This window comes from Scomber japonicus, chromosome 14, assembly GCF_027409825.1.
Source record: "Scomber japonicus isolate fScoJap1 chromosome 14, fScoJap1.pri, whole genome shotgun sequence".
Taxonomy (NCBI): domain Eukaryota; kingdom Metazoa; phylum Chordata; class Actinopteri; order Scombriformes; family Scombridae; genus Scomber; species Scomber japonicus.
In genome coordinates, this window is record NC_070591.1 from 9035696 (window position 1) to 9107784 (window position 72089).

Consider the following 72089-nt stretch of genomic DNA (forward strand, 5'->3'; position numbering starts at 1 on the left):
CCCTAGAAGCCTAATATATTGGTATTTTTAAAGTGCTAATTAAAACAGAAAAAGAAAACAATTATATGAAATCATAAAAAATGTGAATAATAGAATAAAGCACCTGTGAGAAATGGCATAAAATATAGCCCTGGGGTCTGTGGAGGAGGATTAGGGTCAGTTGATTGTGCACTTCTGCAGAAGTATGACAAAAATAGCTCATATTTATAGTTCAACTGAAATCTCTGACAGCAGATATGTCCACTCTGTAAATAACTCAGAATCAGAAACCAAAAAGAAGATCATTATTTTGCAAAATCTTTCGGTCCATGATTGTGCCCAGTAGTTATCATTTCAGTTAAATATCATTCTGTTATCTGCCTGTGTAGTTATCAACCTTATTTCAATACAGTAAATCAGATCTTGAATAAAGCAATAAAGCAACATGGTGCAGAATCGACAGTCGCACTGAGTCTGCATCCTGCTTGACAACACGAGAGCCACAGACTCTAATCATCAACCCACACTAGCTTTCATGCTAAAGTTTGCTTCTTATCTATCTTACAAACATGATCACACATCTTACTCTGCACTTTAGCTTGTTGAATGAGTTTCCAAACAAGCACTCACCAGGGAAAAGTGCTGAGGACATTAAATCCCTGTTAGCGACACAGCTAAAGGAGAATTCCTGACATTTTTTCTTTATTTAAATCATAAAAAAACTATTACCGATATGCTTAAAAACGTATTGACATTATTTTTTTGAACATAAAGAGTGATGATTAAATGGGAGTGATATTGGACCTCAAAGCCTCCTGGTCAAATCTAATTAGTTTATCACCCAGGGATTCATCATGCAGCATTATCTAAAGTATTTTCCCATGGCTTTGACCTGTTGCAAAGACAACTGAGCTCTTTCCCCATGTTTTTTTTGCTTTTGTTTTACATGAAGGTTATATGAGGTTTTGTGTATGTGTGTATGTGTGTTTGTGTGACTGAGTCCACATGAGATGTCTTACTTGATTATGAGGTCTCCCTCCAGCTTGACCCAGGAATACAATGTCTCTGCTACTCAGAGACGTCTCGGGAATTTCCCATCATAAACTTGGATTCCCCTGACATGAGTTTTACAGCCGTTTGTTGTGGTTTGGATGACCTTTGTTTTCCTGTGTGATCCATTGTCCTCTTGTGTTTACAATTAGCGTTAAAGCATCCTTTCAGGAAAAACTACTTAAGAAAATGTAGGCATATATCTCTGACAGCAAACAAACTTTACTTTAATGACTGTGGTGCTTTCCCCTTTAATCAAAAGTTTGTTCTTCCAGTTTGAAAGCATGATTTATTGATTTCTCATTCAGACCTTGTAATGCAGTCCCTCAAACCCTACCCTCACATGCTAATAGTTGCAACGTGCGTATAGATTTGTTCTGCTTCTGCTCACATACGCCAGCAGCTTCAGATGTATTGTTGACTGCACAGATTTCCTGTTTCAACTTCAGCCCTTTTCCTCATACTCAGGGTGTTTCTTTGTGCTTGTGAAATGTCTGCTCTCAGATTTTTTTGCACAACAAACCAGTCAAAATCTCGTACAGGCAGTTCCTCTTTTAATATAAAGATATATGTATGTATATATTGCTAACAACTGGCCTATGAAGCAAGGGAAAAGGCCCATTGGTTCATTTTCTATAATGACACTAGGCTAGCACAATCACATCTCTTACTGGGATCCCTCCCCCCTCTGGTCTCTCTCTTTTTCATATGCCATTGCTCAGAGTCAAACATCTGTAAATGAATGAAGGCATTTTGTCAATTTTTAAGATGGATAAGCAAAAACAAAAGAAGGGGGATGCAGAGAAATCAAAAAGGCCAAAAAAATTAAGAATCTAGTATGGATGCAGATGCAGCATGGGCTTTGACATCTAAAATGACAGCAGCACCCACCTTTATGCAAAAACAGGTAAAAGGAGGAGAGGTGGCTGGTTATGTCCAGGAGGAGCAGAGGAACTGAGCAAAGAGGAGAGTGTAGTTGAAGTGGTACGCTGGTAGTAACATGAAGGGAAACAGGGAGTCTCACGGAGGTAAGCTGGTGTGTGTGTCATGATGACGACGATGATGATGATGATGATAAATTCAATTACAGACAATGATAATGAAATGGGATAATCGGAACACTAACTTCAGCTGAACTTTCTAATGGTAACCAGCTAACATTAAAAACATCTGAGGCGGATGCGCACATCCAGAAAGACGAGGAAGTGCTAGACCAAAACAACAAATGAAATACAAGAGAAACACTACACTGCAGCTCCCAATGCAGGTATTTATTTGGATATCACCAGCGTGAAGAAGAGTACTGTCCTCTAAACGTCACGCTGGTGATATATCTAAATAAATACCTGCATTGGGAGCTGCATTGTGCTAAGCTAACGTTAGCATTTGGCAGTGAGGGATAGTAAGCAGTGAGTGACCTAGGTCATATCATATCATACATTTAAATATTTTTGGCTAAAATTTCCCTTGATAAAGATCTGAAAAATGGCTATATAAGTTACATCTGTAGCTTATCTGTGCTAAAATGTATGTATACCTGCTTATGTAATAGCCTAGCAAAAGTTTTCATTTCCAACACAGTCAACAAAGTTGTCCTATGTTTACTATAGCCTATATGAATTTAAGATTGTGTACTTGTATACTATAATTTGAAATGATACATTGACTTCAAGCCAAGCTTTGACAATTACTTTTACTCCTACTTGAGTATGGATATTGCCAGTACACTGGTCCACTTGTCCACTGCACTTGATTCTCAGACTTGTAGTGGTTTGGGGGAATAGTCCAATATGCATATTTGGTGAAATGGTGGGTGGCGGTTGACCGATTGTGAAGAGTTGGTCTGGACCAAAATTGCCAGGGTTGATTTCTAGACTCAGTCCAGGTCATGAGTGGCTTCAACTCCTCAGCACTCAGTGGAAGAAGCTGCATGCTGGGAAATGTCTCATCTTTCATTTGTACCAACATGTTTGTTGGCAGGGAAAAATTTCACTTGCATTGAGGTTTAACACTTTGCATTTTGCATTATTATCGCATGTAGTCACAATAACCATTTTATTTTGTAAACAAAAAGTTTCTGCTGTGTAAACAACCACAGTCCAGAGAGCTGAGTCAGACAGGCCTCGACTGTACATTAGCTCAGCTCAGCATATCATCATGATTTTAAGTAATTATCTCACTTAAACGGTGAGATAATGGTTATTATTGGGTTGAAACAGGTCTGTCAGACTTTTACCTACTTTAATGAATAGTGAAGTTATATGTATGTTTTTGGCAATAAATAAACATTTGCAGCTGTGAGAAGAAATGAAGTTACTTTTTATAATTTAGAGTGCAGATGTTTTCTCTGTTTTAATGATTTTATTACACTATTAGATGCTGATACAGAACAAGTACATGTGTCCTCAGATACAGCCAATAGACAGTCGTCCAGTGTTTCTAAAAATAAGGTAAACTCACTGTAACAGTTAACAATTTAACGAATTTCATATAAATTGAGGTCATATTACACCATTCATGAGGTAATAAGCAACAGTAGGGTCAATCTAAGTGTAAGATAAGATAAGATAATCCTTTATTAGTCCCATGATGGGGAAATATAAAGTGTGTGTCTGTGTGTGTGTGTGTGTGTGTGTGTGTGTGTGTGTGTGTGTGTTCAGTATTAAAGCGATCCACCTCTTTATGGTTTCCTGCTTCTCTGTTGATGTCTAACAGGAAGAGGGCGTGTGTACATGTGCGTGTGTGTGTGTGTGTGTGTCTGTGTGTTACGGGGGTGGGTTGCACTCCTGTGTTTGCCTCCTGCCGTTGGCTGGGCTATGGAAACTCCATTGTGTCAGTCTTGGCTCAGTTACCCTGTAGGCTGTAATCACTCACACCATCTATAATAGAGCGGTATTGCACTCATTAAATATAGTTGAATTCCGTTTGAACCCGTGAACCAAAGCAGCATCCATCAGACTGTGAAAGCTCCGTCAAAAGACAAAATCTGGAGAGAAATGTTTATTCACACATAACAGAGGCTAAAATGGAAAAAGAAACTGTGCTTTACAAAAGTGGTAGCTGGAATCAAAGCAATATTAAAGCATACATACACTGAAGTTGAACGTTATGGTAAGACATTTGTTCTTGAGATTTAAGAAATATGTTTATTAATAGTATATTTTTTGAATGGGACTCTTTTAACTCCATTTTATCCAGCTTTCACTATGAAGAATGTCTGATTTGGGGTGATGTTGATGCAGTCTGTATAGCTTAAACGACATCATTGTGGTCCCTGGTTAAAAGTCCACTCCTTATTAAGCTGATCATACATATTCTATCAGGTGTCAGCCAAGATAAGAAGTCTTCCTACTGTGATGTGATCAAAATTAAAGTGATTAAACTCGTCAGGGATAAAGGCAATTTAATCTGTCAAAACATTTCTTGTTTGATTCAGTAATTTCATCAGAGCTTCTTGTGCTCAGCAACCCATTTTATTTCTCGCTCTCTTCTCCTGCACCCCATTAACAGCAGCGTGTCTTAGCCCCACTTTGATTAAACCTGATACGCAAGCAGCTGGGTGGCAGCGGTGGCTACAAGTGCCAGCGTGTGATCTGCAGATACCCTTGGGTGATCACATAAGCAGCAAACAACGCCTCACTGACCACCTGAGACTCTGGTAGGCGGATGGAAGAGACACCTGAGTCCTGGCTGTCTGTGGGCTCCTTCACACCCACTGCTCCGTGTCATCTTATCCTGTCTCGTTAACGTCATCAGCTGCTGTGAGCACATGTGCTGCTCTCTGTTCTGATGACACAGTGATTGGTGGAGGGCTCTTATGCCCATGGAGAATTAACCATAATGAACAGCATGGTATTGACCATATGCATATCATTTTTAAGTGTTTCAACCAATTTCCTTCCTCCTTTAAAATGTATTTATTGATTGTAGGTCTGCCATTTCGCTTTGAGCTGCATTTAAGGAATAAAAGGTGCATTATAAAAGAAATTTGAATAAGAAATAAAGTTAATTCATGTATTCACTATGTAATCTTCAAGAGAATTTATGCATTTACTCTTTGTGGTAATATCAGCAACTATGTTCTATACAGGAGAATACAATTTGATGGGAGGTAATCGATTAGCCTTAAAATATTAATACAGTATATATGGAATCGTTCTGCCAGTGAAGAGCCACATTGGAGGAAGCACAGGAAATATATGATGCCCTAATTGGATAAATATATATTATTCCATCATGTCCATTAAAGTATAAGCCTGGCATTATTTTGCATCTTTGTATCCACTTCCCTAATGAGTCTGAAGCCCATTTATTTTCTTGATGATTTTTAAAAAGGAATCACAAATGAATAATTCATTTTTACAAAGGCCAAAAAATTCCACATTGACAGCTGGACACTGTAGTTTTTAGAAAACAGGAAGTAGCATGTTTGAGGGTTTTTTTGTTTTTTTTACACATTCAGTTTGCAAGTGAATATTTCCTGCAGCTGGACGGCGTAGGTTGGACTCACTCAAAAAAAAACTATACTGTGGGGCGAGCAGGTGGTTGGGTGGTTAGAGGGCATGCCATGTACGCAGCCGAGCCCGGTTCGAATCCCAATCGGAGGTCATTTGTTGCATGTCACGCCCCCCTCTCTCTCCCATGTTTCCTATCGGCGTCTATGCAAACAAAATCTTTAAAAAAAACTACATTGTGTGAGTTAATTGTAATGAAGGAACATATTGCTTGGTGTAATGAGCTGTTTTGTAATTGACATGATAGTTTTTTAATACCACCAGCCTTTTCCTTTAAAAGCCAACAGTTCTCTCAAATTGTGTAAATATACTAACTGCAGCTGGAGGATTAATGAAGACTAGATCCACGAAGGAGCTGGGGAGCCAAGAGGGAAACCGCTCCCATCAGTTTTCCTCAAAACAAGAAATACTATAAACCATTTAGGGACAGTTGAAAGAAGTTAAGTGTTTGCGGAAAATGAACTGTAGATCATTGATCACCTAGGTTTCTGAAAATGTCAATGATCAGTCAATAACAATGACCACATGTATTTTTTATTGCCAGTTTTCACAGCTTAACCATTCTTACCAGTAACAGGCAATTTATAGTCAACTCTACTCTCCTTAACTCTGTGTTTGTTGTTTTTGAGTAAATGTTTAAAGACCCTCTCAAAAATGTGTTTTTCTTCTTATTCATTCAGTTTAATAATTGAGCTTTTATGTGGAGAGTTTGACATTTGAAAGCTGTTTTCATATTCACCTGCTAGTAGGTGGAAAGAACCCACAAATTATTAGTCAAAGTAGTATTTTAAGAGTATATTTTTACATCTTCAAACATATCTGTAGAGTCATATCTGTACATCAGTGAACAAACCTATGATGAAATATTGACTCACTTTTGTAATAAGCAGCATGGTGTAAGACGAGAGAGTGGAAAGGAAAAATCGCCACCTCACAACACACAACCGCGATGAGTGCGTGCAAGTGCAACATATTTATATCTGCACCTCAGGATGATTATGTATGAGGCAGGGTGTCTATTGTTTCCATTGGGTGACCAGCTGTGTGTCTGTTCACCACAGAGAGGCAGAGGCTCCAGTTCTCCTCACAGCACAGCCCCATTGTCTTGGCCTGGGTCATTAGGAGTAGACAGCCTTGGGGGACTGGCCCCATGCTGTTTGGAGACCCCCACACCCATCACACACACACACACACACACACACACACACACACACACACACACAAACACATACCTCCTACTTCCAACTGCCATCTAAGTGCTTCTTGTTTCCTTCAACAACATTTAATACATGTTCTGCTGCTGAAGTGTCAGGTTAAAGTAAGAATAAACAGGGACGACAAGTTCATATGTTAGCATGGATGGAGTATAATGTGGATGAGAATATACAGGATGAATTATCAGTTCAAGGCGGAAAAAAATAAGACTTATTATCCTAGACAAGAAATATGTAAAGAGGAAATACTTTCTTTGTTTTTGTTTGAATTTGTGGTTTGTGTTTAATAAATACTGTAGGGGAGGAAGAAACACTTGGTAATTGACCACCAGTAACTGTTTTTTCCTTTCATAAACAATAATAAAAAGTTTTTTGGACAGAAATAACAATAATAATGATAATAATAATAATAATAAACTTTATGTATTGAGCAACATTCATACAAGGCATGTAGCTCAAAGTGCTTTACAGATAAAAACACAATAAAACAACAGCACGAGATAAATTAGTTGGAGAAACAAAAACATTCAGTAAAAATAAGTTAAAATGACACTAATTAAAAGCCAGATTGAATAGATATGTTTTCAATTTAACAATGTTCACAGAGCTCACATCTCTTATAGCTTTGGGTAGACTATTCTCATGAGGGATTATAAAATGACAGAGAGTGACTGTGATGTAGGCCGGTCCCCAAAAACCATTCAGAGCTTTAAAAACAAGTAAAAGACCCTCAAAATCTATTCTAAAAGACACTGGGAGCCAGTGAAGTGTAGTTAAAACTGGAGTAATATGCTCACTTTTCCTTGTTTTTGTTAAAAGTCGAGCAGCAAGTGACTGCTTTGGTAATCTGGTAATACAGCATTGCAGTAATCTAATCTGTTAGAAATAAAAGAGTGGATACATTTTTCTGCATCTGCTTGGCATAATAGAAAGCTGTCTTAAGTGGGAATTAAACTTCAGCTCTGAATCGATAATAATGCCCAGACATGTTACCTCTGGTTTAATCTTTACAGCAAGTAAATGAGACTATAATGACAATAAAAACTAAAGGACATACAGAAACACACCTTATTTGCCAAATGTGTTGAAGAGTCTCTCTCTGAGCTGTGATTTGTGAACTGTAATAGGTGTAACTCATTTCACAGACTGATGACAAAAAGACGGAGAAAGTTGCCTGAACGCTTGACAAAAAATCTTTTTATGGGTTTTCTTTTCAAACTGCAGTTGACTCCTGGTTCTAGCTCCTCTGAGAGTGGTGTCAATCAAGTAAGCAAATGATCATATTTCCCTAAATCTCAAAAATCTGAAAAAAGTCTATACATTTGTTGCTGTTGTTTGCGTAGGTATTCACTGGGTGCTCCAGCTTCCTTCCTCCCCCTGAAGAATTGGAGTTGAACCCTGGCTGCTGCTTCTCGTATACAGGATGAATCAGAGAATGCAGAGAATACATTTCTTGAGTGTTGAATGAAAAATTACAGTAAAGAGGAAGTCGCTCTTAAATTAAGTTGCCTAAGAGGTCTTAAAAGTTGCCAAACCAAATGATGCAATCACTAATGCAATCATCTAAGGGAACTTGTAAGGTTGCATTTCTGACATACAGTAAGAAGTAATCAGGATGGCATTCAAAAGATACAATTAAGAGTTTATGTAAGGTTGGATGAAGGTTTATCTTTCAGCATGGGAGTGTGTACGTTTGTGAAGTGATGATCATAAAAAGAATTAATTAAGTTAACAATGTATGTCTGTTCATCAAAGACAATGAGTCAAAGAAGCCAGCTGTCAATAATAAGGTATGTTATAGCTGTAGTGTCAAGAATTTGGCTTCAAACAAGCAATCAGGATGACATTTGACAGATTAAATGCAGGGTTCACATCAGGTTGAATGAGTAGAAATGAGAGTCTTTACAACTGGCAAGCATTCACATAATCCTGCTAATTATGACTGTTGTATATCAGCTGATTTAGTCCTGTGACAGTTAAAATACTGTGCATTGACCATGTTGCTTATCAATTAAATTTGTGTTTATTTAACTTAAACGATAGGCATCCATGTTAGTTTGCACTTCTGCATTATTAATAGTAAGCTGCATATTTTGACATGAACGCTATTAAGTAATTAATAAGTCCTGAGAACACTTCCTGCTTAACAATTGACAGCCATGGTTGTTGTTCCCTTTGTAAAGATTGTAATTATAATAGGCCTTAAGTTTTATTCATAGAGCGCTTCCTACTCAAAGATGCCAAATCATTACATCATGTTTATAAATGAGAGGTAGTACAGCTTTAAAACAATATACATCACATTTACATAAATTTAACTATTCTCACAACCTTTTTTGAAAGCGCTACGATCGCAGCAAGTGGGCCTCATTGAGTCACCTTAACATTGTGGTTCATGTGTGCATTTGTGCTGGAAACCAGACCAGTGAGTTCATGCAGCCCCGAGCAGTTTCTGTTAGGATGTCAAGATTTATTGATTACCATTTACTGCTCTAAATAAGCTAACCTGCTCAGTAAGGTATAACTGTCAGTGTGAGTATGTGTGTCAAGTTATGCTCATGAAATTAATTTAGTTAAGAATGAATGACTGTTCATCAGAGACAATGAGAAAAAGAAGCCAGGTGTCAATAATAAGGTTTGATCTGGCTGTGATGTTTTTGGCTTCAAACAAGCACTGCAATCAGATGTATGTCACAGTTGGCACCTCTTTAATTAAACAATTGCATCCTCATTCTTCTTAAATATAACAGTATAAACAGTATAATATTAATTATCAAAAGTTTGCTTGGATTTTTTTTTTTTTAAAGGACCATGATGGCAACAGATGTGCCTCACTGAGTCTCCTTGACACCGTTATGCATGTGTACTTAGACAATGGATGTTGGTTAATAAGTGGCAAACTGAGCCAGGTGAAAATGTCAATAATCAGTTTCGTTTGGGCTGCAAACAAGCACCACATTCAGCTTCAATTGCCATAGTTTACACAGGTTAACAAACAGACTTTATTGAAACATTGTCACGGCCCCTGTTCTTGTTAATAATAAATTGTTACCTGTAACGGGGCAGTTTCATGGTCAATTTTACTTCCATTTGTACAGTGAACAGTATAATATCCACTATCTCAAATTTGAAAGCACCTTGACACATTGTTTTGCATTTTGAATAATGGATATTAGTTATTTAGGGACACTGACACAACCAAGCCAGATATGGGACTAATTATCATGTGTAAAGTCAATGCACCTTGACAAAGATATAGCCTGGCATCTTGTGTGTGTTTGATGTAAGAGAGACAACCTTACCTACAACTGGTCAGTTACATGGTCAGCTTTACTTCCATTTCTACACTATCTCAAATTTCAAAGCACCTTGACACTGTTGTCCATATGTATATGTGTGTTTGAACAACGAATATCAGTTATTTAAGGACAATGACACACCCAAGTCAGATATGGGTCTAATTATCATGTGTAAAGTCAACGCAACTTGACAAAGATATAGCCTGGCATCTTGTGTGTGTGTTTGGAGTAAGAGCGACAACCTTACCTGCAACTGGTCAGCTATACCTCTTTACATCCATTTGTATAGCGTGTTTTTAGATTTTTTGAACGCAATGAGGAGGGCAACAATTTCAAGTGTGCCTCATTTGGGTCACCTTGACACTGTTGTGCATTTGTGCATATGCACTGTCTGGAACAATGGATGCAAGTTCTTGTTAATAATACATCACAACCTGCAACTGGTCAGCTACATGGTCAGCATTACTTCCATTTGTACAGTGAACACTATAATATTCACTATCTCAAATGTCAAAGCACTTTAACACACTGCTGTACATTTGTATATGTGTATTTGAACAATGAATGTCAGTTAATTAAAGACAATGACACACCCAAGCCAGATATGGGACTTATTATCACGTGTAAAGTCAACGCAACTTGACAGAAATATAGCCTATAGACATCTTGTGTGTGTTTGGAGTAAGAGAGACAACCTTACCTGCAATTGGATTTCTACACAGTCAGCTTTACTTCCATTTGTACCATGAACATTAAGATATTCAAATGTACAAATTTTAATAATAATAATAATAATAATGAAAAAAAATCAGCATTCAAACATATTGTATTCATCATATTCTATAAAATTGTCCTGGACCATAAAATAGTGATTGTAAATGTCTTAACCCCCCGCGCGCGCCATACGGTTAATCAAACATAAGGATTAATCATATTGACTGACAGGGAAATGTATGAATTAGACTAATAATGACTTAGAATATGAACACAGTATGTAAGGGTTAATTACGGACGTTGACTTGGCACAACCAAGCCAGGTATCGGACTAATTACCCTGCGAAAAGTCCGTTGATTGAAGCACCTTGAAGCCCAGAGAGAGAGAGAGAGAGAGAGCGCGCGCGAGAGAGAGATAGAGAGAGAGAGAGAGAGAGAGAGAGAGAGAGCCCACCTTGCTCCGCCTCTTTGAAAGGCAGCGACTCCTCCGGGTTAGAAAAATAGAGACAGCCCCTCTGCGTACAACTCAGTGTTTCAGTCGTCTGCACAGAGCAAACTCAACTCAACTCACGACGTTCAGACGCCGACATTAAAAAAAAAAAAGAAAAAGACACATGGATTTATTTAACTTTTCCGCTGTTCCTGGACTCACTTGGGGCTAAAAGCAGGCAGGGAGGCTTCAAAGCAACCGAGTACATTTACTCACCCAGGAGCAGTTTCTGTCAAGAGGACGTTACGTGTGTTTTTTTTCTTATTATCGACGACCATCAAACAGCTCCGAGGAGTGAGCTAACCTGCTGTGTAAAAAGGTAGGTTCACTTTTAGCATGGGTGTGTGTCAGTCTGTGTGTGTATCTCGCTCTGTGTGTGTTAGAAAAACAACCTCTTATGAAAACAACCCGCTTTAAATAACAGACATGTGTAATTATAGTAACTAAGCTCCGGTATATTCATTATAGAAAGCTTATATAAACTAGGAAACAAAGTAAAACATTAAAACTCATATGTTACAAGCACGTTGTGTTTTTATGGCAACAGTAGCTTGAAGTAGGTTCACTTCTGTTAGTGTTTTACATCCATTTATAGACTTGTAGCCAATGTAAGAGTACTGAATAAAACCTAGAAACATCCATGTATCTGTTTTATACTAATATAAGCTGAATATCGTTAAGTTTTGGGTGGTAAAATACGCATTTTAACAACATTACTCAACCAGGTTTTGACTTCGTTGTACACTAAACGCTTGATGAAGTACTTGAAAAATGTCAAGTAGATGAATCCGTAATGGGAATAGTTATTTTCAGCTTGTAAAAGGTCAGTTTAAACATTAGGTTTATACCACACTCAGTGATAAGTGTCTCTGTAACGTTGGAGACACAAACACAAACATCAATAGTAGGCTATAATCTAATATTTAAAGGAGATAAATTGAACCTGATTGCCTGATTTCTGATTGTCAACATTTTAAACCTTAAACTTTTGAGGACTTGATGTTTTTTCTTTCTCCTCTCTTCTTACTCCTCCTTCCTCTTCATTTCTCTCTGATGCCATATGTGCTCTCCAAGATAAAAAGTTTTTAATCACATGAGCAACATTTTCCAGGGTTTGCAGCAGATACAGATGTGTGTGTGTGTGTGTGTGTGTGTGTGTGTGTGTGTGTGTGTGTGTGTGTGTGTGTGTGTGTGTGTGTGTGTGTGTGTGTGTGTCAGCTCTGAGTCCCATGCTATGTTTACATGGAAAAGTCCAAACCACACTCTGGTAGGCGCAGTTTCTCTCTTACTGGATAAAATGGGGCTCAACTATGATAGTCTAGTCAACATCATGGAGGGAAAGAGAGCCAAATGAAGATATATAGCTAAGCCCTTTTTTTAAACGTTATATTCATATCCTTAATGATCATAATCCAAATAATAACCCTACATATGCTGAGTCCTTACAGTTTCCCCAGTGGCCCACTTGGCCAGTAGATCAATTATACTGGCCCTTTTGTATATTTTCACTGGCCCAGCAGCCAAAAAATGTAAATAACTCCTTTTTCCCCCCATAATTTTAGAGATTTATTCATTGTATACATAATATGGTACAACAGTTAAGCTCCCGTTTTGTAGATGGTTATTTTCCTTTAGTTATCTAATGTTGATATAGTACACAAATATGCAAAATATTAAGCTAAGCACATACTGGATCAGTAACTTAATGTAGGGTTTCTCCAGGAATAAACAGGCTGGAAAGAACAGTGTTGATGATAGTAACATATCAGCTAATGGATGACCTTGATATTAAAACTGTTGTGTCAAGTACTGAGACAGTGCAGAGTGATCTGTAGAAGTGTACTTGTTAAGATAAAAGATAAAAAAGCAGTGAGGGAAAGTACATAACGGCCTTTGTTTGTCTATGTGTTCACTCCTTTCATGCGGTGCACTTGACTACTGAACACATGGAGCTGATCTGTAAAGAGTGAATGGAAAGTGAAGATGAGTAAGAGAGGCAAGAAAATGAAACTTTTGAGTGTCAGTCTCCACAGTGAAGCATCCAAGCGCTAACGTTATATACGTGCTTTAGGATGTAACCACAGTGAAACGGCTCCTCCCTCAAACACTGCCGACTGAAAAGCCTAACTTGACTTTTAACTAGGGGTCAGCAATAAGGCAAAAATATAATGTAACAATTTTATGAACCACAATACTCTTTCATTTTTGCAGCAATACTCAATTGATGTTTTGCAGAAGCGTGCAGGGTGTGGTTTTAGATAGCTAGCAGGATGTGCACTATTTTGAAAAAATGGCACAAACACAGAATGCCACAGAAGACATGATAAGACTTTGAGGCATGACACGTTAGTGCTGCCAATTAGCAGGAAAGATAACCCCTATAGAGTGAGGTGTGGCTCAGCAGCTAGAGCGGGCGTCCACCAATCGGAAGGTCTTCCTGTCGATCTGTCCTTACTTAACCCCCAAGTAACCTCCCGTTACTGTGCCAATGGTGTGTGATTGTGTATGTATGGTTAGTTTTCTCCTGATGGTGGTAACCCCTGCCATGAATGTGACATGTAGTGTAAAAGCACTTTGAGTGGTCAAAAGACTGGAAAAGCTCTATATAAGTACTGTCCATTTACCTGCACCCTGCCACAATAATTGCTCTTTACCAAATGACCCTTTTTAAATTTTGGATTGATTTAAGGTTCACACTCGCATATGGATACATGATCTTGGATTCATATTTTGTAGCATCTCTAGCTTTCTGTTCTGCACACCAGATTTCAAGTCTCTTCTTTATTCTCCTGTGAGTCTTGTCTCGCCCCTGCGCTGCATCTATGCATGGTATGCATAGTAGCCCAGTACAGAACAGCATGTACGTACATATGTCTCGTGGTTAGTTGCATTAGAGGAAGTTAAAATGACCACTGTGTGTGTGTGTGTGTGTGTGTGTGTGTGTGTGTGTGTGTGTGTGTGTGTGTGTGACGGCTAGAGGAAGAGATTTTAACGGCATGTTTTCAGAAGATCCAATTAGCTTCTCAGTTGCGCTATCAAGTTGCTATTTTAGAGGAACAGATATTAAGTTTTGTTTCATTTCATGATCAAAGATGATAGCAGCCGTTGCAGCATTGCAGAATTTTTAGGTCACTTTGTGTATATACACCTCTGACATAGATTCCCAAATGGACTAACTGAGCCTCCTTTTTATTCAGAAACAACCATCACTCTGCATGAATAGCCAATCATTTGTACCCCTCATCATTTGTAGAGACATTTGCTGATCTCCTCCAGCTCAGCAGCAGTCAGCAACCCGGGTTGAGCTCCAGTTTCCAGCTCAAGGACACTTTGACCGTCACATAATGTGCATTCACCTGTTGATTCAATCAAGTCTGTGCCCCTTTTTTTAAAAGACATTTTCCCTACCCATTCTTTAATCCCCCTCTGTATTCATCTATAACCTAATGAACTGTTCCTCATTATGAGTCCAGACACTCCTGATAGCAGCTGACTAACAGTTTCTAGGAAGGCAGAGAGGAATAGCAGTGAGTAATAAATCATCTGCATAAGGCATGGAGTTTTTCCCTATAACATCAACATGTTCAAGAACACACAGGCTGATTATTCATCAGATCAATATGTGTGATTTTTTTATTTATATATTTGTAGTGAGAGTCACTGCATGAAAGTAAACACACCTAATTTCTCCCACAGCTGTCTCAGACAAACTCCACGGGTGGAGAAGGGCAGTATATTGATGTAAATTAATCGCATAGTTAATGCTGACAAAGAAACATTTGCATAGGAAAATATGGTTTCCACGAACATTGTCATGAAAATATGGTTACCTAGTAGGTAATGCTCCTATCAGTTTTTTTGTTTATGAAATGGTATCCTTAAGAAACATGGAAGAAAATAAGTGATACTCATTTTGACCAGAATCTATCAGTACACCTTATTTCAATGAGCATTCAAAGGTCTAACTTGTAATTGATTAAATTAAATGAATAAAGCTCTGCACTTTTGGCTTAAGGCTCTAGCGATTGCCTCTGATTTTAAAGATCCAGCTCACTAATAGACTTCTTCTCACTTCTTCAAGGTCACTAATTTCAGCACATCCCACATGGGAGACCTGCTGATGCCCAGGGGTGCAGCTAATTCTGGTGACATCCCATTAAATCTGTACTATAACCATACTGTAGTCATTCATGTTACAGAAATCTTGCCTTGTCCTCTTTTTAGATAGCCTGTCCCACAGTCCCTATTAGTACCAGCTTTCATTGCATGCAACTTTTCCAGCAGTGAAACCAGACCAGCCTGAGCTCCTTATAACTCCCAAATTAAATCAAGCTCGCCTAACGAGTCTGCAAACAAGACAGGCATTGTGTGGATGTTTATGATATGGAACAACACAGAAACAAACTGAGCAGCTGAGCAGACGGAAAGACTGTGATAAAACAAAGAGCATCCCCTTGTTAACTCTGCTAACTAGCCTTGGTAAACAGATAAGACAGTCAGATTTAGCAGTAACATGAGCAGAGGAAACAGTTGCAGCCAAATAAACACTCAGGAGTCGTCAGGGTTTCCATCAGCTAATTTATTTGTATGTTGACGCAAAATTTCTTGAAAATCATGCCACCACTATCTTTCTCCTTGTGTCAGCAAAAGAAATGATGACATTCATCTTATTGACTCACATTTAGCGAACATTATTGTGCAACCTGAGCTGAAAAACTCCCATTTGGCTGCTGCTACACCAGCTGACTGCCAGCCAGGAGGAGCATCAGCCTGAACCTTTTGTTGCAGGTTGTGGCTCACAGACCTCCACTTTGTCTCAGAATTGACAAGATGTTTACAAAAAAAGAGGAGTTCATCTTTTGTTGTTCTCTTAACTAGATGAAAACATCAATGTAAATGTAATCTCTGTACATTCATTGCAGCAGTGACTGGTCACCAATGTCCCAGCGTAAGAATCGACAGCTTAAATATGAGGACGGCACTAATGAGATGCTGCCTGCAGACACTGAGCACAGCTGTCGTCTGTCAAGAAATAGTTCCACTGCATGTGCTAAGTGCTCAATAAACCACAGTGGCCCCTGTTCAGTTTCCATATGTATGAAAGTACAACGTGAGCCTTTTAGACACAGAGTTTGGCTCACAGTTTTCTTGAGCGTTTGAACTTTTCAAACAATCAGACAGTTTGTTCAGACAGGAGTCTACACAGATCCTGAGAAGATGCCTAATCATCCAAATATTAACAGTCTTTTATTCAATGCTTTGTAGGTCATGTATTTGACACTTAGGATGCACTCACACTAGGGCCAGTTGTTCCATACCATGCACGAAGCACGAATGTCCCCCGCTGGCCCGCACTCACATGACCTCAAACCCAAGTGTACTCAAGCACGGTTTCCTCCGACACGTACGTTGCGCAAAAACATAGGCAGACAGTTTACTCTCATAAAACATGCACAGGTGTGTGTTTGTGTGCTGTGCACCAGTAAAACACAACATAGCCAATCAACGCACTATGATTTAAAAAGTACAAGCATGTTCTTCTGAGTCATGCATGTGTAGAATGCAGTACTACAGTAACTCCAGTAAAAGTAAGAACGTTCGATCACTTTGAGTGATCATTCACACTCGCAGGAATAGACTTAGTTTAACTGAATGACTTAGAAGTCACCAATTTTATTAGTTTATACAACGCAGATTTGTAAAATATTACTTTTATTAGGGTCACAGTCACAGACAATAAACTCAGATTGGGAACCCATATTACCAGGGCTCAGCTAATGTTGCCTTTTAAAAATCGTTGATTTTCATTGACTGAGAAAATTGGCTTATTTTACCGGGATTTAAAATGTCTTATTTTCGGGAAAAATATTAATCCCTAGTGCGCATGAGTGACTAAGTGTACCGTGCTCAAGCACACCTCTTCCAAGCGTACCGTGCCAGGGAAGTGTACCGTACTCAAGCACGGTACACTTGCACTCACACTAGCCAAATAATCCGGACTTTAGGGGGCAAACGTGCTTGGGCACGGTACGATTGCCTAATGTGAGTGCGCCCTTACACTGTCTTACATCACTCCTTATTTACTCCACAGTGCATCTTATTTGAGTGTCCAAATTCTGGATGTGGTGACTGATGATTAGTAAGTCTCAGTTTACTGCTCACTATTGAGTAAGTTATTGATTGTCTGTTATGTAGAGATTAGTGAATGAGTGAAAGAACAAGTGATTGATTTGGGACACAGGCTCAACACTGAGTAACTGCCTAGCATACCAGAAGTTAGTTCACATACTTGTTTTTTTTTTCTTTTTGCAGAAAGTACAATGCTAATTCATGGCAAAACCATTATTTTAAGCAATGCTGAGTAGTGTCTTATGTCCCCACTTCCTTTTTTGTCATCACACGATATCCACTATTTCCCCTTTTAGGTTACCTTTGTTCTGGCAACAATTGTTTTTTTTAAACACCCAACGAAGACACAGAATTTATGAATGACTGCTCATTTTAACTGCTATGATCACCAGGTCTATAGTATCAATTTTATAGATAGAGATATGAGACACAAAATAAAACAGAAATTCTTTGTCCAACCAAATGTCATTCAAACTTCTTTAGAGGGCAGGTTTCTTTATCGCCAAACAACCAACCCAAATTATATTTATTATATCCGCCCTAGTCAGAATAAGCTGCTGCCATGAATGTACTTCACTCCCACTGTTTCCTGAAACATTAAAAAGAGTTTAAAGTGCTAGTCCATTATGTTGCAGTCAGCTGTAGCTCCTGACTGCTGCAAATACATCAGTGGGTTTAAACTCTTTTTAAAGGCATTAATGGCAATAGGAAGAACATGTATCTAAGTGATTGAGTACTGGAGCACATTGGATTTGAAATGGTGACCTTGAGATCTAAGTGTTTTGCTCTCAGCTTTTAAATTGACTGTTTCTTTTTAGACATGGTCCCCAAATTTTAGGGGAAAGTAAGTTATTATAAAAGTGAACATAATCTAAAAAAGCTTAAAGGACCGTACTAATGGTTTTGCATGTTTACGCTAAATAACTAGCATCTGCTCACACCTTCTGTTTGTGCCGGTCATTTTCACAAACAGACACTTTTGGTAATTACAACTTTTCTCGTAAAAAAACAATCGTTTATCTGGAAGGTAATTGCAACGAAGGAGATATGCATTCCTTGCTCCACCTCCTCTAGCTGTGTCTACAAAATGTCTCTTTCAAGAGCGTGATGCTGTAGTTGATCCAGTACAGATGTTTGTTTCATTTTGGATTCATTAGCTATGTTGAGAAAGATTCAGGTCTCTGCCAGATAAATTTCATGAATGGAAACCAATGGGGGAAACGATTGCTTAAACAAGACTTGGTCAAAACAATGCTTTTCCACTCATATCTTGGATTGTTTGATTTGAAAGGGAACTAGTTTAATTTTAATCATAACTGTTCTAATTATCTGTTAACTCCCCCTGCTCCCCTCCTGTTTCTATCTCCAGATGCCTGCGAACATATCTAATCCATAAGTTTGCATATGGTCAGCATGCTAGGCTAACAGTCTGTCAGCTTTGTAGCTTTATATCCACACTGTAAAACCTTTCAGAGCACACAAACATACCTGCCGCCTGCAATCTGCTGTTAAACTGGAAACACCACAGCTACACGGCTTATTTTTGTAGTCTGACAATCTGCTAGTTGCCATTCAGGATGGTAACATTGTCTCTTTGCATCCACTATGCCTCAGAGTAACCTAAAACTAGACTGATATAACACAAGAAAATTTATAGAAATCAGAGGTTAAACTAGATTCACTGATTCACCTCCCTCTTTTCCCTCTCTTTTTTAAAAATATTTGGTGGCAAATACTCTGGTGGTCACTGACAACCTGAAATCCAACACACACCGATACACAGATGCTCTGCGAGGACTGTACTGCAGCCTCCTTCTTGCTTGTTTCATAGGCTTTTTGCTCTCAGTCTGGTCCTCAGCAGGTGAAACTGTTGCTCAGGTGGTTTTAGGTTGGTTTTCTTGTACCTTTTTCAGGGGAACTATGTATAAAAGTGGCTACTGAGCAGCCGAACCTAATAGTGATTGTTACTTTCAGTTCCAGTGTGTGCTCAGGAAGACTCGTCACCGGCATGTGTCATCTTACTTTGAGAGACATATTATCACTGATTGCTTGTCTCTCACTTTTTAATACTTTTGTGTCTGTTGAGTCCAAATTTACTTTCACTTCTTGATCATTGTCCATTTGCTTCCCAGCAGACTCACAGAATGAGTAGACAGGAAATGCACTAGTTTTATTTCACTCACTGTGGGAGTTGCTGTGGCATTTTGGCATAGTGCATGGTTGAACTGCTCCACTTTCTGAGGTTCAGTGAGAGCGGGGCATCCCCTCCACACATGCTCGGAAAGCACGGACCAGAGGCGGTTTTATTAATTGATTCATTCATTTTCTATACTGCTTATCCTCTAGTCACAGTCTGGGCTAATCAGCCAATCCCAGCTGACATTGGGCGTGAGGTGGGGTTCACACTCGACAGGTCGCCAGACAGTCCATCTCAGGGCCGACATATTGTGAAACCAACCAGTCACACTGACATTTACACCTACGGGCATTAATTTTGGTCTGTGGGAGGATGCCGAAGCACCCAAAGTAAACCAATGCAGTTGCCTGGAGAACATGCTGCATTACTCCATTATCCATTGAATTAACAGGAAATGTGCTATATTGTGATATGTATCATTATCTGGAATTAAAAGGACTTATATCGAGACGTTTTAACTGTTTTTACCTCCGACTGGTTTTTACATAATTTTCTGACATTGTAAAACCAAAAGTAATCAACAGATTAAAAAGTACTTATTGGTTGCAGCCCTAACTGGACTGGAGCTGGTCTGGTGGTCTTTTCCGCTCCATTCTGTCAGCCTTAAATATTGGTGGGACCCTCCTGTTAACTTTAATGGTACTGATGTTTAAAAGCTACACAGTGTAAATGTGAAAGAAAATCAGTATTGGAGCTGCTTATTTATTATGTTATGTTTCCCACCAAACTGTGCATAAAAATGACCATGTTTGTCCCCGTGTTGCCTTTTTGATGATAGCACATATCCAAAATGTTCTGGTTTGTGAAACACATCGGAAGCACGAGGCTGAGTCTAGCGCCACAGCCTTACAGATTTGTAATAGTTCCTGTTATGGGGAGCAGCAGGATACAGGTTGTCAAGTTCTCGTAGTGGAAACGTGCCATGTGACAGCAAAAATATGTTGCGGACGCCGGTCCCTTGGAGGTTGTTGGGGTTTCGTGCTTTGTTTCTGTTAACTGTTTGGCAGTTTGGTTAATGAGGCAGGTTTCAGTGCTTCTGCAACAGGATACGCTTGTTTGGACTTTGGAGAGTTGTGAGCTGTCGCTACGCACCGGGACACACAAGGAGATAACAAAGCCTTCGAAGAACTAGCTCGCCACCAGACAATTTTACACCCAACACACAGTGTCTCAGAGTAACCTAAAAAAAAGATTGATATAACACAAGAACATTTATAGAAATCAGAGGTTATACTAGATTCATTGATTCACAGAAACACATTGAGAAAGAAGTAAGTTCAACACGTCATTTATCTATTTGTAGCTACACTTCTCAACATCGTATGCACCCTCCCTCTTTCTCTGCTTGACTCCTTCTTCCTGCCCACTGTCCCTCAGGATATGTAGTAACATACTTATTTGGTTTATGTTTCATAACCAGAGACGTAAGGCCGGATAGTCCAGTTCTGTGATGTTTGCACAGAAATAATCTGACTTTCTGATCTTGTTATTTTCTTTTAAAAGCATAATCCAACTTTTTTACAATTTTTGTCCCTTTCCTTTCATGTCTGCTGAAGACTCAATTTGTCTTTTCTCTTGTATATAATCCAAGGTCCGTGCCTTAGTTGTTAGATAGTGAGTGGCTCTACTTTTACAGTATTAGCAGGGCTGTTTCTTTAAGCAGTTGCACAAAAAAAGAAAAGAGAGGTAATGTGAGGTTATCCAAAGCTCTGGCCTCTTCTTTACCTAATGACCCACATGCACTTAACGCACATGGAAAATTATAACGTGATTATCTTCATGTGATTTTGCTCTTAATTGAGATGAAGCACAATATGAGGTACTTCATTTTATTTACTTTGATAGTCACAAGCTAAACCCTATTAGACATTTCACTGATTTCAGGGTGATGTTTTGAACGGTCAGTGCAGCTCAGTGTCATGACAGAAGAAGGGAAGTGTGCTAGGTTACATGGTAAGTCTACATTTTTCAGAATATCAGAAAAACCAAAGAAGCACTGAATGTTTTACTGGAGAGCTAAACAGAAAAACAGCGGTCTGTTTTTTTCACTGCTTAAAATCAAGAAATTCTTTCATTCGATTTTTATCCCTGGGCTGAGTCCAAATACTCCATCACATAAACAGCTTAATGAGACTGTTGCCTTCCTCACTGCATTAGCATTAGTTGCATTATTACTGTAAACACAGCCGCTCTGTCTGTGTGTCCCTTTTCCCTAACTGGCACACATTTCCTAGACTGCCTCATCCTATCTTACTGGCTATCAGTTTGATGTTTTCTTGTGGACTGATCTTTGTGAGAGGATGTACTCTGTAATACTCTGAGACTGTGTTTCTCTGGTTTAGAAGGGGGGAAAAAATCCTCATCTATTTGCCTTCCAGTAATAACTGCTGTCATTAGCTGCAATTTTCTATTTTCCACTGCTAGACTGCACAAAACCTCAACCACAGCTGTTGTGCATGCTTTATGTCAGTCTGTCTTTTTAATGCATAAAATTAATAAATGTCGAAATTCAATGTCCACCAGGAGAGAAGCCAGAAGTCTTTTTTTTCTCTTCTTGGTAGTTGCATCATCATCCCAAAAAGTACACAAAATGAGTTATTTATACAATTAAATTTACCACAGTCTGCTGCCGTCTTAAATTGCGTACTTCTGTACTTACCCTTAATATTTTGAGTGCATAAGTGCGTTCACATTGAAAAGTATGGAAAAATGCAGTGCACTATGATTACCTGGATGATGCACTCAAAACAGTCAAAAAGTTGTGCGTGGAACTATGGATACTTCTCACACTCATCTTGGCTCCGTAGCAGAAGGGGAGGGGCCACTTTTCAACCTGGGAATGGTGGCCAAGGATGCTGTAACTACTGTGAACATCAGTTGGTTTATTGGGTTAATTTAGCAGTCTGTGATGACTTGGCACTAGCTAATCGTCGTTTCTGGTAAGAGTGCGTAAAGGCAGTGTTTGATTTGAGACAACGCTAACCTGTCGAAATCTGTGCTTGACACAAGTAAGTACATGGTGTACGCAGTGTACTAACAGAAGTGATTTAAGGTTGAGCAATCATCGGCACTTTGTCCCACAGATCCAATATAGATTGTCCTAGATAGATGATCTGATTGCCTTTTTTTAATGATCATGCTTTTTTGTCAATCACTGACATAAGAGATAAGATGAAATAATGAGAACACGTACATATTTATAAAATAATCTTGACTTTTTTTTTTTTTTGACCCACCACTCCACACTTCTAAATCTTGGAAATGTTTTCACACGGCAAGATAAAGTACATGATTTAATTTAGCAGCCTTACATATGCACACAGTGTCTTCCCTCATCAGGTCACACTATGAGTCATGTGTTAGGTTTAAACTCAGCGTGTTTATATAATGCATTAACTGAGCATCGTTATGGGCGGCGACACACACACACACTCACACACACTCACACACACACATCTTTCAGTTTAGATTACGTTGAGTGTGAGTGACCAGATCTCACCATGCTGACAGTTGACCTTAGCGTGCCAAGTTTGAGTGACAAGTATATGTTGATAATAAGAAATTCCTTTCTATTTTAAGTGTGTGTGTGTGGAGGGGGGGGGGGGGGTCATGTAGACTTCCCTTTATCCCTCCATCGTTTCAGCGCAGTAATCCAAGTAAGAACATTTATACTGGATGAGTGTGCACCTCACAGTTGACAGTACCAGTCAAGAGTTTCTTCATTAAAGGAGATAAGAAGGTGTGTCCAAACTATATACTGGTACTGTATGTCCATATATGCTAATATAGGAAGTAGACTACACAGAAAATAGTCCGGCCTTAAAATAATATAAATGTGTGTGTGTGTGTGTGTGTTGTTTAAAGTATCAGTGAGAAAATGAAATACCACCCAAGAAGTCCAGTTAGAGCTACACTTTTATCCTTAAAGTCTTTATCAGATATGAAAACACTGCGCTGACTGATTTTTACAACTCTGGAAAGTTATCGAGGTGGCAACCATTTTATCTTTCATAGCAACAATTGCGAGGTAAACACACGGTACAGAAACACAGTGTCCACATTACAAAATAATCCAGCAGGAATGTGAGCTTGCACGTACAGTATGTGAGCGGCCAACGCAGCAGCGCCTTGATGGATAACGTCACGTTGATCCTGTGTTTTGCCGGAGCTCTCTGTGTCAAAGCATCTTGATCACATACTGTACGGTTATTCCGATCATATCTACCCCCACACTTCAATTTACTTAGGGAAAAATACAGTAATGCAGCATGTAGTATTTTATTTTATTTATTTGACAAATTTTCTTATAATTTTGTCCAAATTCTATATTCATAGATCCAAATTTTCCCGCCAAAATAAAAACAAAATTCCCAATACAATACATGTCTCCACCTCTTAAACCTTTAAAAGATTTTTATTTAGCTGTTTATTTCCATCCTTATTCCCTCTGGCATGGTATTAACTGTGATCCTTGTTCTCAAGTTGCATAAACAAATTACTGTGAATATGATGCTACTGTTACTTGTATACTTTCTTTTCTTTTCTTTTTTCTTTTCTTTTTTAAAGCTCTTTGTGTCAGTGCACAGCCTAAAATACCCCTCTTTACAGTATTTACTGTTAAGAGAGATATAAATTAGAGGGCTGTATTTTTGTCGCACTGGGCTAATGTAGGTCTAAATGTCACTTTAATGTTGCTTTTTATGTTGTGAGGTGGAACAGAGTTTAACCTTGATTTTATTTTTGTGTAAGATGGTATGACTCTGGTGTGTTCATTTTGGCTGGCCCTAAATAGACTCTGGTTTAGGCCTTTTTGTGGTGTTAATGCAGTGTGAGAAAAATAAGATGCATGTACACTGAGTCATAGCTAACCTGGCCTCCACAGGGATCAATAAACAACCTTCAAACAATTAGCAAAATGTATCTAATAAATTATGATGGTGAGGGAGTAGAAATGTAGTCTTTCTACAAATAACATTCTCCATTTTCAGTGTCAGATTTTAAGTGCAGATTTCTTTTAAGGTAATCGATTGTCAGGGCCGGCCAAAGGTTTCATGGGACCAAAGCAGAATTTAATTTAACCCCCACCCCCACCTCAGCACTGCCAATACTGTTGACTATTTTAAAAGCTAATGATGCACGCCTACTGTAAACCTAACACATCCATTAGCAATTGTATTAATTGTAGCTGTGTCGCTTACATAGTATTAATGTTAGCCCCTCTATGGATTTTAGTCCTAAAAGGCATCAAACTCAAGAGTGGTCTGGTATTAATTTGCACTTTACGTAGACATTTAGAGCAAAAATTACTGACAACATCTTAACCTCTGCCATTTCTTTTGTAGTTTGCTGACTAATAAGGATACCACAAACAGCAGTTTATAAAAACCACAAACCATCAGTCAAGCCCATGGGTGTGTGGCTAACAGTAAAAGATTAGGTCATGCCTTTTAGCTCAGTGCGAATACTCGTGTTGACTGTAGATATTTGGTGTGCACACTCCAGCTCAGACAACACTTTACCTGATTGCAGCCCACGGGCTATTTATGGCACTCTCTGTTCACACCATGTTGCCATTAGGCCCACATTCCCTCATGCCGTAACATCCTCTTGTGCTTTTCTGACACAGGTCAAGTAGTTCTCGAAAATATCTCGAGTATTAGTAAGCTACACGGGTGGAGAACGGACTACGCGTGCACCAAATTGCATCACAGGACTGAGACGAATATATAGGCGGGGCAGGTTTTTCACAAAGGCAATTTAGAGTGTTTCACATAATGCGTAGGAGTGAAATAAGCCGTGCAGCAATTAAAAGTTAAAACACAGATAAATGCCTTCAAGGTAAAAGAGATAAAGGACTTTAAGATGTAACATAATCTTCAAAGAATGGTAAAATGTCTATTCTTGATCAGGGTGACGGACAACAATTGTCTTCAGTGCTGCAAATATAAATCGATTAGTTGTTATTCAAGCAAAAAAATCTACTACTTTTCCCAACCATTATAACACTTAAGTGTAGCGTCCAGGTGTGTGTGTTTTTTTTTTGGGGGGGGGGGGGGGGTTCACAGCGTCTAAGCCAAATTAACAGAAAACCAAACTATGCTCAGAGTGTCTACTGTCATTTATGTTCATACTAGCAGAGAGGTGGAGACAGTAAACCAGGTTGCCATTTGTTACTGAAAGTGCAATAAAACCTTCACATGTAAAAAGCCAATAAAAGTAATTAATCCAAACACTTGTTCAACATAACAGAGATATTTCCACCTACTTAGCACACTGGTGAAGCTAATCAGGCTAAAGCTGTCTCTATGTAGCTGGTTTAGCTTAGTCTTGTGAACTTGGCTGCTGGCTGAGATAGCAGCACACCTCTGCCTCTGCAGCCCCCCCTTTCCCCATTTCCATCTACTTATGAATAATATAGGAGTAAAACTGAAGCTCCAGTTCCACAATGACCTATAGATTTATAAAAAAATAAATAAATATGTGTACACACTGTTTCATAAAGCTGATTTTTAAAAATGTGTGCACTCAGCTTACATCATGAATATACAGTTTTATTATGCATCTGACCCCTGATGAGACATGCCTTCTCATTTGTTATCTCTCTCACACACACACACTCACTGAAACACACGCCCAGTAGTCAGCACTATAAACATGAATCAGCTTCACATTTTGTGACCTGGTGACTTCATTCACATTACTTACTATGGGAGATAAAGGTTTATTGCTCTGTGCTCACGATGAGTGAACCACAAATGTTACTCCACACACAGATATTAATCGGTCTGTGTTGGATGTGTACTTTCACACTTTTATGACCTTTTTGCATACAGTGACTGGAAATGAAACGCCTCACTAATACTGAGCGTTGGCATTGGAGTTTGTCTAACAGAAAAGCAGGTTGCGCTAATCAGTGCAGCTTCATTAGTTTTGTTTTCGGCGGCTGCTAAACAGAAAAGCCATTCAACGTGACCTTAAACCTGAATCTCACTTCTCGTTAAAAAATGGTTGTGTGTGTCTGACACGTTTATACTTGATAGTTATAAAGACCCAGAAATGATTTCAAATGTAAGGAAACCTCAAGCTCTAATTCTTTGTGGTAGTACAAAAGTTAAAATGCTTATTTTTACATGCAAATATTGCTCTGTTAAGTCAATTGAAAAATAAATATGACTATAACTTAATAAACTGCATGAGATCATTTCCCCTTTAAGGTTTAAAACATTGTTAATAAAGTGTGTTTAAAGATGGAGGGGATTCTTAGGTGTCTTCTTCAATCATTAGCATTAAAAAGCTATTTAAAAAAGAGTTAAAGCAGCTCCACTACATGTTATTTTAAATAAAAATTGAAGAATAGAAACCAGGAAGGAAAAATGGGAAATTTTAAACAGACTGTCAAAGTGAAGAGGTACTTTCTTTCTTTCTTCTTTTTTTTTTTTTTTTTTTTTGAATGAAACAGGAGTAAGAAAGGAGGAGAAAAGCAGAGTGCACACACAGGTCATAATGAGATCAGTGTCACTGAGGACATCCAGAAACCATACACACATTCAACAGCTGATTAACTCTTCTTGCTCATGCTTTCTTTGGGTAATCTCTAATTTCAGTCAGTACGTTACAGCGCTGAGAGGTGATATGTCTTTGTTCTGCAGACCCACCCCCCCCTCCCCCTCCCCCTCCCCCCTATCTAAACCTGCACAACCCGTGGATTAATGATTAACAAAAACCCAGCCGTGTGTATTAAATGGAGCTTTCCACAAGAGCAACTTTGACACACAAGCTAAAGATTATAGTTGTTTTGAAATGTGCACCAAAAACACCAACCCTACAGGCATTCGGTGCTCGTATGGTGCCAACCCCGCCTGTTTTATGAGCCCTCACTTTTTATTATTAATCATTATTTTTTTACAGTGTGTAGACAGCAGGGCCGTAGTGTTAGCTTAAAAAATAAAGCACCAGTAAAGAGTTTGGACCCACACTTCTTCTCATTAAAGTGAACTAGAAGGTGTGTCGTAACTTATGACTGGCTCTGTATTCATAGTTGGTGTGCGCTCAGGCTTAAAAAAACAAACTGTACATGGGAGTTTACAGGAATGGTGTGTACCGCACTAATGGTTTTTTTTTTTGTTGTTGTTTTTTTCCCTTCTGCATTTGGCTTTCACGCTGTTTGCTCTGAACATTAAAATGCATCCTGTTTTGATTTGAATCACAAGTGGGGCAACTCTGACACATAGTAGTCTTCCAACACTCTTGAGTAAGGTTTCAAAGTCTGCGAAAGTACCAAAAAGGGCCTCTGCAGACCTCCTGTTTTTATTTTCTACTTCCCAGCCCATAAAATTTAATGTGAGAGAAAGAGAAGTTATCACAAATTAGTCTGAGCTTGAACTTGAGAGAGACGTCGCAGTATTTAAGCTTAGATCTGAACGCCAGATACAAGACGTGACCGTGACTTTTAGAGTTAACCTCGTCCTCCACCGGTAATGTTAGTGTTATCGGCTATTATATACACACACACTTCCGAGTAATGGCGGCAGTGCCTTTTTAAAGACGTGCTTCACAGGAAACTGCAGAGAACCGTGGTGCCGGGGGTCGTACATTGAGACGGCTCAGCTCGGTGGATCTGGAGCACGGCGGACGTCCAAGCGGCGTGTTTACAGTATGAGTATGAGAAGCTCAAACATAAGCCTGAGGAGGAAGGATTACATGTACGAGCACAAATGTCTGCAAGCTCATGAAAATCCCTGAAAACAGCTATTAGACCACCCGTTTGTTTCTGTGGTGGGAAAGACGTCTTGAGGACTTTGTCTGGGCCGTCTGGTTAAAAAGTAGCAATTCCTCACATATTTTCTCTACATGTAGGGTCAGCGCCTGTCTTCTGTCTTGAACGTTCCTCGTGTGCTAAAACATTAACATTTAGTCTTTTTATTCTCACCGTGCCTCTGTGTGCTTAGCCGTCAGTCAGTGTGTTTACATGAACTTACATAACCAGTCTTCACTTTTGGCAGTCACATGATATATTTAAAGGGAAACTATTACACTTTGTATTTATTTTCAGACATATTTCTAATGACAGATGTTTATATTGAATGTAGACAAAGTTTGAAATAATGAGGTAAATGTGTGTATCAGTAATCCCTGTTAGCAAAAACCACCTTGCTCTCAACGCTCTGTTTGCAACGGTTTTTTTCTACTTTAAACTCAAGCTGACATCATCTCGTGATCGATTTCTTTATATGGTCGTCTTCTCCGCACACAGCTCACGACTTCATCACCGCTCCGCTCTATTAACATCAGGGCTTTTTTTTCTCTTTTTTTTGGAGGGGTAGGCACACTGAGCCATGACTCCATTACACAGCAGGGAGAAAAAAAGGGCTAAATGTAGGTTAATTAGTGCAAGTTTAGTTTGATTTATGTCCACTGTGCGTCATTTGATATCAAGCTTTGCATTTTGTACTTAATGTTATGCAAAGCTCAAATTCTGATGATAAAATATTAAACATCTGTAGATAAACTTTAATGCTGAGCTGTTATTCATATTGTGTTGCAGCTTCATCATCAACCTGAAGCTATCCAGAGCTGCACAGTTTACTTATCTTCATAAAATAATAGGGAATTCGCACACTTCCTGCTAACTTTTTCAGTTTTCCCATTTGTTAGATTTAAAAGGAAAAGGCACTCAGCTTTTCGGCTTGTACTGAATGACATTAACACAGTGTTAGAATTCTTTATGTGTGGTAATATTTGTCTAGTTATTTTCGTCAGGCTCCGCTGCTCACAGCTATTTACACACCATTTCTTTCTTCTGTTTTCAGGTGCAACCCCCGACCCCCCTCCTCCTCCTCCTCCTCCTCCTCCTCCCCCTGTCAGCTTCCTCCCTTCCTGATCCCTTCTCCCCATTGGTCCTTGTTCCCATCAGGGCGTGGCTAAGTATGGGGTAAGAGAGCCGACGGGAGACACAAAGAGAACAAGCACACGAGCGGCGCGGAGGCCCACTCACCTGCACAGGTAAGATCACACACACACACACACACTTTCAGAAACATTCTTGGCACACATGTAGCATGACGTGGCACAACTCTTTTTGGAAGAGTTGGTGGAAGAAACACACACACACACGCTCAGAGAGAGGTAGAAGTCACATCAGATTAAGACACACAATATAATCTGCAAAGTTCATCCTAAAAAGTGTTTTATTACTACTAGAAACTAAATTTAAATACACACAGGGACACATACAATGACCTGTTACTGCCATTGTTTTCTACTGTCACACCCACCCCCCACCCCCCACCCCCCCTCACAGGTGGGATGTTTCACCTCATTGAACCTTTTTATCAGGTGGACGCCACAGTGGCCAAACACAGCCTGGCACTGTCCAGTAAGATTACTGCCAGATCTAATCAATATGATATAAACCTGTTTCCTGTACCAATCAATTAAACCGCTAACAGCATCATTGTCCATCTGGCCCATTGATGTTACTAAGATCCAGAATATACCGTCGATAAATATGAAACTGCTTGTTAGGTTTTAAGAGCATAACAAGTAAAGCTTCAAATATCAACTGGTTTATTCAGTCTTAACATCTTTTTTGTTGCTCTGTGAATTTATTCTGGTACTAAAAGAGGAGACGATTCACTTTAAATTACATCAGAAATAGACTTTTTAATCTTGTTATATTCAAATTCATGCTCAACATCGACTGCTGCTGTAACTGAAGGTTCAGTGGCATACTAAAACTGTCGATCAAAAAATATCAAACACATAAACCCCAAACCAGTTACAACACTAAGGGGAAATAAGGACTTTACTGCCTATTTTGTTTGCAGAGTTCTTCTTTTTTTGTTGTCAGCAGAGATTGCATACAGTACATGTATTAAAAACATTTGCACTGCTTAAAACAAGCATAATAAACATAGCTATGTGTTGTTATATTCATAAAAGTGATTACTATAGATATAACTACTGTCTAAACAAACATACACATTTGCATGCAACACATGGTTTGTGTTGTAAATCGTTAAAAATAAATGTGCGTGTGTGTTTGGTGGTGGCAGATGACAGAATGTCAGACCCAGCTGCTGCTCAGTATCTCTGTTAATCTGAAGTTACAACACGTGTCACGAGACGCCGTCAATCTACTCCAATACCTGGTCTCTGATGGTGTTGATAAAACACCAAGAAGTGTATCATCGTGCCAGCAAAGGCAGGGAAAAGGCCGCAAGCTAGTAAACACGGATGTAAGCAATCCAGAGTTTAAACAGCTTTTTAAAATTCAGCACGTTTTGTTCATTTCAACATATTGCAAGTGCGTTTCAGTGAGTAACTCTGGCTGTAAACAAAATCTTTTGTTTATGAGAAGTCCACAGTGTGTGTTTCCTGTTTCAGACTTGAGTGAATTAGAATCGACAAGCTGCGATTTGTGGTACCGTCTCAGTCTAACTAACGTTCACGATGTTTACACATTCATCGTTTTCACTGACTTCACATAATAAGAATTTTCTGATTAACAAAACCCAAGCAAACGTCACAGTCACAGTTAGTCAGCAATGACCAATAAACACTCACTGAGAGTGTGAGTTCACCTCATATGTCAAGTCAGCATTGGTCCAGTTAGCAGGCGATGGATAACACCCACTAAGATGTTGGAGAAATGTCAGCTGGGAGGGGGGGTGGGTACAGCTGGTACAGAATACTTTGCAGTGCAATACAGAACAAATCAAAGCCAAATGTAATACTGTTGAAACATAGCACCAAATCGATTAGACGCTGTGGGAGCGCTTAGTGTAATGTGTGTGTGTGTGTGTGTGCGTGTGCGTGTGTGTGGGAGAAGGAGTCAGACGCTGACTATTGTAGCGAGTCAGGTTACAGTGAATTTAACAGTAAACATAGATATAAATATAAATGACCCCCCCCCCCGCCCCCCAAGAGCCTTGTTCACCAGTTTACCAGATTAGTTTACCAGCAGCTGAGTTATACTGGTTATACTGATGGGAACGGGTTTAACCCTGTCACCAAACGCTTGTTAAAATAATGTCACTAAATACCCAAAACATCCCACTCCATCTCCATCCCAGGAGATAAAAACAAGTTGGAGCCACCAGCGTTGTGAGGACATTTTGGCCGATCACAAAAACTTCAAAGGGAAATATGAAGGTTAACACTTTATTTTAAGGTTAAGGTTATACTTGGGTTTAGGTCCAGTTAAGGGTCAGGGTTTGGTTTAGTCATTAAGTTGTGATGGTAAAGGTTAAACAAGGATACAAAGGCAAGTAAGTGTGTGTGTGTGTGTGTGTGTGTGTGGAAGTATATGTTTACAGTATACTGTGATATTGATTTTCAAGAGAAGATATCTCTCTGTTCCCGGTCCTTTTGTTTTCCCCTATATCTGAACATCTCATACTGTATCACTTTCATACATCAGTGTACAAACAGTCTCTGTACTGTAAAAACTCAGAAATCCAGCCAAAGATGTTCGCCGGAGAAGACGCACCACTCTGTCTGTCTACGATGGTTCGATACTATTATTAAGTACAACCATGCTGTGCTTCCTGTGCAGCTACTTTCTAACTCGTGTGTGTGTGTGTGTGTGTGTGTGTGTGTGTGTGTGTGTGTGTGTGTGTGTGTGTGTGTGTGTGTGTGTGTGTGTGTGTGTGTGTGTGTGTGTGTGTGTGTGTGTGTGTGTGTGTGTGTGTGTGTGTGTGTGTGTGTGTGTGTGCTCTGCATTTTAATGCAAATGTTTTGTTGCAAAAATGTGCATAAAGATAACCACAAGAGTAAACCACCGAACAAAACTGAGTTTGCACTTCAGAATGAACGTACAGAGGCCTCATTGGGTTGTAAATGTGCTCTCTTTTGTGGCATTAAAACATGAGTCTGACTGGAATATGTAAACATCTTAGACTGTAGGCCGCTAGTCAAATTATTGTAGTCAATGTAAACATATAGATGCCACTGATCAGAGCATCATTACAGCTTAAATACATGCTTTCTAACCAGCCACAGATGGTCCAGGAAGGTGTGTGTTAAGCCTTGGACTGTTGATGGTAAATTAGACATCCGGAAGCTGCTGCCTCATCAACATGTTGTTCAGCTTTCTTCTTTAGAAATCCCCCCCTCCCGTCCTTGCCCCACCCACTCATTTCCCAGAAGTCTTTTTTGTTTGTATGGCGATGCTGAGGACAGGAAGGTAATTATCCTTGAGAAAAATATGGGAAGAGAACGCAGGATGTCCAAGGAGGAAACTCCTTGCCTCTGCTTGTCTTTTTGTTAGTAATATAACACTGATATACCTTCAGGATTATATTGTCATCCTGTGTTGCTGCCACTTGTCTTTTGTCTCTCTGTTTAGATGTAAATATGAGCAAAATTTAAGATAACACAGGGGAGGACAGAATAAAATAGACAGCAGAGGAGGAGGAGAGGAAAAAAGGGGGGTGGAGGGAAGGTGAAGAAGGCGTAGTGAGTATGGGGTTAAGGAAAGGAGGAGCGGCAGTGCAGAGTTGTTGCTAGGAGGCAGAGAGAGCAACACGATACAGATGCAGTGCAGAGGAGGGTAAACCCACTGAAGTCAGTCACTTATCCATGTTACACGTCAAGAAGAGTTTCCCCATTACTAAAATAAAAACTCACTTTTCTCACTTTCACATTTTTGTATTTTTGTGTGTGTCTCTCTGTGTGTGTCCTTCACACTCTCTCTACATTTTTCATTTTGTGTTGTTTCCTTTCTTTAGTTCTCTACATCTCTCTTTATCTCTCTTTCCTGTTTACATCATGATCATTATCAAAGCCTGTGACTTTTCACTACAAAGCAGCAGGGCTGGAAATGTTCATGCAGCGTTGCTCCACTACTTCGGTTCAGACTGAAACATCTCAACAAGTATTGATTTGAATGGATTGATATGAAATGTTGTACATACATTCCTCTGCTTCAGGATTAATTGTAATAATGGTGGTGACTCTTTAACATCACCTGCTAAACTAATGACATTCTTATCAATACACCAATACAAATACATAACTAAATAAGTAGATAAATACAGTACAAATAAAGACAAAAAATCACAATATGGTAATGATGCCAGGCTCAGTAGCACAGATTGTTATTGCACATATGGTGAAGAGTGTATTGCACATCATCGACATAGCTTATTGTCAGAGCTCAGAGGGTTTGTGGTAGTTGGGAAGAAGCTATTTTGTAGTTTGTTGTAGCTTAAAGAGGTTATGTCCAGGATGAGTGGTGTTTCTGAGGACTTTTTTTAGCCCTTCTCACTAAGCGTGTTTACCGAGGTGTTCAAGTGACAGCAACTCAGTGCTCTGTGCTGCTCTTACAACACGCTGCAGGGCTTTGATTTCGACAGTTTTGGTGTAGCTGCAGTACCAAACTGTCAGGCAGCGTGTTAGGATGCTCTCTATGGTGCATCTGTAAAAGTTGAGCAACAGTTTGTGGGGGAAGTTGGCTCTCGTTAGCCTCGTCAGAAAATAAAGGCGTTGTAGTAGCAGACACCACTGGCATTGTCATCATGGCTACGGATTCTTAGCCTTAGCTTGGGTTAAGAAATGAATAATTTACTGCTCTCAAGTAGGGATTTCAACAGGTAACCATTACTCAAGTTAACCACTAACAACGGTTACGTATGTTGGTTTTCCAGATTCATTTGCATACTAGGGTGGGGTACTGAACTTGTTACTTCATGTTAGCCACACTTAATTGATCTGTGCCAATTTTTTGGTACCTTGTGGCAATGATTAGTTTTATAAACACACATTTTACTGACTGAAAGAAGCACCGACATGCAGACACAAAGAGCACTGTTAGCAGCTGTGTGTAGTCCATAAGGTGTAGCTATTAGCAGTATTAGCTTCAGATAAACGTAAACACATTTTTGCACAGAAGGAGGCTTTTTCATTTCGGCCCCAATCACTCATAAGTGCATTATGTTAAATCCTAACAGTCTGTGTGAACAGTAGATATGATTATGGCAAGAAAAACCTATTCCAGTGTTCATATGGACGCCTATACTATTGAAAAATTGTGAACCCACAGTCAAACCACAGTTCAAAAAGTAGTTTTTAATAGTCGTGGTTGATTTTGGTGGTTGGAGTTGTTCAAGTGTTTAAAAGAAAGTTCAGCACCACTAGTCATTTTGAAATTACTGAATGAAAATCCTGCAATGACTCAAACATGTGTGCAAGTGAAAAACCTGCAGTGTGGCAACCTCGCTAGCAAGCACAATACAAAAAAAAAAAACGGATGAAGAAATCTGGAATAAGAGGCTGCAGATAGAGCGAGGGGAAGAAGGCAGGATACAGACGTTTAACAGTAAGCAGAGAGAAGAAAGTGAGACATGGCAGAGAGAAAGTTGTCAGCGAGGACGTGCGAGCTGGCCAAAGCAGAAACCTGAAGCACACTCAAACCCTCCTGAAAGGCTGTATTGTTAGCATGAATCCACCACTCACATGCTGTCCTCGTTTTTTTTTTTCTTTTTTCTTTTTTTGGTTTGACTCCAGGGGGCTTGATCCAAGGTGATAATAAATCCTTAAATATTTGGCCTCTTTTTTTAAAATCATCTTCTGCCACATAAACAATAAATCATCATTAATAACAAGACACTGCAGCTGTGGGAGCGAATGATACCTGTTTCAGAGACTATGCTTCATTACACAATAACCTTCTCAACATGAACTCAAGTGAACCATTTTTATAGCGGATAATTGTCTAATTGCTTTATTGTGTTTCGTTTGGATCGTGGCCAGATCTCTGAGTTTATGCGTTCACAAAGCGTGATAACCGTCTGTCATGTCAGTGAGCGCATGAACACTCCGCTGGATCACCTGAATGATGAAGTCTGGTTGCTGATTTGTGAAGTATCCACAGTGATTTTCTCTCTTTATGTCAAACAAAAGGTTTAAAACAATTACACACTGTTCTTGCCAGGAATCCCTATTAGGAAAGGATGTGTGTTTAGACAGTAACACCCTTCTGATGCGTCTTGCAGGAAATTAGCTCTTGTTTTTTGCGTAATATCTTCCCATTAACTGCTGACATGAGTGCAGGATAAGAGAAGATAGATAAACGGTCCAGTGAAAAACATCGGATAGTGAATAGAAAGCCCTGATATCACATTACATTATCCCAGCTGCTTCCAGCGTGGCACAAATTTCCAGACAGACAAGTGCGATGTTGGCATTCCTGGTTGTGACTCACCTCCCGAATCCCTTTCAGTTACCTGTGATGACGTTCGGCTGCTGAGCCTGACCGCTGATCTCCACGTTAAGAGCAGCAAGCAAAAACCCAGCCATACAGAGATCAATAGAGTGACTGTAACACTAATGCCTCCATGCATTAATGTTCTCTCTTTACAAGCATATCCTCTGAAGTAGGGATAAACTGCTTTGGATCTGTCTTTACTGTATGTTCAAATCAATTAAATACACTAAAAATAATTATTAATGATCTCTATTATTTTAGTCTATAAAATATTAAAAATCTTGAAAAAAAAAAAAAAAAAGTTTGTGCCACCTTTCAAACCCCAAAGTGATATCTTTAAAATGTTCTGTTTGTTCCAACCAACCTAAAGATATTATTATTAATATTTTTGTTGATTTACTCAATCAATACGAGTTATATAAGTTCACAGCTTAATACTGACAGCTCCCTTCTATATATACAGTACGTGCTAGATATGGTGTAATCATATGCACAGATGCAAAGCAGCAGCACTTATGGTTTATGTTGTGAATTGTTAAAAATAAAACCGTGTGTGTTTGGAGGCCACAGACAGCAGCTGCTTAGTATCTCTGTTAGTTTAAAGTTACGTCACACGTTCAATGAGAGGCCGTCAGTCGCTCCCACAGAGTTCACTATGGCCGAGGAACTAGGAAGTGTTTCATTTGTTGTGTTGATTTGGACTTCTTCATATTTAATCTTCTGATTTTGGGTTGGGTTTTTTTTTTTCTTTTAACTTCCAGCAGCAGTAAATGAACTTTGTCAGAAACAACCTCTCATGTGACTTCATGTCACGGTGGTCTTGTGGTTGAAACATATCTTCTTTTTTTTTCTCCTTCCTTTTCTCCACCAGTTCTTCTTTAACAAAGAGAGAAGTGCTGCAGCTACGCACTCCACTGCTGCTCCAATAAAACTGCAATTAGTATCTTGTTTTCTCTCAAATGGAAAGCACATGATCATTACTCTGGAAAATTAATTGATTTTTTTTCTTTCCATCAGGACTTCCTGTGAACACTGACCATCTCTTAAAGGGTTTAGCTACTAGAAAGATCTATGACAGGCATGGTTTTAGCAGTAGTTAATTTAACAGTGATGGAAAAGGATTGTTGAATTTACTATAAAGACATTTCCAGTCTGTTTGCAGCCCTACAGGACAGAAAGATCCAAACTGTCAATGAATGAATGCGGTGCACATGATGACGACTTCACTCGTGCTTTTTAAATTTAAAAAAATGTAAAAATACAGAAGCTGCACTGTGATGGTTACTTCTGTTCACTGTTGAAATGTGAAATCATGTGGGAGAGAGAAGGTTGCAGTGCAGACAGTGGAGGAGCAGCTTACATAACTCGTTGGTGGCTCCACAAAGAGTTTCCTGTAAAGTAACGTCAACTCTTACAGAAGCTTTGCGTGTTGCGCTCTACTTTTGACTGTCTGCGGTTTTCACAATAATATTAATTTCCAAAGAAGAGATTTCGACCAGTTCACTACCAGGTTACACTTCATTGATGTCTTTAGACGTTTGTTTCCATCCTTTCATCTTTTTCTTGGAAATTCTGTGAGTGAAAGGAGTCGTGTGTCATCCCTGACGTCTTTTTATCTTCTCTGTTTCTGTTCAGGTGGTGACGAGTGTAGGAACTGTCATGGCGCTGATGCGAAGGAGGCTGAAGCTTGGGGTGACAATAGTGATGATCAACTTCTTCATCTTCATCATCATCTCCCGACACAGCAGCCAGGACAAAAACGGGCGTCACAAGGTTGTCATTCCTCCCAGACCCTTCTGGACCAAACTGGTACTGAGCTCGTCCTACTGGAACCGCCAGCAGCAGATTCTGGACTTAAAGAATAATCCAATCCTGATGGCAAACATCAGCACCTCAGACTTGCCTGACTGGCTTACTGAACGCAATATGACCTCTGACCCCTGCCAGCCTGACTTGAGTATTACCACTCAGGTGAAAGACTACAACTCGCTACCAAACCGCTTTAAGGACTTCCTGCTTTACATGCGCTGCCGCTCTTACCCGATCATGGTGGACCAGCCTAACATCTGTAAGGATCCGCCGTTCCTGCTTCTGGCCGTTAAATCGCTCTCACCGCACTTCGACCGCCGTCAGGCCATCCGTCAGTCCTGGGGACGGGCGGGTGTCATGGCCAATCAGACGGTGGTTACTATCTTTCTTCTTGGGAACGCCACAGCGGGGGACCACCACCCGGATCTGTCCGAGATGCTGCGCTACGAGAGCAAACGCCACAAAGACATCATCCAGTGGGATTACAGGGATTCATTCTTCAACTTGACTGTCAAAGAAGTTCTGTTCCTGGAGTGGATACAGACTCGCTGTCCCGGCGCTCGCTTCATCTTCAAAGGTGACGACGACGTCTTTGTCAACACGTACCGCATCCTGGACTTCCTCAAGGGCCTCTCGCCGCCCAAGGCCAGGGATCTGTTTGTGGGTGATGTGATCACCAACGCGGGTCCACACCGAGACAAGAAAGTCAAATACTTCATCCCAGAGAGCATGTACAAGGGGGCGTACCCTCCCTACGCAGGAGGAGGCGGGTACCTTTATTCTGGTGACATCGCTGCTCGTCTGCACAATGCATCGCGAAAAGTGGCACTCTACCCAATAGATGACGTCTACACAGGTATGTGTATGAGGAAGATCGGGCTTTCTCCAGAGAAGCACAAAGGCTTCAGGACATTTAACATAGAGGAGAAGTACAGGGCGAACCCCTGCGCTTACAAGAGCTTGATGCTCGTTCACCCGAGGACCCCACAGGAGATAATCCAGATCTGGGACTGGCTCAGTAGTCCTAAACTGAACTGCCAGTGATGGTTCCACAGCAGCCAGTGTGGGACGGACTTAAATGACCCCTGGAGATGAGGGTTGTTCCAAAAGGTCAAAGTTAGAAATATTTAATGTTGAACAGGGTCGTGACTTTAAAGTTGGCAGCTTTAAGTTATTGCAATGGTCACTTGAAGCCTCGTCTTGGTGCGACTCGATGCATCATGTACTCCTGAAAACAAAGACGCGCTCATATCACGTTTAGCTACAGTTTTCAGAGTGGCCACCATAGTATTTTGACTTGATGTCTTTCAGACTTCCACAGATGAGCTAATAACCTGCGTTACTGTCTGTCGAATGAGCTTCACCCAATGTGACCGTGTCTGTCTGTCTTTGCGTGCACATATTTATATCACAACTATTTATATGGCCTTTATAATGCTTTAACACTGTGTGTCGGCTCCATTACGGAGCGTCTCAATGCTGTATTATAGAGATAAGGAGACTAATGACTGGGGTGTGTTCATCTGGGGCTCTGTTTGTTGTTTGGGTTAAGGGAAAAGACGCTGCGTCGTCAGTAATTAACGGTGAGGAGGGAAAAAACTGAGTATCTGAACTTAAATCAAAGAGTGAGACATACATTTTATGGCTGCTAACTCTAGAGGAGCTTCCTGGTGAACACATCCTGGTAACAGTTGCTGGAGGCTTAGTTTGTGCTGCTATTCCCATCTACACTCCTTAAAGTATTTACATGTGACTCGCTCCACCTCAAACTCAACCAGTTTCTCCTCAATAAAGACTTGAGAGAATATCCAGATAGTTATTATAGTTTCTCTGTTGCATTATCTGCGCTGTCTGTTATGTTTGGACGAAACTTGTAATCATTGTTAAAAGCTTTGAAATGGTGTGTTTTTTGGGTGGGGCGAACACACACTTTGCTTTCAGGAAACTGGAGGAATAGGAGCCCAGCGGGTCTGGGTTAAGGTCCTTTACATGGATGGAGAGAAATCCAAAATGCTGTCTTAATGTTGCTTCAGGTTTTCACTTTTACACAAAAAAAAAGAAAAGGAAAAAAAGAAACAACAAACGCTCATGTAAAACCCAAAGTGCTTTTATTTCCCAGAGAGATTATATTTCAAGCTGCTAGAGTAGCGCTTCTTGTCTGAAATACTCATCATTACTCGCCTCATGTGTCTGGTAGACACTGTTAAATGTTGCTTTAATGTGATATCATTGAGACAGTTAAGACGCCTAAAGCTTTTTGTTACTTGACAAATTGTCTCTGAAAAGTTCACTGATCACATTCAAGGCTTCATTTCATAATGTTACATATCCCTTTTTTTTTTTTTTTTTTGGAGGAAAATATCTTTAATTATCTCTTATCTATCCAGAGATGGTGTATTTCTTTTATTTAAAAAAAAATTATTCATGAAGAACTCTCTCTAATTTAAGAGGCTCCCATTATATTCAGGAATTTATTGTTACGTTCTTTCTAGAGCGTGTTCAGGAGATGGGGAAGGGTTTTAAAGAAAGAAAACGTTGGATTGCTCATTTGGGAAGCGTTATTTGATATATTTGAAGGTTAATGCTCAGCTCACTACTGTATCGCTTTAGCACAAAAACATTGCTGTGACTTCTTTGTGCTCACTTTATGAAAGAAATGCTGCGCATTGACTCTGCATTCTTGTAAGAAATATGTTCTTTTTTTCAGCTGTATGTGAGTCTCAGACACTTATCAAGGGTGACACATGCTGGTTACACGTTTCTTTGTTGTTGTTGTTGTTGTTGTTGTTTTTGGAAAGCTCAGAGCCTGACGGTAAAGCTCGGGGAAGTGTATTACATTGAATGTCAGATCTTTTACCCAGGTCTAAGGGTCAGTCCACTTTGATTTGTCATTGATTTCAGCTCAAGAAGTGGATTTCCTTCAGTATTTTACACTCAGAATGTCACTGGACCCTGATCCGTGAAGTCAACACTGAAAATAAGTCGTATGAATGTCGGTTTCAGACTTTAAAAATTCACCCTGAACCTGAACTTACATCTTTCACGCTCCTACTCCTCCTCCTCCTCTGTCAGAGCTCCCCCTGCTGGTCAGGGAGGACATTTTTAAAGTTTGTGTGGCTTAGAGCTTTATACAGACACTGGTAACTCCAATGACTCGTTTATTTATTCATATTTTTAAACATCCGTTCATTATGTTGGCTTTTGACTCCTCAGATTCCCCACGTCATCACTCACAGAAACTTATCTCTGCTTTTCACTGTTTGTAAAAAGCTCCTCATGGCAACAACAAAAAATTGTACCTTTTTTTTTAAAAATCTAGACAATCACAGCAAGGTTATAAAAGTATAATTCTGCACTGTTTTATGTGGGATTACCACCTGATAGACACTATTTGAATTGCTCATGTGGTAGTATCAGTCTATCTTTGAGTGGGATTCAACAAACACTAAGAAAAAGAGAGAGAGAGAGAGATGAAATAAGAGCCGAGGGCTGAGTGGAGCTAATTTCATACTTAATTAAAAACATATTTAATTGGTCTCACTGTGGGGGTCTTTTATCCTCAACATGTTCACCCCTCATATCCTGATTAGTAGGTTATGTTTTGTTTTGTTTTGGTCGCTGCACAGTTTGTGGCTACTTGAAATGTTTACATGTCTTTGTAAAAAAAGTCATCATCACTTATTTTTTTATAATTGGTACTCCTGTCTGATGATTGGCTGTGTATGTGTGTGTGTGTGTGTTTGTGGCAGAGGGGGTGGGGTGGGGGTGGGGGTATTTTTCCAGGTTTAGGGATGATAAGCAACTTCCTCCTCCCTTTTTTTTTTTTTTTTTTATGTTTTGGAATTTAAACTCTCAGCCATGACCGTGCTTTATTATTGTACATTTTTAGTTTCACTGTTAGATGCACATGTTCACTGTGTTTTTTTGTCTCACAGTTTCTCCAGTCGTAGTTGCCAATATGTGTATTATTTTTTTTAGTCTGATCTTCTGTGAACAACAGTGAACCAGTGGGTAAAAGATAAACAACATTACTATTTATTTATTATAATTTATATGCTTTTAAATGTCACAGTAGCTTCAGGGTGATGAATTGGTTCAACCCCAGGGTCAAAATATTGAATAAAACCTTAGTAGGGGAGGAGTAGAGGAGTTTAGGAGTAGGAGTTATCATGTCATAAAAATCCCATAAATTGCTCAACAACAGGATTTGGTCAATTTAGGATTTGGCTGAAATATCTGTCTTTTATTAGATGAAATCTTCAAATAAATTATGATTTTTTTTTATTTTTTTTTTGTTTTATGAGCTCAACTCAAACTCAAACAAACAACCTTTTTATTTTATTTTTTATTGTACATCTCTGCATTAAATCTCCTGTTAACACGTTAACGTCAGAAAATCCGTTGTTACTGTACTCTTACTGCACTAGAGTCAGAGATGATCACCAAATCTGTGCCTGATGTTTGTATGTACTGTATGTGTGTATGAGACTATCCTTCAACCATGTTAAGTGTGATCCCTTTTTTTTATTACCTAGAATGACTTGATTAAATAAAGTTATATTTTGCTGTTTTTTTGTATATACTGTTCAGTGCATTTTTATTGTAAGACAAATAAATTATGTGAATTAAGAAACCTGTGATGTCTTTTAATCTTTTTTTATATGAACGCTATTTCTGAATATAATATATAAGTTTGAATGGAAACGCTGCTTTTATAAAACAGGAAATCAAACTGTTAAAATACTGCTTTAAACCGTCCAGTCAAAGTCAAATCTGCACACTGGTGAGTGGGGTTTACACTTTTTTTTTTTTTAAGTGAATTTTACTGCCTGGGCTCAGATAAACTGTAAATCATCTAATTCTTATTTTCTATCAGTGAAAGCAGCTTCTCAACCACAGCTGCAGCTTCTCAACTGTTTTTGGCATAGTGACCCTGTAAAATGTATATTATTGACCTTTATTGCACATTATAGGCTTTCTATGGACATGATTTGTGTATCAGTTTATCCAAAGATTGATTTTCTTTCTTGGATTGTTCAATTTAAAGGATTTTAAGAGGTGTGGAGAGGTGGAAGTGTTCAGTTCTTTCACCCAAACTAAAACAAAATCAGAAAAAGATTCATATTTTGTGTGACAGAAGTACCTTTTTTATTTATGGCAAAATTAGAGATTTATTACTGAGGAATAATCATAGTGTTACTGCAGCAATAAAACATGTCAAAAATGTTATCCAGAAAGAAATAAGTATACTTAAGAACCATAAACTGCATATAAAGTCACATCCAAGTCAAATCTCATAGTTTGCACGTAATTACAGCTTCTCACCTGCAGAGGGCAGCAGTGTATAAACTGCCTGACACTTTTTAACACAGTTCATAAAACCTGCATGGTGCAAACCTTTATTTTCCACACTTACATAAAGATTTGACTCCAAGAGTGTAAAGTCATTTACTAAGAGGGGGGTTTAGTGTTGTATGCAGCATCACAAAGCTGTCTTGTTTTATTAAATTTAAGATAATCATGACTCCAGTTTTCCATAAGGTTGACATAACAGGCTGCAGATCTAATAAGTTTGGTTTATAGAAGTAAATTCAATAAACGCATCAGTCTTCTGTACTGTTAAACTAAATGATGGGCTCATATTGGACATTAAACAACATGCACTTTACCAGGAAATGAAGCGTAATGGTAAAAATTGGATTTGGGACATGGATTGATGCCCAGTGTGCAGTCAGAATGGGCAGTATTAGCAATAAATCTGAATCAGTGTTCAGTTGTTCTGCTCTGTATGAAAATATGTTTCAGTTTGGATCATATTTGATGTAATTAGACTCTTGAGTCATCCTCAGGCTGCCAAACACAGGTACAGAGACATAGAGCATGTTTCAGGTATCAGAGGGTCGCTAGTCAGAGCTGAATTACATCATCTGGAGCTTCAGAGCAGTTTTTCGGACGTTTGGTGCCTCACTTCAGCAGAGCAGATCCTGGAGTTTGAATTAAACTGTTGGTTAAATGTCAGCCATCCTTCCCATCACCTTAAAGTGACTACAATGAATCATCTTTATATTAACAATATAGCAAATGACAGTGTGTAATGTGACAGCAGTAACTCACCATGATGAATCTCCATAGTGACTCTGCAGCTTTATAGAGCTTCATAATGAGTTTCAGCTAATTTTTTTGCTGTCCGACTGCAACTTTACTCTTTCAGTTCTGTCTCAATGCTCTCATAGTGTTGTTTTCGACCACAGCAGGCAGCTGTTTTCAGAGAAAAAGCTCTAAGACATCACTGTACACTACCTGCTCAGCACCAAATGGCAAACAGACACTGTTAGCAGATATCTGGCAAACACAGTGGAGCATTTAGCAGATAAAGAGCCAGATATTTCCCTCAGGAGTTGGTAGAGAGCAAAAATAGAACTAAAAGAGAGTGAATATTGGACTTCCATTACAGGTGAACATGAACATGACTCCAAACATATCAACTTAAAAGGTGTTGATATGTCAGTTAATGCAGGTTTAAAGCCACCATGTGTTATGTTTATGTCAAAACATGGAAATTCAAATTATACTGTTGACATAAAATCTTATTGGAAGTAAAATGAGACTATCATGATTAAAAAAGGGTACAGTCTATGTGTTGAATTTAGCCCATTCATTTTCTATTTTTGATACTAGCTATTCACTGGGGGTTTAAAAATGTGTACAAAGCAGCTTTAAAAAAAAACAGATGCTGCCCCCAAAAGGTCAAATATACACAAACAGCTCAAAATCTGCAAACTGCTGACAAACACACAGATAGAAAGAAAGAAAAAAAAACAGGGTGTGAGTGAACCCTAGAAAAAATCCTCAGACAGACAGAGTCTAGCAGGGTTTTTCCAGAGACGAACTCAATGCCCTTTCCTCTCATGAGTGTTTACCTTTTACACCTCTTCACATCGGGGGAATGAGGGAAAGCTGGGACTAGGTTGTCATGATGATCATATTCCCGAGGCGATGGCAGACATCATGTGGTGCAGGTGTGGGAGAGCAAGAAGCTTCACAAGAGAGATATGTAGTCTCTCTGTGTGTGTGTGTGTGTGTGTGTGTGTGTGTGTGTGTGTGTGTGTGTTTTCTCCATGCTCTCACTGCGTACTATTATCTCACTGATAATGATCCGATGGCCTTATAAGGAAAAGCCCTTTTAAAAAGACAAATGGTTTTGGCTCTTCAGCTTTTGATATAATAGCTCATGATCTTTGCCAGGAGAGATACAGAGTCCACTTTGTGAAACTGTTTCAAGCCAAACTAAACACAGCCTCCGAACTGTCTGAGACAAGAGCAAGATAACAGTAAACCGGTCAACTTTCTGTATCACAGTGTACAACTATTTAGCCATAAATTACAAAAACCTTGCTAGTTAACATAAGATCGTAACATCATGTGGACAGTGAAGTGAAGCATCCGTATTTAAAACTCCACCTCAAGACCTGAATCTACACATCTGTCACATCTGTCACAATGAGCGAGGGGGGGGTATGGCATCATTGTGGTGTTCTTGTGTATTTTTAGGTCTCTATCCTTGAAAACTGTTTCCTTTTCCTTTTAGACTCCACAGTCGCATCCTGTTGGCAGGGATTTATTCTCAGGAAGAACATAACATTTCTAGCACCTCCCAATTAAACTGTTTTTTTAATAAATATTTGAACATCATGATAAGTTCTGTGTGCTTGTTTCACGTCCGGCCATGACATCCTGCCTCAACTAGGAATATATTCAGTTAAAGAGGATTTCAGATTTTGTGTGTGGGTCCAAGCAGAGTCAGTAAGTTGTTTCTGATAATATGATAATACTGTATGCACTGAGGTTAATGCAGCAATAACACCCAATATGTGCTGCACTGCTTAAGTATCTTAAATATGCATCATATATATATTTTTTTTAATTAGATTAAATTTTATTTTATTTATTTTTATTTATTCATTTATTTATTTATTTTATTTTATTTCATTTTTATTTTTATTTATTCATTTTATTAGTAGTAGTAGTAGTAGTAGTAGTAGTAGTATTAATGTAATTATTAATTTATTTACTTATTTATTAATTTAGTTTTTATTTTTACTACTACTTTTTTTTTTTTTTGTCTTTTTGGTATTCCCACTATTTTATTTATTTATTCTATTTGAATTGGTAATTATTACATTAATAGCACAATGATAAATATTGTTAATTTCTGTTAATACTACTATTGCTAACTGGTAGGGTATATGTATGTAGGTATGAGTGTCTATATTTTTTGGATATATGTTAATACTATATGGTTATTTATCATCAGAAATGTTCCAGATGTGCAGTTATATAGAAATTATGTTTGGAGACGTGCAAAAGAAGGAAAAAATGAATAGTTGGTGATTATGAGTTATGATTATAAGGGGTTATCAGACCTGTAAGTCTATGTACTTATAAGGTACTTGAGAAGTTATTCTAAACTTCAAAGACTTTAAGTTCTTTGAATGCAATACATTGAAAAAGTTAGATTTAGTGATTCTTACAAAGCCGACATACAACCTTTTCAATGCATATACCCCATAATTAAAGTCTCCTTTCACTAAAAAATCTGTTTATCTTCTTGTACCTTCAGTTGGATGTTGGATGTGCTTCGCTGTGCAGAATGATGTATGTGCAGAGCTTGACACTAGAAAGCTGTTTTCACATTTATCTGCTTTCTCATTTATCAGATTCAAATATTACTTCAAGCAGAGTATTTTTATACATCTTAAAAAGAGAGTCTGGAAAGGCACCTTTAAACTTTGAGTGGATACCGCGTTGCACATCATGTCTGCCGCTGTGCTGTGAGATGTAATTGTCATTCTTCTGAGATTTTCAGAGGTCAAAACTCAACACTTGAATATTCTTCATTCCCACAGCGGTCAAGTCCAAGTCCTCATTTCAGAATTGAACAATGTGGGTCAGTTGTGTCTCAGGAGGTAGAGTGGGTTGTCCAGGAACAGGAAGATCTGTGGTTCAATTCCCAGTTCCTCCAGTTCACATAGTGGAGCCTCCATGTGCAAGACACTGAACCCTTAATTGCACCGGATATCTGTGTGAGTGTGTGTGAATGATTTGATCCTCCTGTTAAGTGTATGAATGTGTGTGTGGATGAGTCTCTGAATCTGGCAAGTAGTGTAAAAGCACTTTGAGTGGTCAGAAGACTAGAAAGGTGCAGTAGAAGTGCAGATCATTTACCATTTGACTTAAGTCTGACTCTAGTCCAAGTCCCAACTCTTACATACTGCTCATATTCTAGCATTTCATAATTAGTCTCTATATTCCTCACTGAGGCTTTAAGAGAGTGTAATCTTTAGTTTTTACACTTTTTGTTGATACTATATAACAGTGGAGAACATAAAGCTGTCACTGAATGATGAAAACTGTATAATAAATGTATTTTTGACAGTTGTTTTGAATGTTTGAATAAATAGGAGTCAAACACTCAGTGAAAATGTGTATCAGATGCACAAAAACATTTTTAGAAAGTTGAGATGTTTCTAGTTTTGCATATTCTGGGTCACATGAGGATAAGGGGTGGGGGGACCCTGGACAGTATGTTATGGTTAAGAGCTCTTTGGTTCAACTGTGCTGGAAATCAAATGTGAATTAGAGTCTTTGTATAAAACTGCAGGATATATGAATCACTGAATCCCTGGAAATAACTCAAATGTACACAGCTGAAGCTTTAAAGATGCTTTGAATATTAACTCCTACAGTGATGAACACTTCAGTAGAACAGGTTCTTCATCACTGCTGCTGGATAAATTCAGATGGTCTGACTTATGAGGCCTTTTTTTTTTTTGGTCAGGAGCAACAAGGTCCTTTCTTGTGTTTCATTTCTTCCCTTTTTGGAAACACGAGGATTATGGGATGTTCAGATGAGACCAGAGCTGGAAAAAAAAAAAAAAAAAAGGACACAGGACCCGTACTGTATCCTTGACGCACAGCCTCTTCCAGAAAGCTTCGATTGATTCTCTGTGATGGATAGATGGCTCCTAGATGGATGTTACTGGATTCAAAGCAGAACTCCACCCACCTGGTGATCCACGAAGGATAAAACAAACACCAGGAATAATTTAGCACTGCTTCCTGAACCAGGTCTAGATGAGTCTGAACCAGAAAGCGACAGCTGAGTCAATCTCACCACTGACATCTTTTCCACTTTCTCTTCCAGCCCAACGTTTTTCAGCACATTTTATTTGGCTGACTTTACTAAGAGTGAGGAATTTATTTTAGAGCTCAATCCAGTTACACTTTGTCAGGGATTTAAAAGGCTTCTTCTTCACTACTCTTTTTTTTCTCTTACATTTTTTTCTTTTTTGCTCTGTCTATTGCTTTTTATGCATTTATCAGTTTACAATATGCAATCTCTAGTTTGTAATAATGACTTTTTTATTGAGAAAAACACCTTATTGTGCCTTAAATCCTGTATTTTAAGGTCAGAGCTGCATTTGATCTCTATTCAGTATATTGAATATATTAAAAGTATATTAAACCAGTATATGTTTGTGTGTTTGGTTGCAAGCAATATGAATTTCACACACACACACACACACACACACACACACACATATCAGACAAACCAAATAAACTGGCATGCTCATATATTAAGCTCATCATCAGTAAATAAAGAGCTGACTGTGCCCTGTCAGGTTCTGTTAAGTCAATCAATCCTGAGATTGGAACAAATTAGAAAGTCTGACTGCTGAAGATGATGATCAGGTTTAAATGGAGGCAAGCTGACCACATCCTGACTCGTGGATGACATCAGCAGCACGCTGCCGGGAAGCCAGGATGATAAACTGGACTTTAAGTAATCGGAAATTGATGGGAGCAGCGATTTTCTCTCTCTCTCTCTTTCACACACAGACGCACACATAAACACACACACACACACACTCACACTGATGAGCCAGTTCAGGGTCACGTGCAGGAGGAGTCACTTCCTCATCTGTCAGTGAAATTCATTTAATCTTGGACTGAAGTAGCAGCACCCATCTCTTATCGTCGACCGCCAACACAGATACAGACACCTTTCCTGCCTTTCTTTCTCACTTACCACTCTTCTTGCACACACACACACACACATACATACATACATTATGCAAAAACAATTTAAACCCTGTAGGGGCTGCAGAAGGCTGCTGGCATCAACTGGCTGTGCACAAAGATGAAAACACAGGAGAAAAGTGATCAGAAAACTCTTTGAACCCTTCAGGCTGAATGGCTCTTTTTCCTGCGGCGCTTTAATGAAGGAAGAAGAAGAAGCTGATATTAATCATACAGAGCACTTCAGACTCCAGCAGTGCAGTAGAGGAAACAGAGAAAACAGCACATACTTCAGAGCTTAAAATGGGTTTTATTTTCTATTCCTAAGGTTGCATCTTTACATAATCGAGAGTATTTAAAGATGCAGCAGTGGTTATTACGTGTAGTCTATATTTTTATTATAACAATGTGAATGAAGCCTACAGCGAATTACCACCCAACTCTGCAGCTCTCCTGGGCTTTAAGGAGTTTTACAGCGAGTTTTTTAGCTCATTGTTAAATTCTCCAATAGCTCTTTCGCTTGTTTTATTTCATTTATTTGATATTTATTTGACCATAAAATCTCCTGATTGAGATAGATTATCGTTTTTACAAGGTAGACGTGGCTGAAAAAGCTGCTTGCAATTATAGGCGTCACAAAATTACATAAAAACACATCCAACACAACAAACCAGGACTTGACAATACATACACAAACTTGACTCCTTAAAACAATTACATTCCTTATGAAACATTTTAATGTGATGCTTGAATGCCTGATGTGAAGGTTTCCAGATGAAGTTTAGGGTTTGCAGGTTTAAAGCAGAATGAAGGGACACTGAAGGTTATTTGTCCAGATTAGAGGTTTTTAAAGTGGGAGGTGGGTCTCTCAAAGGGGGGCTCCAACAGTTTCAGGGGAAGCTAAGTGAATGGAAGTGGAAAAAATAGTAGTCACAAAAGAGAACACATTAAATAGCCTGCATAAATGTGTGTAATTTGAAAAAAAGAGATAATTCAAAGATACAGGAATCAACGAATGTCTTAAGACTGACTTTTTTTATGTATTTGGTGTCATTTTAAGCATGCAAAACAGTAACATTAGGCTCCAAGCTTTGTCTCAGACTTTTAAAAGCCCTAGATGCTAGCTGTTAGAAGCAGGAGAAAGCATTTTGGGAAATGTATCAATAATGGCTTTGAAAATGAAAAGGTACATCTGATCTTTTTCATTAATGATACATGTTACGGTGATGCGTTCTTACTCTAGTGTTCAATAAAAAAACACGGAGATGAATAATAAAGAGGAAATGCTGAAGGTGAGCTTTCCTCATAGTCTAATGGGACTGCAGAGGGGTTTTATGAGGATCTTAATAAGCTGAAATAAAGAGACAGAGACCCACATCCTCTCATGTCCTTCTCTTTGTCCTTCTTTTATTCGTCTACTTTCTCTTCACTCTAACTTTCCCATCTTTTTTTTCTGACAAAACCTTCACACATGATCCATTTTCAGTTTGCTTTGTAGCCACCTGTGCTGTCAAAGCATAAAGAGAGACATAGAGAAACATGCATTTATTTAAGAAACTTACTCTCATTTTCCAGACTGGAACAAGTGGAGGAAACAGTCAGTCGCAGTGAGAGTGGCGGTTGCTTTGGGAAGGATGTAACATGGAGGGAGTGAGTCACCCCCCTGATTCAAATCTCCACTCTCCAGCTAAATCAACCTAAATGCAGGAAATGTCTGTTTGTTGATGTTTAAATGCCACCGTACAACAGGTACTTTCAACCCAGAAATACTGAGATTCATGCCTCCACCAGCTCGATATAACGGGGGAGAACTGAACAGAAACACGGCTTTCCAGTATCCCTGTTACAGTTTTGGCCTAACTAATGGAATAAAGGTTAGAGAAATAGACTCAACCACTCTTGACTCTGGACCTGAAGGATAAATCTGGAAGGGGAAAGTGGCAGAGCTTTCTACTCCCTCATTACCATCACTGATGAGCAAGGCCCTGAACGCTCCCTGAGTGCTCCTGTGGCGTTGCTCAATGGCCAGCTGATTGTGATTGTACTGGGAAGCTTCCCAGTTAATGTGTGTAATTGTGTGAGAGTGATCAGGCTGATCCTGAAAAAATGCAAAAACACAAATTCAGTGTCTTTTCTGCTGTAGTCTTGATGTGAGGAATTGTACAAATGAGGATATCTACCATGGTTTGAGGCTGAAGTTGATGCAAAAATATGTTTGAGTGCAATGCCAACAATGGCCACTAGATGCTGGATTAAAAAATATCATTGTCTCTAATTTCCTCCCATTCAAAACGTGCAACTTCGCTCTAGAAATAGGTCATTTTTTATTTCAACAAGTCATTAGGGTCTAAATTGTTGAATTCAGGTGTGCTGGTGGTCATATTTCTGTTTTAGATCTGAAGACTTATAGTAGCCTTAAGGTCTGCCGTGTTGGCGTTAATTGACAGCTGTGATTGACAGTTCACTCACCTGCTGTTCTATCTGCAGTGAGTCGGACTATTGCTGTAATATTACAATACATTTAATGTCCTGTCCTGGTAGCACCATTTAGCTAACGTTAGCCCAAGTGTGCACCAGTCAATATTGCTGCTCTGGCCCAAGGTAGCAGAGTGTGTTTCCAAAGCATGAAAGGCAACACCTCACACTCCTTATTTGGTCCTGGCACCCATCATAAGCCACAGCTCTGGCCTTCAAACCAGTGGTGGGACATCACACTTCACAGTCTATAATTCAAATATATATGAAAAGATGTATGATATTCAGTAGAATCTATTATCAACACAAACTCAGCAGGTTTTGTGCTTCTTTCAGGATCTGCTAAGAAAATCAAACCCTCAACTCTGCCAGAGGATGATGCTCTCCACCCGCTGAGTACTACAGCTTATAAAGAAACATTTAAATAAAGAAGACTTATTACAGTAATAATTATCCTTGTTAAATGTGAACCCCTGAGATGCAGTGTTTACCCAACACTGTCCTGCTGAATTGTACCTACCTCTGAACATCACCATGAAGCTTTCTCTGCTTACAGGTGAACACAGAGGGGCAATTTACTGCAACACAATGTCCTGAAGGTGGAGGCAGTTATGATGGATGATCCACCCCCCTGGTTTTAATGAACATATAGTTTACAGCTTCTCAGTGGGTGTTTCTGAGGAAGGAAGTTGTGCTCTAATTCTCTGCATCCTTTGGGGAGAGGAGGAGAAATAATGAAGGTAGGAAACAGAAGAGAAAGGAAGAGAGGAAGTAACGGAGAGGTGCAGGCAAAGAAAGAGTTGTGGAAAAAAATGATAAGAGGGGGAGAAAAGAGTAAAATGTAAAGGACATTGGAGTGAAAAATGAGGGAAAGGAAATGCGGTAACAATCAAAAATGGTCATTACAGGCAGGCGGGGAGTGGAGGAAAAGAAAGAGAAGGGGGTCGGAAATGCGAAGAAGGAAATGAGGGTATGAAACAGAGCGCCTCCGGAGAGTTGTAGCCGAGGATATCACCACCCTGACTCTCGGAGAGGAGAATATCAAAATGCAAAGACTGCAATTCAGAGAGTCGCTGCAGCACAGTGTGCAGACTAACAATGTGCTTTTGACATGACTCCACCCTGCTGCAGCACACAGGAGAGGGGAAATACATTCAAATACTGCAGAACACTGGTGTTATACTATATACATCACATAGGTTTTTTTAATGAATACTGAAATAAGCCTGAAAGAGCCTGTTAAACAAGCTCAGAGGACACTTCATCATCCATAAAGACACAAGACAGAGGTGAAATGTTACAGTATCTGTGACCTCGACAATATGACGAAGTGCCCGATGCTGCCGCCCCCGCTCCTCCTGTCCTCTTGAATCATACTGACCTGAAACAGACTCAAATAATAAGGAGACTTTCCAGATAGAAACGAGCAAGTGGTGCCACAGAAATGTCTATTGTCAGTTGCTTTTTTGGCTTCATAACGAGGTTTTCTTGCAAACAGATTCTGCTTCATTATAGTTTTTTCCTGGCAGAGCTGAGCAGGGATTGTCACAGTTCTTCTAAAATAGTTTTAAAAAGTGAGATAGTGAGATAGTGAGAAACGGGCAATCCAGTGTTCAGCAGAATTATTCGACACAAATGGAGTTTACTGTAAGTTCAGTCAGGAAGATTTTCATTTCTATGCTCATATCTGTAGTTTTATTCCTTTAACCATCTGTCATTCCCATCCCTCACACATGCTCACTCTTTCCTTGGTGTCAATTAAGACTCTATTTTTAAATATGTATATCTCCCTCTTTGCTTTAATGCTTTCACTGTGCTGTTTTGCTCACCACCTCCCCATCACTGGCCAGTCTGAGCAGATTTGTCACTTTATCAGCCTCATCAGCCAGTCTGAGTCATCAGAAGTCATCAGAGTCTAAGCCTTTTGTCAACTCTTAATCATCAAGTTCACCTTGTATAGCAAACAATTCCCTTTGCTTCATTTGCTTGTCTCACCTGACTAAAATAGATGTCATAGGTTTAAGGGGCATTAGGTCACACAATGTCTGATTCAGCCTCAAAGCTTGTGTGACCAAACCACTGAGCTCTTAACACTAAGATCTGTGCTGACTAAGACTTTTTAAATGTTTTGACATCCCTCTTTTGTAACTTCATCTTTAATCAATGAACAGCTACTTGAGATTCCTTCCAAACGTGTGGGGAGTTTTGAGGCAGTAAATCTGAACAGCCTGACAGCTCTGCACCTGGCTGATCAATGTTTGATTAACTGGCACTTTAATTGGTGATTCTGGTCCTGCTGTTGCTTTGGAAAAAGATAATTTATTTCCTTTAGATGAATGTTGGGGTAAAGATGAGAAAACTTTTCATGAAATCGTGATTGTGGATCTCTTTAGTTTCCTTTCTGAAACTGTCATGATTATTGATGATTGGACACAGCTCAGTGAGAAAACTATTCCTAAAAGAAAAAGAAAGAAAAATGTCTTGATTCATCTTTCACTGTCAGCACAGCTACCCTTCATCTGTCATACTTTCTGGCAGGTTAAAGCCTCTCCTCCTTCAATTTTCGTCACCTTACATCTTCTCTTACACTCTCTTCTTTCAAATACAGTGAAATTCTTTAACACCATCTTCTGTTTGTTTTCACCCCGCTCTTCTCCCTTCTAGCCTTTTCCCTCAGATGACATGACCTGCGTGGTGACAGACATCGCTCTCCCATTGCGTATCTCAACCTGCGTCCGCCTTCTCGCTGTGTCAAAAGCAAACAAACACAGTAAAGTACTCTGTATCTTCAGCCTGCTTTAAGAGCTTCAACTAGGATAGTGTTTCAGCGTTCTGTTTTATCTCCCTCAATAAACACAGATGTGGTTTTTATTATTATTATTTCATGAAGGCAAGCAGTGGTAGAGTCTCTCAAGTGTCTCCCATCCCTCCTCTCACTGCTCATCCGTATTCCTGGATCCCTGATGGTCATATTTGTCTTACCTGTGCTGTTTAATATCAGTGTTACACACCTCAGATCGCACACACTCCTGGCAGGTTTTCTAAGATCGGTATCAAGTATGAAACTGTCAGTGATCTGAGCTGCAGCTGCTCTCATTTAAAGGAGAACTGACGAGACTAGAGACGATACTGTGGTTAAATCATACAACTATCTTCTCCTTCTCTTCCTTCCCTCCTTTCCTCTACAGTGAATTAACATAAAGCATTAAAACATTTTTCACATTTAAATGTCTGTTAGCATTGAATGTGCTCTACATGCTCTTTATTATCATTTTGAATGTTGTATAACAGAGATCAACCTACATCAAGTTCTTAAATCATTTTACATCCATGGTTATAAACATCTTGTGCCCACCTGGACCACAATACAATTTAATCTGTAACAATAGGTCAAAACAACCTGGACTGGACTATATTTCATCACCTGTCATCTTTCAGCTCCAAGTATGCTTATTCCCAGAGGCACTCGAGTTGAAAAAAGTGAAAAGGCACGTTCAAAACCGACTGATACAAAGGAACAAAAGGTTCATGTTGAAAGCTGTGTGTTTTAGGGATGGGTGGACACACAAGACCGGTGTGATTACTTTGCAATGAGAAAGAACAAAGAGACAAAGAAATCCCACTACGACACCAAACATTCCCATTTTGAGCAAACTATCACTATTTGTACATTTCACAGCATAAAACCATTGGGTATCATATAGATGACCCTGAGAAGAATGAGTGTGTATAGAAATTTAATCTATGAATGTAAAAATGAACAGTTAGTGTAAAAAAAAAACCCTCAAACTTCCTCAACAGATAATCCAAAGTTAAAAGCATCACAATACACATGAATTCATTAAATACATCACTGACTGAAGAACGAGTGCAGAACAAATCAATTATGACCTGATAGATTATTAAAAAGTAGTTCCACAATAACTTGAGGACTATATAGTAGATAATAATGAGTTACTATATATCAGACTAGGAGATATCACAGTATAATAATGAATGATGAGGTTATAATTAGTTCATAATTAACTTTGAATCAACACACTGACTTTCTTTATGAGTCTCTCCTGATGAACTCATTAATAATTCATCTAAATCATCAGGTAATCTTTTCATGCATCGTGGAGTAAAGTGACACATCCATGCTGAGTAGCTACTAAGTAAAACCTCATTACTTTATCTTACCATTATTCACTTCTTCTCTGAGCTTCATCACTATGGACCCACAACCTGTTTTTTTTTTTTACAATTAAGAGTTTTCATTTTCTAAGCTGTGTAATCTTAAACTTTGAAAAGATGCAGCGTCTAAGTTTCACGTCAGCTGTCAGTTCAGTCATGTAGCATAAACTGTTTGAAATTCACTTACAGCGGAGCCCGCTGTTAGTGAAAAGAAATGAATTGAATTATTCTGATTTAGTTACCCAGGAGGGTCGTGTTTGTTGAACATAATTGAGTTGGTTTGTTGTTTGCAGCACTTCAAACATTTGATTCTCAAAAGAACACGAGGTGAGGTTTGTCGAAGTCAGTCGCTGACAAAGTGCTTGTTTAAAGGATTTAAGTCGTGTTTCTCAAGAAGACAACAATGTTAACAATAGTTTATAACCATATCACATAATTATACTTGCAAATATACATGAGGAAGGGGAGGGGAGGAGGGGAGCGTTCTTGTCGCAGCTCTTTAGCTTCCCTCTGAGACCTCAGTTTCTCTCTTCAGAATCAGATACAAGCTGGGAGCAATTCGGTCAACCTAAACTAATGATCCGTGTCCATAACAGAGCAATCACCAAACCCAAAAAGAAGGTTTTATCATTTTTGTGGTATTTTTAGCTCAAAATCTCTGGAAAGTCTGTTAAACTCTGGGGAATTTGTTTTTACTCAGCAATAATACCACAAAAGTTGATTTATAATGTGATTATAGGTCAACGGGATCACACAGTCATTTCCTGCTGAGCTGCACAGTTTGTTACTTGGTAATGTGTATGTGCATTAAAGAAATCTACCTTAAATAATACTTTGACTTAGACCCTCATGCTTCATCGTACATCAGTAAGGTGATCAAGGAGTTTATTTGCTATAAACATGACTTCAGCCATACTATATTAACTCTTAACATCTGCCATGCTTTTAGCCTGGGAATCCAGATGTTAGATGTGAGCGCCCTCTGTGACCCGGAGTCAAGAACCATCTGGTTTAAGTTTCCTTCAGTTCAGTTTACAACAGTTAAGTGTGTAGCTGTTTATCTGATTTGTGCCACTTTGTAATGCCTCACGCACGAGTGACTTTGACTACAAGGTGCTTAAATTCGTGTTTGCGGGATTGTTGCTTGCTACGCTGTTTGCTAACTGCAGACTCGATGTCATCATGTTACTGTAGAGGGAGACACTGAAGACAACTTAAAACTTTGTAGCTGCAGTTCATCACTAAAAATATTATTCTGCAAGCTGGGATCACATTTATGCAGCTGAAATATTTTGGAAACAGGATAATGAACCCTTAAATCTGACCTCTGACCTTTGACCTACAGTGGAGGAGAGAATTTTGCCTCTAGATATCAAAAACATGTCAAAACATTATCGATTGATTTTAAAACTCCACAATACTAATATAAGACTTCAAAATGCTTGTGCCCATCATCGTGCCTCAGCAGATCATGTACTGGCTTCAAATTCCAACTCAGGACAACGTGATTTAATACAAGTGAACTGAAATGGAGCCATAAAAGTAATAATAAAACAGAGTGGAACGGAGTCTGTATCTTGGCTCATCTATTAATGGCTGATGTCTGTGTCTTTACAGTGGTAAAAAAGAGACAGTGATATGAGACGTTTTACTGGCTGAGCTGCTTGGAATGACTTACATTTACAACGGACCACAGCTGAGTTGCTGCTTTCCAAAGGAGAGGGAGGAGAAGGGTGTAGAAATATCTCCTCTCTGAGCTGCTGAACCCCCAACCCCCCGAGCTGGATCAGTCCGTGTTATTACACCTGCAAGCAATGAGCGGACCAGCGAGATCCGCTCCACACTGGAGATCAACTGAGGAGAACATTAGACCTTCTTCTGTTGAGCTTTCTCTCTTTATCCTTCACTTTTTTTTTCTTCTTTTGCTGCTACTTTTCTCTCTAGTCATCACATTTTTCTGCTTTTATTTTAAAGCTTATCAAAGCATGTTTGATGAGTGTTGATTCACTGTTTCGAGATTAAATGTCTCTCTTGAGGGTAGTTTGATAGTAAAAAGGGACTCCACACTCACTGCTCTTGTTCATCAAAGCCTTAATAAAAAGTTTCTTTCTCAAATATCTTCATAAACTCAAGGGTCAATATTTTTTACTACCACTTTCCTCCCTCATCTTCTTTCTCTATTGTTGATTTCTTTTGCTTCAAGTCTGTATAGAAAGCCAGCCAAGAGTACCTGCCAAGTCTTCAACTCTGCGCTCCTGCCTTCAATATGTTTGGACAGCCAGGGAGGGAAAAACTCCTGATAATAAACTCCAGAACAGATCAATTATCCCTGTGCCAATCTCAGTGTATGTGTGTGTGTGTGTGTGTGTGTGTGAGAGAGAGAGAGAGGGGACAGAGCGAGCTTTTCACAAAAACATCAGCAACTTTCCTGATTCTGCAGATCGTGCAGAACAGAGACGGGGGTTTCACGACCCGCATAAGCAAGTCAGCCAGGTGTTAAATAAAATATCTTCTGAAACTTTCCTTATTATCAGCACTCATCAGCGTGACTGCTGAGTCATCTAATACTGATATACAAGCTTTGTTTTACAGATTGAAAGCAGAGTCTGTAATTATGTATCTCATGCAACAACCTCTAGTTCATGTGGGACTAAAACATCACACATGAACTAACAAAAGTACACAAACATGATAATAAAAGCAAAAATTCACACTCAGACACTAAAAAAGATTACTAAGGGAACTCCTGGTTGCCATTAAAGTTGCCATAGCAACCAGTATAAGACCAGTCAGCACAGGACAGTATTCTGGTTATGTGTTGAAGAATAATTGGATTTTTATTTTTTATATTTTTGAACTTGGATATGCTAGCTGGAGTACTCTGGCATACTGTGACATATAAACACCTCATCCAGGTTTCTGAAGTCCATCTGCCATGTGTGCTGCTGGGTTGTCAATTCATGTTACTTTTGAAGTCAGTAAAACTAAACATTAAGGCGAATGATGTCATGATGATCAATGTGCTGAAATATGAAAAAGTTTATGAGAATTTTGTTATTTTTCTCATTTTTCTGTTGCTGGTGATCAGATGGAGAAGTTAAATCCAGTAGAACGGTAAACACAGGAAGCCAGAAACCAAACTGGGTAACAAACCGGTGGCTGAAATGTTGATGAATGAAGACATCAACATTTATGTACAGAAAGCTGAAGAACCAGGTTTCCATGTAAAAGATATGCCTCCAAACATACTCCATCACAGCGTGTCAGTGAACTCTCTGTAAGATTTCATTTATGTGTATATTTTTTGTGGCAAAGTGGAACTGAGTGGAGACATTTATTCTTAAAGTATTCTCCTTTATCTCCTGTAGCTTGGATTGTACCTCATTTGTTCTGCATCTGCCAAATGAATAAATGTAACTGTATACTGCGCCTGCTAAAAGAATCACTGCTCATCAACCGTGCTGTAAAATATTCTTTGTATGTCACCGCCTTTAGACACAGTATCTCTGAGAGGTGACAGAAGGAAAAACGCAAACACAGTGATTACAGTAACATCTGTACTGAGTTATATTGATGAAATGAAACTGACAGATGCATTTTTGCACCGTGAACTTGTGACCTCACCAAGACGCTGCAGCGACTGTTCCTCAGAGCACAACTGTTGTGAAATGAGGGAAGAGGGGATTTCACTTGGATCTGTTGCCTCATATCTTTGTGCTTTGATTTGACTTGTATGTGCGGCTCAGACACAATTTGCTTTCTCTCACTCCCTCAGCTCAACATCATAAATCACTGTCTACTTGCTGTCTCTAGGAATAATGCTTCATATTTAATACTATACAGACAGAAGCTGCTCTTATCTCTTTGTTGACAACAGCAGAGAAAATTTGAAGTTTTCTTCCACTGTGCATTTACTTTTATAGCCAGGGGGGGAAAAAGAAGAAGAAACAAGAACTTGATATATGGGAATTCAAAGCCACCTGCTCTGAGCCAAACATCCAATAAACTCATAAACATCTGATTCTTATGTTTCAAGCACCTCTGTTGCTATTTTTCATACTGTAGCGAGACTCTCACATATTGAATGCAACTCTTGACTAATGTGCTGTTAGAGTGGAGAACTAATACTGCTGACTCAAAGTGTTGAACCATTAACGGCTTGTACACTGTTGTGTTGACCATCCCTAAAACAAGAGAAGTGGCCTTGTGACTGGAAACAGGCCAACTCAAATCAGCAGAAATTCTCCGGAAGCGAAACGGGTAACACTCCCTCTTTCACTTGAAACTAACATGAATAATACACCCTCCCCTTCCCAAAAACAGTGACTATCAAAGACCTCCAGGTGTCTGCAAAATGTGTCCTCAGTCAGTGGTTGAAGACAAAAAAGTAAAGAAAGAAAGTCATTTATAAGCCCTAAAAGCTTCTGATCTTCACATCTGGATGCATTTTCAGATTAACCCCTAATAGCTGATCTTAATGTGAGATATTTGTCAATGTGTCAAGTTTTCCACTCAGAATGCAACTTGTTTTCTCATTTAATGGGGGAAAAAAGCACAATAAACAAACCAATCCAAGCTGAAGAAACATGACTTCGATTAAGTGAGGAATGATGAGAGAACACACACATGATCACACACACATTTAAAGTCATAATGCAGCATTCTTTGCATTAGCATAAGCAGTAACAATTCACATTCAAACCAAATCTGTGAATATATATTCTTATTCAAGTTAAGTTCTGAAATCCCATACAACTTTGGATTCTGACTATGCTGTATATATATATAAACACCCTACATTATTAAATATTAACAAAGTGCTTCATTTGATATCATTATCTTCAGAATTAGTGGTGAATGAGCTGTTTATTGCAGCCCACACCTGGTTTGTCCATCAGGGTGTCCGGCATCTTTTGCATACTTGTGGTTCAATTTTGTGGTTCACATACTTTTTTACAATGTTATCAACAATTATTCTTATTTTGTCTTTGCTTTTCTATTATTACTTTTATAACATATGCCTAAGCACAAGGAATTCATTACTGTGGTGTTTTTTCTAACTGAATTTCCCCAAAAATGCTTTTCTTGTATTTCCTGTAAATGAACTTCATGTTTCTGTATTTGGGCTGACACCACTCATACAAACAACTCAACTCTTCTCTTGTTTATTCTGGGGGGAGAAATGCTGTTATTGTGGCTAGAAAAATCTCACTTTCTGTGTGAGAGATTTTGGAAGCTTTAACAACTAAACATGATTAATGTTTTTATGCTTATGTTTCAGCATTTGCGGCGTTATGATTAATGTTAGGGGAGGATTTGTGGTCTGTGTTAAATAAGTCAACACGTCAAGACAAGTTTACTTTATTATAGCTTTATTCATTTATTAACTGAAACTGCAACCTTATCCTAGAAAGCTTTGCAAGCGGCATCTTTTATATCATAAATCTGATCTGCAGCGTGGACAGCATTGACAAATTATGACACGGTAAAAAACAAATGATCACTTTAAACATCACATTTAAAGTCCTGGATGTGTGCCTCAAATAACAAACACACCAAAGAGAGGCCAAGGCTATATTGATTTCAGCATATTAAACAAGCCCTGTGGTGTTGATTAATTACTTCCGGCAGAGAACCCTTTAATGATTTCATCCAGCCATCCTGCTGCTAATTAACAAGCTATTTAAAAAGGCCGACGGAAGTGACTAATTTTGGCTGGTGGAGGTGGAGATTCACAAAGAAGTCATTCTGCTCTCTCCTCTCAAACTGCCCGAGTGGCTTCCAAAAGAGCCCCAAGACAGCCATCCAGGGACTAATTTAGCCCTTTTGTCCAGGTTGTGTGAATGGAAGTGGATGGAAGTGGAGAGCTCTCTCTTGGGGAGAGTAACTGGAGAGTGACTTGTCTGCTGGACTGTCTCTGTTCATCCAGTGAGCTGATACCGGCTGACGCTTGTTCACTAATGATCTTGCAGTAGTGTGCTGATCTAGTGATGACTCCCGTGATTGTTCCCTTTCTGTCTGTCTCTTTTTTGCTTTTTTTTTTTTTTAACCAGAGCAGGTTAGCAACAGCACATCTATGTTCTTTTCTACCATATTTAAACTCTGACCCTTCTCCTTCACTCCCAGAGACACATGTCCTTTAATGGCCCATTTGTAATATTTCAGTCTGAAACTTATGAACACTTCAACCCAAATGCTCTTAACATACAGCTTAAATTCAGTGAAACATGCTTTTTTAAAAACCCTCTTTCAGCCTTAAATTTAAAAATAGCATGACTGTCAAATTATTTAAGCTTTTTTTTTTTTTTTTTTTTTGCACCAAATGTGTCGGCTGCTTAAAGAATTTTGTCATCTCTAGTGTGGAACAAAAATAAGCACACTGAACTCCTCTCTGCAGGTCATTCAAATGATTCAGATCCAGTGCACGCAGCAGATGATGGGATTTCAAACCATGACAGCTTGAGTAAACATTTATTTTGTAACCATTGTGAGGCAATACTGCCCCACTGCATATGAATTGCCCCTACTACTCTGCACCACTCTCACCGTCAGCATAAAATGAGAGAATGTGATGTATTGGCTTTCACTATCAGCAGCTAGCAGGCCATATGTAATCAGCACCATGTTTCTCCAGAGGAAAAGTGATTCTTCAGACTAGGGATCATTGTGCAGTCTGTTCACAGTCCAGCCCCCCACCCACCCACCACCACCACCACCACCACCCTCACCACCCCACCCTCTGGTTGAGCGTGGGTTTAATTTCACACAGACATGGATCTGATAACCGCCCAGATGAGTGTAAATGGGTAATTTGCTTTCCTTGAAACCCCATTCCACAGCAGAGACAAAAAAGATTAATTTAATTCTAATTTCAGAGTGATCTCCAAGAGTGAGGTGCTTTAACTGCAGGGGGTGTGACATTGCCACAAAGACGTATGTTGCAGAGAGTAAAGTGCCCATAAACTGTTAATAGAGGCATTCAAAACATAAAAATGCCTTTAGAGAACAAATCAACCCACTGCTCCACTTTTATACTGTCAGATATCATTATGAGATAATCATTTACATCTTGTTGTTTTCAGTTTCTCGCCACCTGACTTCTTCTTTTCTTCTAGTTCTGCTTAAGTTGAGATATTACCTACGTCTCCCAGAAAGCAGCCGCCGCAGAGAGCAGGTGCGAGCTTGTTGCTTTCAGTAAAAAAAGGTGGGGGCGTATTGGCATGTTTTCATGATCACACCTGTATCCCTTACCTAGTTGCAACATCTTGTGGCTGCACTGCATTCTGGTCTGCAGTAGATGGAGAAACCCCCTATGTCATCTTCTGTATTTGTAGATCCACTTTGGGAAAAATATAGTAGCCCATTACAAGGTGTGAGTCATCTAGCTAAAAATGAGAATTTAATCAACCCAGGAAATGAAACATTACCGATAGTTGCTTTTAATTTTAGCTTAGGGTTATTTTTTTTCTTTTCTTAACGAGATTTTGTGTTTTTTCTTTTTATTTCAACCTGTTTTCCAGGCAGGATGAGGGAAGGAAATAGCTGTCGTGATTAAATTTGCGTACTCAAATCTGTAACCAAAATCTAATATAAATGAAATCCATATTTAACCCAGTTGTGTCTGTGATGGCTAGCGATCACAGAGGAAATTGCCACGCCCTTTCATCCGTCTGTAACTTCAATCATCCATCTGTAAAAGACAAAGGCTTCCTGTAACTGAGCGGCGAGCGACCGATACCATCAGACGCTCTGCCATGACTCGAGATGGTACAGTTCTAAGCAGAAGATGCTTATCTGGCTATACAAGCATGGCACTCACATTTCCACAAGGAGACAAGCACAGATAGATGGAAGGAAAAAGATATGACATGGTAACCCAAGCTGCTTTGGTAAAAAAGATAAAATCGCTGTTTGTTTTTTGGGCTTGCCTTGTTGGTAGATGAGAGATACTGTTTTACTTTTTGGAGAATTCCCAACTCATGACAATTCAAAACATGACACTATTCCCAGCGTCAAAATACATTGAAACCATATGTCCATACTGGGGAATATGTCATTTAAAAAAACCCAAAAAAACGCAACTTCACATTTTTTAAACATTTGGGTGGTTTTCCTCTAAACTCAAATGTTCACTTAAAAGGCTTGAGTTCTTGTTTTGCTTTTCAACACTGTCAGCAGTGACACTTTTGGCTATCTGTGCTCCACTGAAGTGGTTCAGACTCACTTGGCTTCTATCTAAAGGACCCTGCTTTGTTAGCAGGTCTTTTCAAGTGGTCTAACACCAAACGCTAGAGTCCCTGCGCTTGAAGTGTTGGCTTAGATCCTGGAGGAGGTGTTTTTGTTGGCTCTCCGTAGAGGGAAACGCAACGAGAGGGTGCATGAGCGATCGAGAAACACAGAGGAGTTGAGGTGTGAAACTTCTAGCCTCCCTGTGTAGTTGGTTGAAGACAATATCACTGCTAGCACAATCAATATAAAAGCCACAATAAAAAAAAACAACTATTCACTACAACTGAGAAATTCCATCTGTGTAGCAGAAAGAGCCAAAACGACAATGTGCTTTATAGTATTTGGGAAGCAAAAGGCATTTTATTGGAAGTCTAGCACCAGCAGAGGCTCTCATCATCATCGTTTGGGAACACACAGATTTTAAAAAATGTCACCAAAAAACTTCACACATGAGTGGCAGAGACGAGACGACTTTTACTCCTATAAATCAGCTAATCATTAATCATGTTGGTGCTCTCTGGGCACAGAGTTCACTCACTGCTGACAGTCTGGAAGTCTCACTTTCACTTGGATTCAGCACTTTCCCTGATTGGAAAGGTGACAGTATCTGGAAAGAGAATAGGTTTTAGCCAAATAGGGCAAATCTCAGTAGGAGAAGGGGGGGCAACACTCTTTTCTATTGCAGCCTATTTGCACATGAAATGATTCCCTGGCGTAACATTGAAGTTGTTATAGTGATTTAGAGATTACATTTATTTTGCTGCAGCATCGAGAGCGTCTGCCTTTTCTATTTTCCACTAATAATTGAGCTGCACTATAACAATGGAAAATTAAAAAAAGACATGATTTCACAACAGTGGGGGTGCAAATTAACATTTCTTTGCTTTTGGGATTTAGGAACAAAGAAAGAATGGAGGTGTATGTACTTGGGGTGCATACAGGACTCCACTTGACTTTTCCCACTCTCTCCCTCACTGTCCCTCTATAATACACTCTTTCTTTCACACAGATACACACCGGCGGGCTGGTCCTCCTATTGTGTTTTGTATGAAATGAGGCCTTTGCTGACATGTGGGCAGACACACAAAGCATCATTTAGCACCGGGTCATTTGTCACATCAAAGCATTCCTTGACGCATGGAGGGAGGCTCCCTGTAATCTGTCAGAGTAAAATGTAAACAGGCGACGCGGAGCAGCGGCATCAGCAGGCCCCCTGCTGTCAAATCGGCTCTGACCCTAAATCCTAAATTGTTCTCAGTTAACAAATACGGATCTGAATGAAAGCTGATATGAAGTAGTGCTTTGTGTTGTGACTGTGAGAGAGAGAGAAAAAAAGACTTTCATTTCAAAAACACCAAAGACTTTACAAACACCATAGTTGATTTTTCATTGTTCAGGGGCATTTATATTCAGCTGAAAAATGTGTGTTGCATTCAAAGAGCAGAATAATAGAAACACTGGTGCTGTGTTATTTTTATGTTAAACTGCATATCTGATTATTTCAATTGGGCTTTTAAGGCATCCATTGTGTCTCCAGTCAGACCTCTACCACCCAATCCATTGCAAAAAATAAAGAGAAAAACAGATGCACCCTTTTTTCTTGTAGCTTACAACCCTGAGCAACATATAAAAGGATGAAATATCAATTTCCTGTTATTAAATCCAGATCTTTTTTTGAGATTAAATTAATCTGCCTCATATTGTCTTTCCCTCGCAGTACTGGCGCCCCTTCCTTCTCCCTGCCCTGCTCTGCATTTACAAGCCCATGGTTGCAATCAGGGAGTGTGAGGGATGTGTGACTGCATGTGTGTGTGTGTGAAGAGGATGGGCTATTGATTTCTGATGGATGGTGGGTGTTTTATTTCCTCTTAACATGTGAAAAAGACCCCCCGGCATGCAGGACTACAAGGTTAACACTCACTTATTAACCTGACAGGACCAGGAAATGCAAGACTCATCCTCATTAGCACAGACCTGAGGGGATGAGCTTTGATGCTACAGTATAGGGTCCTGAGTGAACCAAATGTATTCAATGTTTTCACCCCAAATATTTCAATCATTCAGTCCGTACTATTTAAATAAAGTAATTCTGCCCTCACCCAAATGTTTTATATAGGGATAATAATATTTTGATTTTATCATTTAGCCTAAAACTTTGTGCCTATACAACAAAAAGATATTTTAATCTTGTGAATGTCGAGTTTTTAGGACAGCAGCAACAAAAACACTCCACATGGAAAAAACGAGAAAGCATTTGATCCACACTCCCAGTGCAGAATTAAATGCCTTTGATTGATGTTGGATTTGACCAGTGTGTTAACAACAGCCCAGAAATGCCTCATGAATCAGTAAACAAGCTGTAAATGGCACAAGAATCCCACCAATGAGTGGTGCCCGGGGGCGTTTTTTCTCCAGGCTTCAGTCATCCAGGCGGCAGCAGCAGAAATGATGGAGAGGCGAAGCTGCGTCAAGCTTGACGAGATAAACACAGAACAAAACCGGAAGTTAGGGGATTTGCCTTCAAAATAAAACAGCTCGGTCTGTTAACTGGCGTAAAAAAGAGCAATAAAGCCTCGATTTATTCGATTTGGAAAGAACATAGCTTTAGGATTAGTTAGGAATAGTTATATTAATGATGATACCTGATCTTATTTCATTTAGCTAGATGTAGCTTAATTACTTATTTTATTTTGAAATACCCGAGTGTGAATCTTGTGTGTTAGCTTTGTGCCAACTTTACACACAAGCGGGGTGATCAAACTATCAGTAACTATCGGACTACTTTGCCGTGGGAATACCTGCCGGTGGGCGGGTTGTACACTTTTGTTTAACTTGGAAGTTTTTTTTAGGTTGGGGAGGGGAGGGAGGAGAAACTCAGATTAATGTCGCTTTGTGTAAATGTCTTCAGTTTTGACGCTGTCGTTTACCTGCTGTGGACTCGTACCGTGTTGTGATGGCTAGCAGGCTAGCTGCTGCTGCTGCTGCTCCAAAGAAGAAGAAGCAGCAGGCGATAATTAGCTAGCAAAGCGGCTCGACAGTTCGCCATCTCTCCTCCACAGATAAGGCCTCTTAAAAGGGATAACACTTTGGCGTTCACGGTGAGGTGAGTGTCATATACAGGCGGCACCGTTAACCTAGTTTTCACGGCGTTATAATAACTCGTTAGCATAGCGGTTGTTGAATCAGTCCCCGGCTCGGACTATTCCCCGGATTCAGATACATTCCGGCTCGGGTTATTCCCTGGATTCAGAGACATTCCGGCTCGGACTATTCCCTGGATCCAGAGACATTCCGGCTCAATATATTCCCATGTTTACAAAAAAAAATGTTTATTGGTTCTCAATTTCGGGTGACGGTGCAGGTTTTTTTTCTCCCTGCAACACGACTTATTTATAGCGTGGTGTCAGCTCTTCTTTTGTTATTGTTACAGAGCAATATATTCATATATATATACATTTTGTTTTTTAAATCATCAAACAGTTAATAGCCAGGCCGGCACACCGTGCTGGTAGTAGTGTCCTCCACATTCTTACACATTAATATACAAAGTGTGGATACAACTGTAGTGATTTCACAGCTGCAGTGCTACAAGCTGTCCATATTGGTAAAAAGCTATCACTCGGACAAAGCATCCTTTATATATATATATATCGGATGTTTATTGTGGAGTTACTTATCGTTTTAAACCTTTATAGTGTAGCTGTTGCTGTAGTGACTGTCTCTCTTTCTTTTTCTTTTGCAGGATGAAAATCTGATGTTTTTTTTTTTTACCCCAGTGGATTACTCATCACCATGCCCTTTGAAATCGTGGAGTGATTTTCTTGATAACATCATGCACGCCGTCAAATCAGATCTCGACCGCTGCTGCAGAGATTTTTTGTCTTTCTTACATTTGGATTTATCTGGCAGCTCTTAAGAAGAAGAAGAAGAAAAAAAAGACCAGCAGAAGACGCGACTTGGATGTGCAGTCTTATCTCTCTCTCTCTTTTTTTTATTACCAGTGTGCTTCCAGTGAAACATTAGCTATGTGTTTACGCGGGTTGGATATGCTCAGATACTTATAAACACACACTTAGCGTGAATTCGTGCGAAGGAAGCCCCCCCCCCCCAAAAAAGAAGGAAGTCCAGGGCGGGATAGGTGCACAGAAACTACCCTATATCCAAAGAAACATGGCTTCGGTGTGGAAGAGACTGCAACGTGTGGGGAAGCATGCCTCCAAATTTCAATTCGTGGCTTCCTATCAGGAACTGATGGTGGAATGCACTAAGAAATGGTGAGTTTTTTTGGGTTTTTTTGGGGGGAGAAGGAGGGGGGATTACAGGCAACCACAGTGCTGTCATTTAAGCCCCATGAAAACTGTGTGTCTCTGTCTATGCTGGAATGCAGGGCTCGTTCCTGGTGGCCATAATTCACACACACAGGCACTCAGACTCTCTCTCTCTCTCACACACACATACACACACACACACATACTCCCTCCTTGGTGTGCAGGCATGTCTGCATGCTGGGAGGGGCCCCGGATGCCTTGTAAAATTGCTATGGTCTTTTCTCGTGTGCACCAATGTTGAATTTGTTTGGTTTTGAGTCTTGAGTAAAAAAGGTTGGTAGGCAGGCAGAGACAGATTTTCCCCCTTCTTTAACCTGATGCTGGGCTGGGCTGGGCTGGGTTCAAAGCTGCCCTCCTCCTGAAATGCCCCTTGTTGCAAAACCACTATAACATCTTTAACAAGCTCCACGGATGCTGCTGGGCATCTGATCTTGACCTCTGACCTGTTTGGAAGGAGGGAAATTAAGAGATTATTATAATGGTGGGAGAAATCTTGTTGGCTCATGCAGGATTATGGGATTTTTTTTATCATCAGCTATCTGAAATTGTTTAAATACTATTTATGAAACATATACATCCAGTAATAGCCATTTAAAGTGTCTATTTTGTTCATACTGATATAATAACCTAGACTTAAAAAGACTAAACATAAAAAGCCAATACCATTACATCCCTTCGTCTTCTTCTGGATAGCTGTTAGAAATAATGACATCAAATTATATTGTTACATGGATTTTTGCCTTATTTTAGCAGCTTCTCCCCACAGCTTTAGCCTCCACATATAAAGTACATCCATCCCAAAGACACTAATGTAGTAAAGAATGAATGAACGATATACATTACAGGGAGGTGGAGGAGGAACTATCAGGCGAAGATAAAGTAGAGAGAAGGATGGATGGATGGATGGATGGATAGATGGATAGATGGATAGATGGATGGATGGATACATGCAACCAAAACTTCAAGCCTGCAGGTCATGAGTGAAAAGCAGTGACTGGTAAAGCATAGAAAAAAAGAAAAGACATAGCCTGCAGACACGGATTCTCAAGCGGTTTGCTGTAGGCGTGACTAATACAGCCCCACACAGCTTCGACCTGGGACAGATGTTAACGTGTTGGAGAAAGGAATGAGAAAAATGTACATCTCTTCCCAGAGCAAAGGGTGGGTGGGCGGGTGGGCTCGGCTCATAGTCAGTAGTACGCTTTGTTTTGCAATCTGAGCTGTGAGTTTCTTTTATGTTATTCAATCCACATATGCACATTTTGTAGTTCCTTATTTTAGTCCTTATCTGTAGTTTTATGTAACAACAGTGATTTATAAAGGCATAAAATCTAGATTTATCAACCACTCTGAGCTTCAAAGTGTCTCAGATTTCCTTCAGATACTACTTTTAAGTAGACGACTACATATTATAAAGTCTGTTACCATGTTCGCATTTGTAGTTGCTTAATTGAGTTCTTATCTTAATTTAGTTTTTATGTAATAACTGATTTATAAAAGCATACAATCTAAATTTAGCAACCCTCTGAGATGCAAAGTGCTCAGATTTTCTTCAGATGCTACTTTTTTGTAGATGACTACATATTATAAAGTCTGTTATTACGTTCACAGTTATATATACGCATATCTAGATGCTTAATTTAGTTCTTATCTGTAGTTTTATGTAGTAGTAGCAGTGATTTATAAAGGCATACAATCTAAATTTATCAACCCTCTGAGATGCGTAGTGCTCAGATTTTCTTCAGATGCTACTTTTCTGTAGACGACTACATATTATAAAGTCTGTTATTATGTTCGGGGGTTAGATTATACCCATCTCATGCTGCCACCAGCCAGTGTGTGACGCTAATACTTGGCTTAAATGTCAGTTTTCCTGTATAAAATAGGATTTGTAAAAAATGTCTGATGTGAGAAATGTCTGCCTTTTACATCCAGTGTGTGCATGTGTATGTGTGTGTCTGTGTGTGTGTGTGTGGCTATCTCTGTGTGTGTGTGTGGCTGTCTCTCTCTGTGTGTGTGGTGTTGCATGCCTGGATAGAAGTGTGTGTGTGTGTGTGTGTGTGTGTGTGAGAGAGAGAAAGCGTTGGCTCACGGTTTCTGCCTTCCTTGGACTTCATCAGTACGGTATGTTATTGTTGCAGTGGAAACTTTCCATCTACGCCGACTGGAAACAGTCCCCAGAGCTCCAGTAGATCTCTAAAAGTGAATTTTAAGAAGAAAAGAAAAAACCCTACAGCGCCGCTTTCATTTTCAACAATCAATAACAGGAAGAAAAGACCGGACACTTTAATCTGTACGAGTGATCTCATGCATGTATGTGTGTGTGGTGTGTGTGTGTGTGTGTGCCTGTATATGCTTTTTGAATGTACATTGTGTAAAAATGTAAACAGTCATTTTTATACTCCTGTCTGGCACTGAAAGGCTCAGTCGAAGCAAACCGGTAGGTTACAAGTTCAAAGGTTCACATGTGATTCCCATGCCTTAGGTGTGATCAGTTGTTCGTCTCTACTTATCATGTGGAGGGTGGTGGTGGTGGTTGGGGGGGGGGGGGGGGGTTGGGTGAGTTTGCATGAGCGTTTTCATCCATCCAGCCAGACTGAATGTTTTTTGATGTTTTTTTAAATCCTCTGTAATTAGTCAGGTAATTTGGCCTCTCGCTGGATTTCTCTGCGGGGAGCTTCACTTCACCTGGGACATTTCTTCAATTACATTTTCACGTCTTAGTTAAGATGAGTGCTGTCTTCGTAGATTGAAGTTTTAACCCTCACATACTGTTCACATTCTGACCCAGTCACAGAATTTCCTCACATAATTAGTCTAAATAACAAACTTCTGAACCACAAATCATTCATAAATAACTCATCAGTCACGCATAAATGTGATATTAAATCCTTAATAACTCGGGCTGATATCGCGATTGCAATTAGATTAATCGTGCAGCACTAGTATCGAGTACCGATTAAGTCTGAGGAGATGTTAAACAGGAAGTCATGCTGCTGCTAAAGCTCCACCAACTTTTCACCTGCTGGCTGTTCTACCATACCATCCAACCAGCCAGTGATATTTAAACGTATTCCTTGGTTGCTGTGTCGCTGGATGTCCCAAAAACTCCCGTCATTGAGCATTTCACACTACAAGATTACAAAGCAAAAAATTGAGGTAAAAATCCCACTGTAGTGTAAACTTGGCTTAAATGAACATATTGAACTAGTGGCAGATGCAATGTGTGAGAAACCACTCTTTACGTGTTCAACCGAGCAGAGCAGTGATTTCACCAATTCAGAGGTTTAACTTTACTTTCACCCTCAACTTTTTCTTCTTCTACAAGCCAAACATTTTTAATAATATTTTTTCATCCTTGTCAGATAGAAAAAAAACAAAAGCGGTGACCAAAGGAGGAGCCTTGGCTTGGCGAGTGTCCTGTAATGTTTTAATATTTCTAAGATAACGTCAAGTCTTTATCTGAGGCCTAAATGCTGTCGACGCCAGTGTGTGGAGCAGAAATACAGAGAGAGAGAGAGAGTTAGCATTCCTCTCACATAGCCACATAGACGCCAGAATCAATTCAGACTAACCATTAAAACATTAATGAGTTCAGTGTTTGTGTTTGCCAGTGAAATGAAGCACCATTCACAGTGTTGCCCCCCCTCTCTTTGAAACCTGATATCGAGCATCTTTCATTAAAACATTATTTTCTGTTTCCTCTCATCTGTAGCAGGTAGGACATCATCTAATCTAATCAAATCTACTTGGCACATGATAAATAGATACATTAACCTCTGTATAGATTGATAAACTGACATGTTTATTCATTTATTAACTCAATTGAATGTCTAATCTGGTTAATTTTCTGGTCTTTTAGATGCTTTGCCTCACATGTTTCTGTGATAGCTGCTAATCTGTAATTCTGCTAATCTTCTAACATCACTCTTAGATTATTTCAGTCACTGGATGACTGCTCCACTGCTTTATATCAACTTGGCTGCGTGTGTGTGTGTGTGGCTGACTGGTTGACTAACGACTCCATAATTATCATTAGTGGCGCAGTGAGTCGTTATCCAATAAAACATTTCCACTTCAGCAACATAATGGAGAGAGAGTGAGAGAGAGAGCTCGATGAGATGAGAGGAAAGTTCAGTATCCAGGCTAATGCAGTACTTGACAAGGTAATAAAGTACTCATTACATTTTTATACTAACT

The 72089-nt window shown here is 39.3% G+C and overlaps 2 protein-coding genes across 2 annotated transcripts in view; both read left to right on the forward strand.

Annotated features, from left to right (window-relative positions):
• The first annotated feature begins 11517 nt into the window (after positions 1 to 11517).
• On the forward strand, positions 11518 to 39917 carry b3gnt2b (UDP-GlcNAc:betaGal beta-1,3-N-acetylglucosaminyltransferase 2b). The gene is made up of 3 exons (XM_053332888.1): positions 11518 to 11579; positions 29396 to 29588; positions 37429 to 39917. Exon 3 carries the CDS (start codon positions 37453 to 37455, stop codon positions 38644 to 38646), a length of 1194 nt encoding a protein of 397 aa, XP_053188863.1. The 5' UTR covers positions 11518 to 11579; positions 29396 to 29588; positions 37429 to 37452; the 3' UTR covers positions 38647 to 39917.
• A 26427-nt stretch (positions 39918 to 66344) lies between these two features.
• ehbp1 (EH domain binding protein 1) overlaps positions 66345 to 72089 on the forward strand; it is a 167907-nt gene continuing 162162 nt past the window's right edge. Inside the window, exons 1-2 of the mRNA XM_053332881.1 lie at positions 66345 to 66664; positions 67304 to 67835. Of these exons, the coding sequence (XP_053188856.1) occupies positions 67732 to 67835 (104 nt within the window). The 5' untranslated portion in view covers positions 66345 to 66664; positions 67304 to 67731. The remainder of the gene's footprint in view (positions 66665 to 67303; positions 67836 to 72089) is intronic.

Excerpts from the sequence above, each read along its gene's own strand:
- b3gnt2b (XM_053332888.1), top strand. The coding sequence starts at position 37,453 with ATGGCGCTGATGCGAAGGAGGCTGAAGCTTGGGGTGACAATAGTGATG.